This window comes from Tenrec ecaudatus, chromosome 1 (genome assembly GCF_050624435.1).
Source record: "Tenrec ecaudatus isolate mTenEca1 chromosome 1, mTenEca1.hap1, whole genome shotgun sequence".
Lineage (NCBI taxonomy): Eukaryota > Metazoa > Chordata > Mammalia > Afrosoricida > Tenrecidae > Tenrec > Tenrec ecaudatus.
Window position 1 is genome coordinate 182,965,932 of NC_134530.1, and position 72,089 is coordinate 183,038,020.

At 38.7% G+C, this 72,089-nt stretch overlaps 1 pseudogene; it reads right to left on the reverse strand.

Annotated features, from left to right (window-relative positions):
- Nucleotides 1–3,374: 3,374 nt before the first annotated feature.
- LOC142438979 (small ribosomal subunit protein uS3-like) lies at nt 3,375–44,343 on the reverse strand (annotated as a pseudogene).
- Between the last annotated feature and the right edge of the window lie 27,746 nt (nt 44,344–72,089).

Here is a 72,089-nt window from a genome sequence, read left to right on the forward strand (position 1 = left end):
GAATACCAAAAATAAAATTTGGAAACAGAGTGTGACACCCTATCAGACTCGGCTGGAAAACACTTGTAAAGGCCAACAAACAGACCTTGAACTATTTATAAGCTTTTCCATTTTTGTCAGTGGCTTTATTTTTGTTGTTATTTTGTTTTTGTTGGTGTTATTGTTTTGTTGGCTTTATTTTTGTTGTTATTTTGTTTTTGTTGGTGTCATTGTTTTGTTGGTTTTGACTTTCTTTGTTGTTTTGTTTAGCTTTGCCTGGGTTTTGTGCTTATTAATGTCTCTGTATATCTATCTAGATAAAGTCAGTGGGATCGACAATTCCGAGAAGAAAAGAACATGACTGTGTTAGACAGGGTACATCAGAGAAACAAATCCACAGAAACTCAAGGATAAGAGTTTTATGTAAAGGTTAAGTGCACATCGAGAAAACATGCCAACCCAGTACTGCCCAAACCCACAAGTTCAACATTAACCCATATGTCCGACACCAATCCACAAAGTCTGCCTCCATCTCACAAAACACTCACAATGATGCCGACTGCAGGAGGAAAGCCGAATCAGTGAGCTTGTAAGCATCTCAGTCCTGGCAGGGGTCTCCACACAGGTGCTCCAGCACCCAGGGCTGCATCGGGGTAAGTCCATGCAACTTCTCCTTGGGGATGTCTTGCAGGAAATGAGCCTTGTCAGTAAATCAGGAAACTGACTAAGGCAGCTTCACCCTGGTCCAACCATCACAAAGCAGGAGACCTGAGAACTAGAAAGGCAAGGCTCATCAAGCCATTTATCTCTCCATCCTTCAATTAGCCCCACATGTGTTTATCGGACAGGTTGGCACAATAAACTTTAACTATATCAAGGACTGATGGTTCCGGGGGGGGTATAAGAAGGAGAGGTGGGAGGATAGAAGGGGGAGGGGGAGGAAGCAACTCAGGGATAAGGGAACTACAAGTGAACTAAAATCAATGGAGAGAAGTGCGTAGGATGCCTAGTGGGACTTAATCAGGGGCAATGTAGCAACGAGGAATTACTAAACCCAAATAAAGATCAGAGATGAGGGGTTCAAACCCACTATCCATTCGTTGGGAGAAAAATGAGGCTGTCTGCTCCTATGAAGATATGTAGTCTTAGAAACCCTAGAGAGGGTTTCTATGAGATGGAATCAACTCAATGGCTGTGGGGATTTCTGCCACAGTTGTTCCTTTATCTACTCCACTTTCCTATACTCAGCTCTCTCCCCAGCCACCAGGATAGACCTGTTCTTATTCACAGCTTCAAGTCTGCCATGCATTAGTAAGATGCAGAGTCAGAACTCTTAGAAATGGGTGTAAGAGTAAACAAGATCCTGAGATGTCACAATCAGGTCCAGATAAATAAACTTTGTTACATACGCACTATGGAATACATACATTGTTTGAAAATAGTGATGAAACTGAAAACTCTCACAGCATGTATAGATTTAGATGACATTGTCCTGAATGAAGTCAGTAAAAAACAAAGGACACATATTGTATGTGACCACCATTGATTAAAAAAATCAAGGAAAGGTTTTCATTCCAAAAGACACAGACCTTGATGGTTACTAAGAGTGACCGGGGAAAGGTAGAAAGTGGAAGAAATAAACCAAAAAGTAGATAGTTGTTCACTTTGGTGAAGAGAGGATAATATCCAGCAGGAGGGAGATGGGGGAAAGAGGGCACGGAAACAGAGCAAGCCATTTGTAAGTTTGATAAATCGTTTAAAATTGTTCATGTAGAACTGATGATCTGATAAGGAAACCTCTACCTAATTTTCAATTATTTCAAGGAAAATCAGATCCATCAACTACAATTTAATCAGAGAACAGTGGGTGCTGAAGCTTGCATCTGGGGTTCCCGTTCTTTCTGTGCTTTTCTCAGTAGTTTTGAACAGTTACATTCTTGGATTAATAGTTTCTCTACAATCAAATCTGAATGTAGAGCTAAGGGTTATAATTTGATTGCTGAGAATGTCAACCAGCCTCAGTTTTCTCACCTGCCAAGTGAAAGCCGTAAGACTACCACTCCCTCCAGAATGTAAGATTCTTGAGCGTAAAAAGCTGATGTTAGTCATTTTTTTACACTTATTACCAGTAGCAGGTACCTAGACCATAGATGGTGTTCGTTGTTCAATATTTTTAATATAAATATATGAGACCCCCCAAAAATGTAAAATACTCTTAATAAGCAATGAAAGCACATGCAAATAAAGTAAGTAGAAAACAGAAACCACCAACAAATCATGCAAGTTCTGCTTTTCAGGAGGTATTGGAATGAATTCTGTGAGGAATTTATAAAAAAACTTTAAAAAATGAGGTCATTTATTTCACATTTAGAAAAGGGCTCTCACTCCCCCCATGGGGGAAGAATAACAGAAATGTGGGTGAAGGGAGACAATGGGCAGTGTAAGACATGAAATAACAGCTATTATATATAATTGATCAAGGATTCACAAGGATGGGAGAGTGAGGGAGGGAGAAAAAAAAGTGGAGCTGATACCAAGGGTTCAAGTAGAAAGAAAATGTTTTGGAAATGTTGATGACACTATATGTATAAGTGTGCTTAATACAATTGAATAATGTATTGTCATATGATTTGTAAGAGCCCCCCAATAAAGTGATTAATAAAAAATGAATAATTTTTTAAAAGAAAGGAGCTTTCACTCTCAATGTCATTAAGGCGATGCTGTGTAATAGAGATCCTATAGGACAGGGTAGAATTGCCCCTTTCGGTTTCCAAGACTAACTCTTCATGGGAGTAGAAGCCTTATTTCTTCCATTGAGTAGCTGGTAGTTTTGAACTGCTGACCCTGTAGTTAGCAGCCCAACATGTAACCACTGCACCACCAGGGATCCTGGAAAAGAGCTAGAATGATATATAAAATATATTCATAAAAGATAACACGTTCCTAGGTAGTCTGGGGGATTTCATGAAAAACAAAAATTTAAGTAAAGATAAATGTGTCTTTCTTGCCAGTACATTGTGAACATCAATTCCTTTTAGCAGTGCGATAATTTGATTGAGGAAATTTTTAAAGGAAAAAGCATTTAGATGCGGAGTAAACATATTCATATTTTAGGAAAGATGGTTGGGTAATTGATTAAACTAGTCAGGGTATCCCCAAATGGATAGTGCATTGCTTTTTCTACTACATTTTCAGGGGGATATAGTGACTTTGTTCCTAAATTCACCTGAGACAATATATTTTTCCCTTTTATGCCTTTACCTCGTCCCTTACTCCCTAGTAAGTCACAACATTTAACATGGCATAGGTGAAAGGGACCTTGATTATCTTTGTCAACTATTGAATCACTTTCAGTAGAATTTCTAAAATTTAAAAATAGTATTTATTAAAGTTATTTACAGAAGAACATTCACCAATCCGATCCAGCTGCCAAGGAGACCCTTGTTTGGCTGGGCCATGACAGGTGGCTCGGGCGTCTTCCCTTTCTGCTTCAAGATGGGCATGGTGGGTAGAATCTCTTCCTTGTATTCCACAATGCTCACCTGGTCAGGCACCAGCTTCTTAGGGCCAACCTTAGTGCATGGGTCCCAGAGCAGCATGATATTCACTTTGATACCCAGCACACCTGGTCTGAGCAGTACATGGCGCATGGCCATGTAAACGTTGTATCTGTTGGGGCCCCCACTTTAGACCATGAGGCCATCCGCACATGTCATCGATTTAGTCCTCTGTCCTCAGAATTTTTGGGGCACTACAACCTCTCAGCTTTTGGCCCCCACTCTCCACAATGAACTGTGATATGCCACAGGACGTGGCAAATCCTCCTAGGAGTTTGTAATGCAGAAACTCTGACAAGGCAATGACACATTTCTTGTGGTCACCTTCACAGCACAAAGCGCCATATTTCCCATAGGGAAACCAAGTATCTTCTGAACGACAGCAGCCAGTCCTTGGATCCTTCTCACGAAGAATCTTCTATGTCTTGGTGACTAGGATACAAATTTCTGTCCTGGTTGGTGTAACTCAAACTTCATCTCAAGAGTAACCAGCTTCAGCTTTGAAGATGACAAACTTCCTCTTCTTGGAAATTTGCTTTGCCACCTTATCTCCATCTTGTAACACATGTCACTGGAAGGAAAGGCATAAATAAAATTTTCATTGGCTTAGTAACCTAATCATGTTCTCCCAATTACTTCTAGATCACTTGCCTTTGGATGTCATGTGCCATATTAATCCTGGCCCTCTGCACCAAGTACCTGACAAATTGTTAGGTTGGTGACAAGGAAGTGGAAAAAGACACATTATTTTGATCAACCCAAAGTGATAGAAGTGATCAAAGAAAAGTACAAGTGTGCTGGGTTGGAGATCTCTCCAAGGAATTGTGATGGAAACTACAGCTTTCAGTGAAAGGATACGGTTAAAATTTACAATTGCTCAAAAAGTTAGACTCGAGAATTTTGCTAATGATTTTGCCATCTGGGGAGGCAGTGAACTTTTAAGATAAATACTGTTGTCACAAAATTACAAGAATTTCAAACCTAAATGAGAAGCTTGGTGCCATAGAAAACAGTGAAAAACACGGTCCACAAGATTTGTCAACCCAAAGACTCCGTAGTTAAACAGCTTTCAAATGAGAAACCCAAGCTCTTAGACTTATGTCTAAGAGTGAAATATCTCTTCATTAGTTCAGCACAGAGTTATGCGTAGACTTTTCCTACAAGGACCCATGCCATTCTTATGTGCCAAATACAACGGAAATCACCTAATGTATGAACTCCCCTCTAAAAGAACAAACTACAAAGAAGGAATACAGTGTCCATTTCTAAGGGATTAGCCACAAAAACCTTATGAACAGTAGCAAAACCTGTATTGTTGGAAGATGAGTCCCGCAGATGGACAGGCTCTCAGTATGTGACTAGGGAAGTGCTGCCTCCTCAATGTAGAGATGACCATAATTATGTGGATGAATTAAGGCTTTGGAGACCATCACTTAATGCTGGGGAATGACTGAAAATGGAAAGAAATCACCACAAATATTTATTAATAATGTAAACAAAGTATAACTTCATGAAAATTACAGATCATCAAAAAAATAAAATGGAATGCATAAAGGCTGATATCCTAGACGTTGGTGAGCTGAAATAAACTGACCATTTTGAGTGAGACAATCATATGGTTTACTGTGAGGAATGACAAATTCAAGAGGAATGGTGTTGCATTCATGGTCATAAAAATATTTCAGGATCTATCTGTGAAAGGATAATATGTATAAGGACATACAGTTACTACAACTATTATTCAACTTTATACACCAACCACTAAAACTATTTAAAAAGAAATTGAAGAATTGTACCAACTTCTTTAGCCTAAAGTTGCTCAAATATGCAATAAAGATGCATTGGTGGTGATTGACCATTGAAATGGGAGAGTTGGGAACAAGAAAGAAGGGTCAGTAGTTGGAAAATATGGCCTTGGTGGTAGAAGCAAAGCTGGAGATAAAATGATAGAATTTTGTAAGACCAACACTTCTTCATTATAAATACCCTTTTCAGCAACATAGACAGCAACTATACACATGGTTTTTTTTAAAGATAGAATACATAAAAACCAAACTGACTATATATGTGGGAAGAAGTGGAACATCACTGCCCAGAATAAGGCCAGGGAACAAGGCTTACTATGGAATCAATTATCAATTATTCATGTACAAGTTCAGATTGAAGATGAAGAAAATTAAAACAAGTCTATAAGGGCCAAAATATAAACTGGAGAACATCTTGAAAATAGATTTCACTCAATGATCACAGAAAATCTGAATAACTGTGTGATGACATTAAGAATATCATAAAGGAAGAAAGCAAAAAATTATTAACAGTACGGAAAAGAAAGAAAAGACAAAATTAAGTGTCATAAGGGACTATAAAACTTGCTCTTGAATGTAGAGTAGCTAAAGCGCATGGAAAAATGGTGAAGTAAAACTGTTAAGAAGAAAATCTCAAAGGACAACTCAAGAAGATAAAGTAGAGTGTTACCACGAAATAGGCAAAGACCCGAAGTTAGAAAACCCAAAAGAAAGGACACACTCAGCATCTATGAAAGTGAATGAAGTGGAGAAAACATTTAACTCTGGAGTTGCAATATTGACATATTCTATGAGCAATATATTGAATGATACAGGAAGGTTTAAGAGAAGATGGAAGGACTACAGAGTTACTGTACCAAAAGAGTTGTTTAGTGTTCAACCATTTCGAAAGGCAGTGTAGGATCAAGAATATAGCTGCACTGGAGGCACTAGCGAAAAATGTCTCAGAAATTGGCAGAATGCCAATAGAAGTGTTAAAATAAGCTGATGAAGCTCTGGAAGCACTCATTTATCTATACCCAAAATCTTGGAAGATAGCTACCTGGCCAACCTACTGGAAGAGAACTAGAATGTGGAATTTTTAGAACAATACTATTAACATTGTTGTTGTTAGGTGTTATTTAAAAAGGCCAGTCCCTGGAAAAGAACATCATGAGTGGAAAAGTCCAGGGTCAGTTAAAGTTAGAATATTATCAAGGAGTTGTATTGGCACACTCTTGAATTTGCGATTTGTATGGAATGGAGAGGGAAAAAAAATTTCTGAGTCACTATTCACTGCCATCGAGTCAATCATGACTCACAGTGGCCCTGTAAGACAGCGTAGAACTTCCTGTGGAGGTTCATGGGAGTAGAAAGTCAAGTCTTTCTATTGAGGAGCTGCTGGTGAGTTGGAACAGCCCAACACATGACCACCATGCCATCAGTGCTCCTGGTGTCACTATCAATTGTTCAAAACCTCTCAGCAACTGCTATATTGATTTTAGATAGAGTCTGTCTGGAAGCTTCTGACCAACGTAGAATAACAAGGTTGAGATTTACCCTTTCATATGAAACAAACAAAACAATGAAAAGTAGATAAAATAATGATTTCTGAGACTCTACATAAATATTAAGCATCAGTGAAAAATGGTTCCTGAGTATTGGGTAATAAATGAGGTAACTCCTATAATTAACTCATGAAAGTGTGCAGGCCACACCACAGGGAGAATTGTAGTAGAACCCAAGAAACTTCCTGAGTGGAGGTGGTAGAGCTGAGAACTCAGAAATACTAAGCAGCTAAAGTTCACAAAACAGAGAACTAGAGAACACAGAGCTTTATGGGTAAAGAGCTCCAGAGGTCTGCAAAGGGTATCCGTAACTATTCAGAATGAATCCAGTGAACGACTACAAGAAAACTGAGACCAGGGAAAAAGCATTGCCTAAAGTTCCAGAAGAAATGGTACTTGGTACTCAGACAGAGCACTTGCTCTTATCAGCCACTGGGAAAATTCATAAATTACAGTGATTTGGATAGAGTACTCAAAAGGATCTTGCCTCAGTAGTGAGGAGTACTTTGTCCTAGAAAAAAATTAATGTTATACTCGCATCTAACAAATCTTAGAAGTAATTCACAAATATATTGGACTATATCTTTATAACATTTCCACGTTCATTCTTGAAGAAAGCTCAGGAATATGCATGTGAATAGAAAAATATTCTGTACTCCATAAAGGAAAATTAATAATGTTTGGTACCTAGTCAAAATTTATCAGTCATGCAAATAAGCAGAACTATATAACTTTCAATGAGAAGAAAAATATATTGAAACTAGTGCATAAGTAGCAGCCATGTTGAAATTAGGAGACAAGAATATAAAATGTTATTATAACTGTGGCAGTTACATAATCTGGTGTCCATTTGGGACTTGAGAGGATTAAGAGTGAAGGGGCAGAGTCTAGTCTGTCAATTGGGTCATAGCCAATGAGGCCCTTGTGTGGGCATGGCTTTCTCCTGAGAATTCTAGGAACTCTGGTTTTTGCCTACTGGTGGCAGGAGACACACCCTCTCTCTCTGCTAACTTCCTGTGAGACATTCCCTGAGGAGAAGACTGGCACTATGCTGATAGACCCTGTGCCCTGGGAACTGGAGAGGCCATGTAGAGACCCCTGCCAGTGCTGAGATGCATCCAAAGACTTTCTACCCACAAGCCTGTGTTTGTCCTACATTTGGCATCATTGCATGTGTTTCATGAGTCTGAAGAGGACTTTATAGAATGGTATGGGACACATGGGCTAATATCAGACTTATGGGTTTGGACTGGACTGGGTTGCGATATTGTCTCAACATTCAACATTCATGTGTATCTATGAATTTGTTTCTCTAGTCTACACAGACTAACACCAAAAAAAGTTATATAAGATGGAAGAAATTTTAAATAATTAATTGAGCACACAGTAAAAATAAAATATCTGAAAGAGGAGCTGATACCAAGTGCTCAAGTAAAAAGCAAATATTTTGAGAGTGATGAAGGTAACAAATGTACACATGTGCTTGACATGATGGATGCATGTATGAATTGTGATGAGTGGTTCAAACCCCCAATAAAATGCTTTTAATAAAATAAAATATCTGAGGAAAAACTACATTGAATTTAATCAATGGCAGATAAATCATTGCAGAATGAAAGATAAATGAATGTGAATACAAATCAAGGAAAACTTCCCAAAGAAAAGAATTTCACAAAGAGAAGAAACCACTTTTAAATAGCTTTAGTGAGCTGTGAAACAACCACAAGCAGCTTTTGGTGTGTGAAGGTTATAAGAAAAAAACCAGGAAAAAATACTTAAAGAAATAATGATTACCATAAATTTAGCAAAGATTAAAAACCCCAAAATTTAAGAAGCATAGTGAATTCCAAGTAAAATAAAAGTGAAGAAAATTTCAACAAGGGAAGTAATAATAAAACATTTACAAACAGTAATATAAAAATTTCGTGCAAGCGGCCAGAGTAGAATTAAGTCCAAGCCCAAAATTCATTCATTTATATATATATATATATATAGATAGATAGATAGATAGATAGATAGATAGATAGATAGATAGATATAGATATATGGTTTATATTGCGCTCTGATTCATTTTAGAGAAATCATGATCATAAATTATCCCCCTGGGGTGTATGGTGATTTTAATAGTAGTGTTATTAATTTAACCAATGATAGAGAATTTTAATTTTTTAATGAGAACAGCTGAAAATATAAATTGTGTTAGGTTGGGTTGTCTAGAGAAACAAATCTAGTGACACTCATGTGTGTAAGAGAGAGCTTTATATCAAGGAGTAATTAAACATCAAGGAAATTCCCAGCCCAGTCCAGATCACATCCATAAGTCAGATACTAGTTCACAGGTCCCTTTTCAGCCTCTCACAGCCACATGCAATGATGCAAAACACAGGAAGATCACAGGCCAGTGTGTGAAAATTACTGTGGATTCAATGGTGGTGGTCACATCTCCAAGGCTCCTGCAGGTCTCCATGTGGTATCAACAGGAAGTTAAAGGCAGAGAGCGACTGGGAGGTTCTCAGGACCCTTCTTATGAGGAGGTCATGCCCACAAGAAGGCATCATCAATCTGTCACCTAATTACAGGCTCAACTCAACCCCTACCCTTCAAGTTGACATGAAACCTTGTGACTACTCCAGACCACTCTCTGTCAACTTGACATTCGACACAACTTTTTAGCCATACATGAATTTTAAAGTCAATAGTGAAATCATATTTGTCCCTAACAGGATAAAACTAAAACACATAGGACTCAAAATGTGCCGGCCTCATTAAACATTATACTGTACAAGTTAACAAAACAAAAATATTCTATACTTAACAATTACAGTTATAATACGTGTACCATAATCCTATCAAAATATCGTATTCCTCCATCCATGAAAGTTTGTAAGCCAACCACTTCATGCCTTTATCCTCCCCATTTTGGGTATCCAGTTTCTAAACTGCCCACTTGTATCTACCCTGTGCTCTGAGGAAACAAGCGTGTTCTCTGATGTGATGAATCTTAATACCAGCTGGAACCTTGTGAGTCTGCATCCACAAGCAAAGTAAAATCGGAACAGGCCGTCCATAAGGTCAAAAGTAACATGTATTCATTCATAGGATCACAAGGAGGTCCCATCGGGCTGTGACAGGCTAGCCCACCCCTAACTTAAAATTGATATGAAATTATGTAACTACCACATTGATTAATGATTGAAACATAGAATGTACAAAGAATGAATCTAGAAAAATTGAAGCCATTAAAATAAAATAGAATTCATAAAGATCAATATTCTAAGTGCTAATGAGCTAAAATGAACTGCCATTGGCCTTTCTTTAAAAAAATTAAAAGATCATTTTATTGGGGACTCATAATTCTTATAACAATCCATACATAAATTGTATCAAACATATTTGTACATATGCTGCCATTATTTTCTAGACATTTACTTTCTTTTGAGCCCTTGGTATAAGCTCCTCTTTTTTCACTCCCTCCTCCCCCAAAACCCCACCCTTGTGACACCTTGATAAATTTTAATTATTATTTTCATATATTACACCTATTGCCATCTCCCTTCCCTCATGATTTCTGTTATTTGTCTCCTTGGAGGGTGTGTGTGTAAGTGTGTGTGTGTGTGTTTATATATTGATCATTGCAATTGGTTGCCCTTTCCTCCCCTCCTGCTTGTACTTCTATCCATAGCTTTGCTTCCTAAATCTTTCTTCTCTTTCCTTTTAACTTCCTTCTTTCCCACTATCACACTTGTCTTTGTTCTGCCCCTTAGTAATTCCTCTCAGCTGGATTGCTGTTGTTCCAACACCCCCAAGAACTCTACATCCTCCTTGTCATTAATTTTAATTCCCTAGTTGTTCCCGTCTATGGCGTTGTTTGCTCACTGCTCCCTATCCCCACCTCATTCTTCCCCAAAGTCCCTCTGGGGCCATCAGTCCTGTTGCTTTCTCCTCAAGCTTGCTACCCATGCCTGCCTTATATAAATAGGCAATCCAATAACATAGACCAAACAAAAAGAAAGCAAAAGATTGGGGAACAAAAGAGAGAGAGCAAGAGAGAGAGAGAGAGAGAGAGAGAGAGAGAGAAAGCATACATAATTCTGGGCCTGTCCACTGACCTTTATAACTCTCTCTCCACTGGCCTCGGGGGAATTCCAGGAAGTCTATTTGAGGGGCTCTTTAGGGGTTTGTGGCTTGTCTTTGCTCCCATTGCTGACCTGTTGTGTTCCCTTCTTGGTTCGCCCTGCTTCGGGGGCTTCAGAACAGACTAACACCCAGCCTTGTGTCCCAGCATTGCCCTCTGTCTTGGTATGCTCTAGTATGGGGAAAACATGTTTTGAGTTCTCTTTGCCTTCGCAGCTCCATACAGGGACATTGTCCGCGGGGCTTAGTGTGCTACTATGGGGTCTAGACCATCCCAATGTGGGCATGGTTTGCTGGCATTGGCCATTTGAATCAGAAAATCACATAATTTACTATTCTGGGAATGATATAATCACAAGGACTGGTATTTTATTTATGGTCAAAAATTACATTTAAGGAGCTATCTAGAAGTACAATACTGTCTGCAGTAGGATATTGTCTATTTGCATACAAGGATATCCAACTAACAAAACTATAATTTAAATTTATGCACCAATCACTAAAGCTGGTCATGAAGAAATTGAAGAATTCTACCCAAATCTTCAGTCTTAAATTGATTAGATGTGCAACTGATAATTACTGGCCAATGGAATATTAAAGTTGGAAATGCAGAAGAAGGAATAGCAGTTGGAAATTATGGTCTTGGTGATGGAAACAAAGCTGGAAATAGAGTGATAGAATTTTACAAGACCAAGAACTTCTTCATTGGAAACACCTTTTTCAATAACACAAAAAGCAACTAGACACCTGGACCTTCCAGTTGGAACACACAAAAATCAAGCTGATAATATCTGTGGGAAGAGACCATGAAGAAGTTCAATTTAAGCAGCAAAAACCAGGGCAGGGGCCCACTGTGAAATAGACTACCAATTTCTCAGATGTAAGTTAAGGTTGAAGTTTAAAAAATTAAAACAAGTCCTTGAGAATCAAAATATGATATTGAGTATATCCCATCCAAATTTTGAGAACACTCAAAAACAGATTTGATACATTAAACACTAAATGACAGAACCTGAAGAGCTGTGGGAGGACATCAAAAACATCACACATGAAGAAAGCAAAAAGTCATTAAAAAGACAGGAAAGAAAGATCAAAATGGATGTCAGAAGAGACTCGGAAACTTACTCTTAATCACGCAGTTTTTCGGGCAAATGCAAGAAATGAAAAAGTAAGAGCTCAACAGAAAATTTCAAAGGGAAGATCAAGGAGACACAATAAAATATTATTACAATATGTGAGACCTAGAATTAGAAAACCGAAAAGAAATAATGTACTTAGCACATTAAACAAACAAACAAAACTTAAGAAAAAATTCAAGACTCAAATTTAAATACTGAAAAATTCTATGGGGATAACACTGAAGGGTGACAGAAGCATCCAAAGAAGATGAAGAGAAGACAGCCACTGTGCCCCTAGAACTAGTTGACATTCAGTTATTTTAAGAAGTATCATATGAGCAAGAACCAGTTGTACTGAGGGCGAAGTTCAGGCTACACTGAAAGCCAAAATCAAGACTCCAGGAACTGAAGGAATACCAACTGAAATATTTCCACAAGTTGATGAAGCACACACTAATTTATGCCAAGATATTCTGAATACAGTTACTTGGCCAAAACTGACTGGAAGAGATTCATATTTGTTCCCATCCCAAAGAAAGGCGACCCAACAGAATGCTTCAATTATAGAACCAAATTATATCACATGTAAGTTAAAATGCTCTGATAATCATTTCACAAGAGTTGCAGCAGTACACTGACAGGGAGCTGCCAGAGGTTTAAGCTAGATTCAGAAGAGGACGTAACAGGAATATCATTGTTGACATCAGATGGATCCTGGTGGAAGATAGAGAATACCAGAAGGGCATTTACTTGTGTTTCACGGTCTATGCCAATAAGATGTAATATTCATTCTTTAAAATGTAAAAGATAAATGGCTTTTTAAACAAAACAGTCATGGTGTGGCATGGCTTTTAGGGCATGTGTACAAATAAAATCTGTGCCAACAGTAGTTAAAACACTGGGAAGCTAATGGAAGTATACTACTTGAAGCTCGGATACCATATGTGAAGTGGAATAATGGTACTTGAAACTAATGGTGACAGCTAAAAATGTGTACTATTAGCAGCATCAAAATAACAACCAAAGAGGGTTATAGTTTAAAAGCCAAAAAAAAAAGAGATAGAATAAATAATTTAAAAACTCTTCTATCCAAAAGAAGATGAAAAAACAGGGAAAGGGGTGCACAAAGAATAGAAAGTACAGGTAAAAAGCAAGTAGTAAGCTATGTCTCACCATGTCCATGGTGATCATGTCCATAGTAACCAGTAACCAATTGCCGAGGAGGCAATTCCAAATCATGCCGACTATGTGACTGCTAGAGCACCCCTGTGCGTCATAAAGCTTTCAGTAGTTCATTTTCTGCAGTTGATCACCAAACCTTTCTTCTAGGTTCTTCTTGTTAAACTCACATTTCAATCCTTTTGGTTAGCAGCCAAGATTGTTAACGATTTGCACTACCCATGGTCTCCACAACAATAATAGCTATAATAAATATAACTAGTCTAAACTTTCCAACTAAAAAGCAGAGATTGTCAGATGGGATTTTTAAAAATCAACACACACTCTTCATATAAAAAAATTGAATAAGATGATTGATGGTAAAAAATACTATTAATGACAAATAAAGTGGGCATATTTTATAATCCTAATAAAGAATGCTAATATTAAAATGACCAATAAGAGAACTCCAAGAGATATAACGCAAAACCTGATAGACTGAGAAATAGTCCAATCCACCATGATTTGTATATTTTTAATACCATTATCTCTACAGTGCTAGAGCAAGTAGAGGGTAAATCACACTATCAAATAAACTGACTTCATTAACATTGATAGAACACTTCACCTCAACAACAGAATGCCTTTTTCTCAAGTAAACACTGACATTTAAGAAGATAATCAGACACGGAGTGACAAAACAAGTTTTAAGCAATTTAAATATGGCACTTTTAAGTGCCAAATTAAGTTGATAAATTTAACAACTTAATTGAAATGAACAAACTCCTGAATGACACAGTTATTAAACCTCATTCAAGAACAGATAACTAAATTTCCATAAGTATCCAATAATGTAATTGAATTTGTAGTTTAAAATCTTCCCACAATCAAAATTATGGCCCCAAATGACATAACTTGTGAATTCTGACAGACATTAAAGGAAGGAATTCTTCTGCTAGGCATTAAAGGAAGGAGCTTTTTTTTTTTACAAACTGCTCCAGAGAACTGAATAGGATAGAATATTTCCCAATTTCCTATATACACCTAGGATTACTCTTGTCCCAAACCAAAGACATTGAAAGGAAAGAACACAACAGATAAACAGCACTATGAACATAGATATAAAAGTTTTGAACAATAGTCTAGCCAATCTAATATAGTAATATCTAAAAGGATAATATATCATGATCACTGACGTCTTCATTGCAATTTTTTTTTTCAAAAACGTAAATTACCACTATGCACATGGACTTTGCCAGATGGAGTATGCTGTTGCTGGGAGTGATGAGTCTGTTCTGACCCATAACGACTCACATAGAACAGAACACTGCCCCATCCTCACAAGCATTGCTATGTCTGAGGCCCTTGTTTCAACTGTTTTTCCTTCAGTTTGTTTCCAAAATTTGTATTCCAATCCCCAATATTTATTAATGCATTTTGATTTCAAGTTTTATCAATTTCCACATGAAGTCCTTGGTAGAATTCTTCAGTTTCTTCATCCTTATCTTTTGTGATTGGTGCACAAATTTATCTATGCTTTACTCTGCTGGAGGAAAATACAATCAAGAGGAATGCCATGGCATTGTCAGAAAGGACACCGCAAAACCCACCATGAACTACAATGTTCTATGATAGGATTCTACTCGTATTTATCTAAATTCAAGAAAATCCAATCAATGCCATTATTATTTAAATTTATTGTCCACTGGGATGCAAAATTTGGAAACAAAGCAAAGGAACAGTAGTTGGGATATACGGCCTTGGCTATAGAAGGGCAGCTGAAGAACACGATAGAATTTTGCAAGGCCAATGACTTGTTCATAGCAAATATGCTTTTATGATAACTTAAAAGGCAACTGTGCACATGGACTTCTCCAGCGGAATGCACAGAGATCAAATCGACGATATCCATGAGAAGAGCTGCTGGAGAAGATCAATACCAGCAGCTAAAATCATGACTGAAAGTAGAGAATCCCCACTAAAATGAAGGTATTTACTCGAGTTTTCTTCATTATACAAAAGCATTCAATTGTGTGGATCATGAGGAACCATCATAACATTGAGAAGAATGGGAAGTTCAGAGCTTTGGTATTTAAAATAATATTTACTATGTCAAGAATTAACAAGGATGTGGGGGAACTGGAACTGCTTTTGAAAATGCAAAAGAGGGTAACAATTTTACGAAACAGTTTGATGGTTTCTTAAAAGTTAAACATACATCCACTATCCATCTACCCATTCTACACCTACGTATTTATCCAAAAGAAATGAAAGCATACATTCATATACAATTTTGTACACAAATATTCTTATCCCCATTGTTTGTAAGTACTAAAGCAAGAGAATAACCTAAGTGCTATCAGCAGGTTAATGGATTAACAGTACAATAGGCAGACAATGTGATACTACTCAGAAATAATAGTCTATCAACTCATGATAAATAATGACAGGAAATGGATCAAAAATACTTATGTTCAATAAAAATATCCAAACAATAAATATTGTGTGTATTTTTATTTATATAAAAGTATGAATATTGGCAACTATTCTATTATAACAGAAATTCAGTTGTTCCTGGGAAGAGGAGAATATTAAAAATATAAAAGAAGTTACTGCTGGAAGTACCGGTAATTCATACATTCACTCTTACACTGTGTCGACGGTTGTATGCATATATGCAAAGATCAGTCTATCAAATTGTATTCTTTAAACACATGCACTTTATTTTCTGTTATTTAAAGCTCAAAATTATTTTAAAATATGGTCATCTCTTTTTATTACTGTTAACTTGCCATTTTACTTGTTCAAAATTGATCCTAAATTAAACCTTTGTTTATTGTACTTTCAGAGATTTATTTATGACTGATATTCTGAAAACGAAAGAAACAAGGTCACAGGGACTTTGGGGATATTACTGGTTCAGTTATAGCAGCCCGACCGAGGTTGCTATAGATTCACTATGAATTGGAATCAATTACCGGCAAACAACAAAACAGCATCATTGACATTTTCCTGCTGATTAAAGTATTTCTATAGTCTAGGTTTTATGCTTCATATGAGTTTTATATAGTGCTCATCAAACAGCCGTGAATCAATCATTGTAGACATTATGGAAAAAGAACGAGCAAAATACTACCGAAGAAAAAGAATAATTTAGGAAGCCTCTCACTACCTGATCTCAAAACGTATTACATAGCCAACGTAGCCAAAGCAGAAAACAGCTTGTTGTTGGTACCACCGACACAGTGACCAATGGAACAAATTGAAAACCCAGGAGTAAACGAACCTAATGACAGCGAATCTTTGACAAAGGTCCTTAAGGACACAATAAATGGCTCAACAAATGATTCTGGTAAAAACGGACTTTCATTTGCAGAAGAATTAAACAGGAGCCATATGTGGTAGTTAGGGATTATGTCAACCAGACACCCTTGGGGTGGAGTCAAACCTGTCAATCAAGTAACAGCCTGATGACACCTCCTAGATGTCATTAGTCTTTTGTATGAGAATGAGGAACTGGGGGAGTGGGACGAGGGGGAAGAATGAGGAACTGGGAGCTGCTCGCTCTCTGTCCCTCCACCTTCCTGCCTGCTGGAATCCTGTCTGTTTCTAGCGGTGATATAAAGCTCTTTCTTATACATAGATAAGTGTCACTGGATTTGTTTTTCCAGAGAACCTGGTTTAACACACCCTACCTCCTTCCATATGCAATTAGAAATATAAAGATCATCTATGGAAAAACAGCGACAGATACATAGGCCCTAAAGCATGGCATAAACACACTATCAAACATCACAAACCAAACACACAGAGAGCAGAAGACAAAATAGATTATCTGCATCTACTAAAATCAACACACTTAGGAGTTCAGAAAGACTTCACCAAAATAGTAAAAAAAAAACCAAAACAACCAAACAACAACAAAAAACCCTTACAGACTCAGAGCGAAATTTGGGGCATTTAACCTATTGGACTAGAGACTAATCTCTGAAACATAGAAAACACTTCTACAAATAAAAGATAAATAATCCAGTCAAAATTGGCAGAGAACATGATCAGACACTTTACCAAAGATAACGTTCAAGTGGCGAAATGCTCTCAATCATTAGTTACTGATGAGATTTAAATCTCAATGGGATTCCATCTCCCCATAGCATCAATAACGTTTAAAAAAATAGATGTAAGTGCTGATGTCAGTACAGAGGGACTGGACCCTTCATACAAGGCTGGCAAAGGTGCCTACTATGTAGTAGGCACTCAACAAGTACTTCTTATTTGAGTGAATGAATGAAAATACTAGGTAGCATATGTAGCCATTTATGTGCCAAGCACATAGTTGATACTATCTGATGCCTTTTTTGCACTTGGTGGATCAATTTTCAACCACACAAACAGCAATATAAGGGGAACGCTCAGAAAATCAACCATTTGGTATCAAAACTAGCATTTACTCAAGGGATATAGTTCACAAAGGTTAGAGAAGAAAGAGAAATGGAAATAGGAAACACAGGGGGGGAGATAAGCGATGGTACATTTTGGGGATTGCAATCTTTATCATGAAACAAAATGTGTATGAGATGTTGAATGAAAAACAGATCTGCCCTGCAAATGTTCACCATAAAAAGTGCAAAAATACCCATAATTTCTTTTTCTCAAAATGCCACATAGCTTTTTTCCTTTTAAATAAATTAGTTTACTTTTGTTGCAGCTGAGAACACGCACAGCAAAATATACATTAATTCAACAGTCTCCACAAGAACAATGCAGGGGCATTGATTACATTTAAGTTATGCATCCGTTCTTACTTCGCTTTCATATAACACTTTATGACTATAATTTACATATGATCAAATTGAGGGTCAACATAATGAAATATTTGACTAAGCTTATTCACGTAGGTTGCAGGAAGCCTTGGGAAAGTGCCTTTTGACCCTGCATGAATAGAGGGCTCTTCCATCCAGTCACACGCAGTTTTTTTTTTTTTGCAGCATTTTCTGTAGCTCTGCTCAATTTGCATCCTCCAGGCCTATTTTTATTCATTTAAGACTTTGCAATTTCAAGGTTGATTCCAGATTTAGACCCTTCCCTGTGAGATGAGAATCCCAAGGATGCAGAAGAGATTGGTTAGCTAATATCAATAATGTACTTCAAAGGGATTAAGCTATATAAATTAAAGTTGTTATTCTTCCTGTGATAGAGGAATTTTGGTTGAAAAGTTGAATTTCCATTAAAATCTTTCCTTGGTAAAATGGGTTATTGCCAAAGTCCTCTAAATAACTTAGTGGCTTAGTGCATGGTGAGAGTTTCTAAAACAATACCCGAACAGCATGAGGTGCAGGTCTTTTTCAAAGTAAAATAGGACTGGAAGCAGAAGGATCATGTACCTTGCAGAAAGGTGAGACATCAGCTAGGCCCCATGGGCTGTTCAAAGGGGCACCACAGCTGTGAAGAAGGGGAAGTTGGAATAGAGCCACATACCACATGCCTTCATTTCATTCATGGTGCAGACTGAGCACAGCACAGATGGCCCCTCACTTTGATGACTGATGATAAGGGCAGCGCAGAGATGTCATAGCGAGTAGGAGCACACAAAATGCTATAAGGAACCATGTGCCAAGGAGGGTACCGGGGGTAGCTAATGCCCTCTTCGCACCTCCATCTCAAAATCCATCAAGAAGTTCCAATAGGAAGGATGGTCAGTAAAGGGACACACAGGATCAAATGGGTAATGGTGTGGGTTGAATGTCCTCAGTCCATTAGAAACAGACAGACCTACTCCTTACTCTGCCAAATAAACCAACACCCTTTTTTCAGAGATTTTTGCCCCAACCCTTTGTTTTTCCCCAAAATTCTTGCTCCTAAGTTTTTCTGATCTGCTCCAAATCTATACTACTTTAGATTTTTTTAGGCCAGAGTAATGATTACTTCTTAAATCCTAATTTATTCATAGCTTACATCAGCCATTGCTTCTGTAATTAATAATAAATGGAATGTATCATATTCTTTTTATAGATAAAGAGGACTCTGCCTATAAATAACTCGATAGCTGAGAGCACTTTTGAATTCTTTGAACTTCCATTGCTTTGTGCAGGGCCTAGACTACAGCACATGTCACGACTGTCCTCTTTTTGCTAATCAAAGTCTTAATAGAGATGTCACATTTGATGTGGAGAAAGCAAGTCTTTAACTCCTAAGAGCACATTGAAATTTGAGACTCACTGCCCTTAGAGGAAACGGAGAAGATGGAGTATCTGAACCATTTGGAAATCATCACAATATTCATGGCAGGTGTTGAATGTCCAATTGTCAAGAACCCATAAAAAAGAAGAGAGGCTATTTGGATGAGATGCTGGGAATAAATAGCTCCAAATTGGGGGCAATTGGTGATCTCTGGCCCTCCTATCACTCTTGATAATGTTTCTTTATTCATCAGGGCTCTTTAGGTTGCTAGTGACAGCAACCAACTCTAACGAAGGGAACTGCTCCATAGAAAAGGCTCTGGTGGATACTTGAGCAATCCGCCAGGCTGAAAGAAGAGATGCTGGAATCAAACCTGAGGGTCTACAGTCAGGGACACAGAGTCACCAAGATTCCACATCTCCATCTGACAACTGCCCCCACTTGGCTTCATTCAGCAAACATGTCTGTCTACATGTTTGCAAGCAGCACTAGATTCAGACCCTTTTGTTCTAGAAACCTCAGAGGAATGGATCAATACCAAAGAAGGGTTATGATTGACACGTTTTGGATCATGTGCCAGGGGACAGAGTTTCTAGCAAAATAGGGAAACATAAACTTTGTTCTTCTGAAAGTGGAATAATTCCTACAGTCCACTATTGCAATTGTTCTGTTGCATGTTGGGTAAGGATGCATGAATTAGTAGAGAACTGTGAAAGTACTAAAATTAAGGAAGTATTTTTAATTATATAAGACTTTAAAAAAATATGCTCCTCCGAGGTAATTAGGGCTATCACATGTACCATGAAATGCCCAAAGAATAAGCAAATGCTTCTAAGAAGAAACACAAATGGAAGATTCCATAAAAGTAAAGCTAGTAAAACTTAGAGCACCAGCTTACTTTGAATATATCATAAATAAAGGCCAATTGCTAGAAAGGAAAATCATATTTGGTAAAGACTGTCAGTAAAAACAAAGGAAACCTTCAAAGAAATATATTGACACAATAGTTGTAATTATACACTGAAACATACTGCCAATCAATAAGATGCACAGGCTTAGACAAGGTTTTGCTCGGTTATACATACGATGGTTGTGGTAGTTACATAATTTCATGTCAGTTTGAGGATATATAAAAGTGTACGTGCGGTATACAACCTGTCAATCAGGTCACAGCCTGACGGTGCCTCCTTGTGGGTCCGACCTTCTCTAAGGAGGACCCTGGGATCTCTGTTTCTCTCTCTCTGCTTTCACGTTCCTGCTGTTAAGCCACTCTGGAACCTGCACACACCTGTGACACTTCCAAAGCAATTGGATCCACAAGAATCTGCACCTACCAGTCTGGGAAAGTTCTGCATTCTGCATCATTGCCTGTGCCTGTGTGATTCTAAAGAGGGAATTATGAACATACTAATAACTTTAGTTGGACTGGGCTTGAATGTTTTCTTCATATATACCGTATATACTCGAATATAAGCCGAGGTACCTAATTATTACCTGGGAAACCAGAAAAACTGATTGACTCGAGTATAAGCCCAGGGTGGAAAATGCAGAAGCTATTGGTGAGTTTCAATAATCAAAACAGATGAAAATAAATTACTAAAAAATGAGATATCAGTGGGGTAATGTATTTAAATATTTATTTTAAATAAAAGACATAAATAAAAGGACAAGTCATTTAACATTAGTAAACCAGCACAGTAAGTGGAAAATAGGTTCAACAAAAACAATAAGGTATCAACAATGATACCTTAAGAGTACTATTCCCTGAGCTCAATCAGCAACCAAGCTAAAATGTAAAGAATTAAAATCCTTCAAACCTGAATTCCTCATCACCATCTGTATCCCAATGCAGAGCTTCAGCTGGTGTGAGGTCATCATAGACGCTGTCCTCACTGAGATCGCCGTCATCACCATCACTGCTGTCATTTTCATACAGAACGCAGTCTTCACTGCCATCCATAGCATTACTAATACTACATTTCTGGAAGGCACGTCACACCATGTCTTCTGGAATGTCTTCCCATGCATCTCGAACCCACTTTGCTATTAATTCTATGTCAGGCTTCATGAGATTTCCTCCTTTTGTTAGTCGGGCTTGACCAGATGACATCCATTCATACCACATCCTTCGCACACAATCTTTAAAAGGCTTATTCAAAGATACACATCATAGGATGGCTCTGATTGGTTAGATGTGCGTAAACAAACATTCAAAGCCCTGCAGTGTCAGCGGGGCTTTGAATGAACAGCAGAGAAATGGCAATCATCCACGAGATAACGGGCGTTCGTTCCGTTACCTCGGGGGACCCCAGTGAGATGTTACACCTCATTGGGGTACCACTGACCCGTGTATAAGCTGAACCCCAGTTTTTCAGCACATTGAAAAACTAGGCTTATACATTAGTATATATGGTAATTACTTTGTGATATAAAGCGCTTTCTTAGACATATACGAGTATCGCTGGATTTGTTTCTCTATTCAACCCAGTCAAACACAATAGTCATGAGCTAGAGATGATTCACTCACAATTAACAACAACATGGTAATTACATTGATAATTTCTAGACTTCTTTGCCATTTAAAGGATTATCAAACTTCCCCAAACACTACGGACCACATAAATCTCGTTTATCATGGAACGCCTGGGATTCAAGTCTATTAACAAGTAAGTTGAGAATAAACTGTTAATGATACCTGCATGTAGCGGCCATCAAATTGGTTCAAGAAAGAAATATGTTTAATAATTCCTTTAAAGCTGCTGAAAGCCTAGAGAACTTTATGCACGGTTACAAGAAAAGTGCTGAGAAAACGCCTATCATAGACAGTGCTCACTGAGAATACTGGTTTCATCCCTGGTGGAGAAAAGCTAAAGGTTTAAAGGCAAATTCAATGTTTTGGTCTTATAATGCCTTTTACTCCTCATTTTCATGAAAAAAAATTCTTGCCATCATTATGTTAAAAAGTGGTTAAAATCCAAGAGAAAGTAGAAATTGCTTCATGAAATCTTAGAATAGTTCTACCATTTTAATTGCTAAACAAACAAAAAAAACACCACCCAAACTCACTGCCATCAGTTGATGCCAACTCATTACGATGCCACAGGACAGGGCAGAGCAGCCTCTGTGAATTCCTGGGTGGTAGAAAGCCCCATCTTTTTCCGGTGAAGCAGCTGATGCTTTCCAACTAATAAACTGGTGGTTAGCAGTTCTCTTTGTTCTAAAATTGCTTTTGAAAATTTAAAAATCATGCCAAACTAATTAGAGGTCATGATTGAAAACATTTAATCGCCTCTATAATATGCATCATTGTCATTTTATCTGAAAAATAAGAATTTCATTATGTTTCTTTCCAAGTATACACAGATGTCACGTAAGCAGCAATTTAAAAAATAGCAAAAAACAAAATAAAAAATAGGACCTGATAATAATTAAAAACTTGTCCATTAAACAATTTTACCAAAGAGGATTCATCAGAGGCTTAATCCCTGTGGGCCCTGTTTAATGGATTTGGTATTGCCACCCTCATCAATTGCCTTCTGCAAATAGGCTGGTCAGAATTTAATCTCTTACACCAGTCCCTCATGCAGATTTGGATGCTATTATTTGTAATCTTTGGATCACACAGGCTGGTGTGCTTCTTCCATGTGTACTTTGTTGATGCTTCACTTAAATGGCTGCTAATTTGAAGACAAGCCTTTAAGAACCCAGATGCAATTCTTTCTAATAGTCAGTCATCCTCTGGTGTCCTCACCACACTTTTCTATAGCACCGGACCTTCACGGATCTTTTCGTGAGGACAGGAATCCAGTAATAAGTGTCATGAGAACAATTGTTATTAAATTAGGGTTGGAATTAGGTAGAATCCCAAAATCCATTCCTATATTTATGACTTGTATAGGCCTTTGGTTCACTTTAGAGACGTCATTATTCTTCAATGTTAGAAAACATCATAAATAATCCTTTTGAGGCATTAGGTGATTCTATTCATAGTATCATTAATTTAGCCAGTGATATATAATTTGAAACTGTTTTTTAAAAAGGAGTCTACATATGCACATGCCAGAAAATTTGGAAGAAAGCTACTTGGCCAACAGACTGGGAGAAATCCATATTTGTACCTACTCTAAGGAAAGATGGCTTAGCAGAATGTTCAAAATATAGAACAATACCATTAATATCACATGAAAGTAAAATTTGGCTGAAGATCATTCAACAATAATTTCAGTGTTACATTGACAAAGAGCTGCCAGAAATTTGGACTGCATTCAGAAGAGGACATGGAATAAGGGATCTCATTGCTGATGTCAGATGGATCTTGGCTCAAAGAAGAGAACACCAAAAATATGTTTACTTGTGTTTTATGGACTATGCCAAGGCATTCCACGAGGCAAACCACAACAAACTAAGAATAGCCTTAAAAAAAGATGGCGGGGGGGGGGGCGGGGGGGGCGGGGGGGCGGCGGCAGGGATTCCAGAACACTTCGTTGTGCTTACAGAGAATTTGGACAAAGATCAAGAGGCAGTTGTGTGAACAAAATGCAGTTGTGTGAACAAAACAGGGAAGCGCAGCATGGCTTAAAATCAGGAAAGGCATACGACATGACTGTATCCTCTTATCACAGTTATTCAATCTGCTAAGCAAATAATCAGAAAAGCTGTACTATATGAAGAAGAATGTGGCATCAGGATTGGAAGAAGGCTTATTAACAACAAGAGATTTGCAGATGGCATAACCTTGCTTGCTGAAAGTGAGGAGGACCTGAAGTCCTTGCTGAGGAAGACCATGGAATACAGCCTTCAGTATAGATTATGACTCAATGTAAATCCTCACAACTGGACTAACAGCTAACATCATGATAAATGGATGGTGTTGTCTAGGATTTTGTCTTGCTTGGATTAACAAATGATGCTCATGGAAGCAGTAGTCAAGAGATCTAACAAATGGCACTGAGCAACTCCCCTACACAAGACCACTTTATCGTATTGCAAAGCAAAGATGTTACTTTGAGAAACAAGTTGCGGCTGACCCAAGCCATGATGTTTTCAATTGCCTCCTATGCATTTGAAAGTTGGACACTGAATAAGGAAAACCAAAGAAGAAATGATGAGTTTGAACCACAGTACTGGCCAAAGAACAAACACAATTGTCTTGGAAGAAGTACAGTCAGAGTGCTCCTTAGAGGCAAGGCTGGCATACTTCGGGCATGTCATCAGGACAGACCAGTCCCTGGAGAAAGGTAAATTAGGTGGGCAGTGATAGGGAGGCCCTCAAGAAGATGAGTGACACTGTGGCTACAACAATGGATTCAAACACAAGAACAATTGTGAGGATGTCCCTGGACCTGGCAGTTTCATTCTGTTGTTTTATTGGGCATACTGTCACTATGGATAATATTGTGATGGGAACTGACTCAATGCACCTAAGAATGACAACAACACATTGGCTTTTCAGACCAAAATACATGGATTGTTGGCATGAGTAGATCAAACTCTTAAATGACTGGACACTACTTACAAGGACACTGTGAGTTAGTGATCAGGTTTTAATAACACTCACAGAGGCATAACCATGCCTACCAGACTAATACATGTCATAAGAAAACAAGGACATTAAAATAGTAAATGTGTATGGTAGTTCCCAACCACCATTCATTGGGCAGCCTCAAGCAAGGATCTTAATTAAAGTCTAACAACCACCAGTTCCATAACCTTATGATAGCAGTCACCTGCTACTTCTCACTTTAGGGCATTTCAGTGTTAAATCCAAGGAGGATGCCAGTTCCTTAAATCTGCTACTAGTGAGTTTAAGATAAAGCCCATTTGCTTAGTGGCATTTCCACATCAAATCCCTCTGGTGTGGCCTATGAAGGATGTCATGACAGATGTGACTAGTCTTGCTATCAGACAGAGAGCATTGTAAAGTCCACTACAGCAGATCTGTTGTCTTTAGGTCCCATCAAGACAGCTCTGACCCATAATGACTCTATGCACAACAGAATAAAGCACTACATGGTCCTGCACCATCCTCACGATTGGTCCTGTGCCTGAGCCCATTGATGCACCCATTGAGTCATCCATCTCATCAAGGACCTTCCTTGTTTTTATGATCCCTCCACGCTGGCCTTATTTCTTCCAAGACAGATCGGTTTGTCCTTTCAGCAGCCTATGTCACTTTCAATATTCTTCTCCAGCACCACAATTCAAATGGCAAGTAGAAGCAGCTTCAAATGTAACCCTTTATCATATAATCCCCATTTTAAAGCAGTTTCAGTTTTTAATATTTCCTGCTTTCTTTCTTATTGAGCTTTTTTCTCTGTTTTGATCATTGTTAACTTTTTTCTTCTATTTAGTATAAAATTTTAGTTTATGAAACCCAAGATAGATAAATCTATAGAGACAGTTGTGAATTAAAAGTTACCTATAGACATGGCAGGGGTGGTTAGAGAAACGGGGAGCTAACAAAATGAGTATGAGAAGAATACATTCTGGAAATTGATTGCATAATTTTTTTAATATGAGTGAATGATTAAATTGTGTGATATGTAAATTATATGCCAATGAAACTATTTTTAAAAGTGATTTTGTCAAAAAATTGAAAATACAAAAACACAAGACATGACTAGAAAAATATCTCCAGAAAACATATATCTGACAACTTTTTAATAACAAATAAATATATAAAATAAACCAGTTCATGAGAGCCATGACCTTGAACATATCCCACTTGAATTTCAAAAATATCTCAAGAAGAGATTTTCTGCACTGAACACTAGCAACAGAAGACCTGATGAGCTGTGAGGACTTCAAGACCATCATACAGAGAGAAAGTAGAACGTCATTAAAAACACAGAAAAGAAGTAAGTGAATGTCAGGAGAGACTCTGAAATTTGCTCTTGACTGTAAAGTAGTTAAAGCAAATGGAAGAACTGAGGAAGTCAAAGAGCTGAACCTTTGAGAAGACAAACCAAAATATTATAATGAAATATGAAAAGACTTAGAGTTACAAGAAAAAATACTCTTGTAACATTCTAAATTCAGAAAAGGACGAGAACAAGGAATATCATTGTTGATGTCAGATGGATCTTGGCTCAAAGAAGAGAATACCAGAAATATGTTTACTGTGTTTTCTTGACTATGCCAAGGCATTCCCCCACATGGACCAAACAAACTGTGGACAGACTTGCAAAGAAGGGGAATTCCAGAACACTTTGTTTTGTTCATGAAGAAGTTGTACATGGATCGAGAGGCAGTTGTGTGAACAGAACAGGACACTACAGCATGGCTTAAAATCATGAAAGGTATGGCAAATAATCAGAAGAGCTGGATTCTATGAAGAAGAATGTGGTATAAGGATTTGAGGAGGGCTTATTAACAACCTGTGATATGAAGATGATACAACCTTGCTTGCTGAAAGTGAGGAGGACTTGAAACATTTGCTGATGAAAATCAAAACCCATCCCGCATCCCTCTTACTGGGTACCACACAATTAGAACCATGGTTTTATCTTTAATGAATGATGGAAATATAATATGGATTCAGAGGTCTGTTTCACCCACAGGAATTCTTGTGAAATTCCTGTTGAGATCATGTTTTTTCTTTAATTATTGCCAAATATGTGTTGGTATAGATGGATGAATGGATGAACAGACGTTGTCACACAAGGAAAATCATCAGAGAACATGGCTGTAGTTCACCCAAAACATGATCATAAAGAGCCAGGAAGTAAACATATAAAACTTAGTTTGAGGTGTGACATTTTGGGTGCCATCGCACCAACATCTTCTCATGGTGTCCTTGAGTACAGCAAAATAACATACTTCCCAGTCCTGCCCCAACATCATGACCGTTGTCGGGTTGAGTTCACAGTTGACTTGAGGGTTTTCTTTTGCTTCTTTGTCCCTTTGCTCTACAACTTAATGTAAGGATGACCAAATTCTCCACAATGGTACTAACAGGTTGTCAAGGGTTTTGTCTTGCTTGAATCCACAATGTTCATGGAAGCAGTAGACAAGGAATCAAATGGCATATTGCATTGGGTGAATCTGTTGAACAAGAACTCTTTAGAATGTTGAAAATCAAGGATGTTAATTTGAGGACTAAGATGTGCCTGACCCAAGCCATGGCATTCTCCATTGCCTCGTATTCATGTAAAAGTTAGACATTGAATAAGAAAGACTGAAGAATAATCAATGTGTTTTAATTGTGGTGCTTGAGAAGGATATTGAAAGTACCATGGGCTGCTTAAAGGGCAAGTAACATATGTTGGAAGGAGTAGGGTCAGAGTGCCGCTTAGAGGCATAGACGGCACGTCTTCATCTTACATCTTTTAGGTCTATTGTCAAGTAAGACTAGTCCCTGGTGATGGCAAAGTGTGGGGCAGCAAAAAAAGAGAAAGAATCTTAATTAAATGGGTTGACACAGTGGCTGTATCAATGACCCCAAATAAGAAAAATTGTTAGACAGGGAATACAGGACAGATGAACCCCGCAGGTCCAGTGGTGAGAGCAGTGATACTGGGAGGGTGAAGGGAAAGTGGGGTAAAGAGGGGGAACTGATTACAAGGATCTACATATAACCTCCTCTCTGGAGGTCAGTCAGTAGAAAAGTGGGTGAAAGGAGACATTTGACAGTGTAAGATATGAAAAAAATATCGAAGGCTCATGAGGGAGGGGGGAACTAGGAGGGATAGGTAAAATTGAGGAGCTGATGCCAGGGGTTCGAGTGGAAAGCAGATGTTTTGCGAACGATGATGGCAACAATGTGCAAATGTGCTTGACACAATGGATGGATGTATGGATTGTGATGAGTTGTACAAGCCCCCGATAAAATTATTTAAAAAAACAAAACAAAAACAAGATCAATTGTTAGGATGGCGCAAGACTGGACACTGTCTTGTTCTCTTGTAATAGGATGGCCGTGGGGTAGAACAGACTGGACACCACTTAACAACATTAATAACACAATATGAATAGAACCTGAAGACAATATAGTGAGTGAGATAATTCAATCGTAGAAGGACAAATATTGTTCAGCCTTACCTATACAAACAAGACAAGAAGTAGCAAATGCATAAAGACCAAAATGTACTAGTGGTTCCAAGGGCAGGAGGTGGGGGAAAAGAGGAAATGAGCAGTGAAGGAACAATCAAATTGATTAAGAATGGGGTTGCCTAGCCAATTATTATAATTGCTGCCAATAAGTTGTACACCTCTAAAAGTTGATGTAGCACAACCAAATCATTTCTGAAGCTGTTTATATATCACCAAAACCTCATAGGAGTTGGTTAATTGGTTTGGATGTTTAGATCCATAGTTACATGGAATAGTCCAGTTCATTGATTAACAATGGCTTCAGTGCTTCTGGTTTTCTTCTACCTCTTAGTTCATTGCATAGTGACTGGGGCCTTACAAGCTTGCAAGTGGCTGTCCAAGGCATGACAACTGGTCTCTATTCACCAGAAGCAGCAGATGAAGGAGAGTTAGACCAGGTCCTAGTCACTAGGAGAAAGATGTGAAATGTGTGGCCCATTGCATCTATGAACAACTGCCTCCTCTGCCACGAGATTAGAAGCAATGGGTGGTGCCTGGCTGCCATAACGGAACACTTTGATCAAAGATACCAAAGAAGAATACTGATCAAAGAGACAAAATACAGAACATCATTTTAAGTTCTCATGGGTGCCTAACTTTCTGGAGCCAAGAGAGTGGTGGATTAGCTCCTGCAACTATTGCCCTGAGGTCATCTTTCTTTAAACTTTGACCAAATATATCCCCTAACGTCTTCTTAAAGACAAACACTCAATCAGAAACCAAAAACCGAATCCACTACTGTTGAATTGATTCTGATTTGTAGTGATCTTGCTCAGGGTTTTTGAGGCTGTAAATATTTAAAGAAGACAGACACTGTGCACAACAGAATGAACCACTGTCCAGTCTTGTACCATCTTTACAGCTGCGGTTGTGTGTGAGCCCATTGTTGTAGCTTCTGATATCGATCATCTCCTTGTGGGTCTTCTCTTTCCCACTAAAGCTGATGGCCTTGTCCAGGGACTGATCTTTCCTGATAACTTTTCCAAAGAAAATGAGGCGAGGTTTCACTATCCTCACTTCCACATAGTATTCTGGTTGTACTTCTAACCAAGATACGTTTGCATGTTTTCCTGGAAGTCCATAGTACATGCAATAGCCTTCTTCAAAACAGGAACTCAAAATTCATCAGTTCTTCTGAAGTCTTCATTATTCATTGTTCATCTTTCATGTGCATATGAGGCAAATGAAAATATCATGGCCTGGATCAGATGCACCTTAGTCCTCAAAATGACATCTTTGATTTTAAATATTTTAAAGAGGTCTTGTGCAGCAGAGTTGATCAATTTAATATGTCATTTGATTTCTTGACTGTTGCTTCCAGGATTGTTAATTGTGGAACCAAGTAAATTGAAATCCTTGACAATTTTAATATTTTATCTATTTATCATGATGTTACCTTTTGGTCTCACTGCCATGAAGTCAATACTGACTCATAGCTGTAAAGTAGAGAGACTCAATTCAGTTACAAGGCCAGACAGGTAGCAAACAGCAATGTTTCTTTCTCACCTGGGTGCAGACAGGCTGATGCAGACCATGCGAACATCAGCCTCAAGTGCAGGGTCTTGCGCCCTTATATAGTGTACAGACATGAGGAAGGTGTTTGGCCCATCGTGGGTGGAAAATTCAGACTCCGGTCTTCTTGATCTATCTGTCTCATAAGAACTCCAAGTAGTTATTTTCCAGTGTCATCCTTCGTGGTTCTCTGGTTCCTTCATGTTCATCACTGTCCTTGGTTCGCTGGTTTCTGACAAAGGCACATTCTTTCCTGTGTGTGCAGAACTTTTGACAGGGTCTTCCTTGGAGGAGAGCTTTATAGGACAGGCAGAGTGGCAAACATTGAGAAACTTTGGTTCTTAGCAGACTCCATTAAGCCTTACAATAGCAACCCTACAGGACAGGGTAGAACTGCCCCTGTGAGTCTCCAAGACTGTAACTGCAGGAATAGAAGGTCCTGTTTCTCTCCCCATCCATTGGTCTTGTTGTGAGGATGTGTGTTGCCTTTACATTAAGTTGCAATCCATGAAGAATGCTGCAGTCTGTGATAACCATAAGCATTAGCTTCAAGTTCTCCTTGCTTTCAATAAGCAAGATTGTGTCATCTGTGTATTGCGGGTTCTTAATAAGTCTTCCTCCAGTTCTGAAGCCCTGCTCTTCTTCATATAGTCTGGCTTCTCAAATCCTTTGTTCAGCATACCGATTAAATAACTATGGTGAAACTATGCAACCTTGATATACATATTTTCTGATTTTGAACTCGGCAGTGTTCCTAAGTTTGGTTTAGGAGTACAATTAAGTGTTGGGGGAATACATTTAAAATTATTTTTTAACAAGAAAAGGTAAAAGAAAATCTGTTTTTCACTAGATTCATTCTAGGCTTTGGGAAAGTCCCGTAGCTTCGGTGCAGGGCCTTCTTATTGTCTGTTATTTTGTTTCTCAGCTTCCTGGTGGATGAAAAGTGCTGGCTCAAACTGAATCATTGCATTTCTGCCTGTATTATAAGCAGCATTTTGTCATCTCAGATAGTTTTTCAGCTTTTAGACACATGTTAAAAGCGAAAGAGGGAAAATGAATGGTCTGATATGAACTCACTCTTATCCAAACAGGTCTCTTGGGAACAGATTACTTTAAGTTTTAGCCTACCCTCTTTTGGGTCTGCTTCCAGAGACTTACCTCCCTAACCCCTTTCATTCTCACTGTAAACAAGTTTTATGAAATTTCTATTCAAAGTTTGCAACTTTGTAAGTTTCTTTGAAAGTTCACTGTCTACCCACCACCTGCATCATCTCCCTCTGGGTCTGTGCATCTTAAGGCAGATGTAGTGTTGAATAACTACCTCATTCATCAAACAATGATCCAGCTGTGGGACTCTCTGGTGCTCTAAATCACAAGTTAGAATAGGCTGTATGCAAATGGCCACATTTTTCTTCATTAGTCAAGATTAATGAAAAGAGTGTCCATTTAAGAAAAGTATTCATGCTTTAAAGCCTCAAGGATCACGAGTCTCAATGAAATACTAATTATAGAAAGATTGAAAAGGGGTCTAATCCTTAAGTTTTGATTTTTAAAAATTCCTCCAAATTATTAAAAGTACTTTTAAGGAAGTGAAACATAATCAAGCTATTTCTGTGCTTTATCAACTTTTGTTCTCATTATTCCACTGGGAAAAGTTATTGTATTTATAATGTGACAAAACTTTCCTGCTTCCCATTAGTGAATTATACATGAATCATCATAGTACAGTTTAACAAGTACTCTCAAAGGGGAACCCAGATCAATGATAAGAAATCCCTAGAATGTCTACAAGACCCCTGAGAGTCTTTCCAGTTACAATTCCTACTGACATTAGTAATAATTCTGATTTCTAACACTATACATAAGTTTTGTAATTTATATAAATGTAAAGGCTCAATATGTATTTATTTTGTCTTGCATCTTTCATAGTGGTTTTTTACTTGGGCTGAGACTGGCAAGGTAAGTAATTCAAAATCGTTGGCTGCTTCCCAAGAGAAGGATGAAATTTTCTGATCCCGTAAATATTTACAGTCTCAGAAACACAAAAGGCACTTCTATCGGGGCTCTATGGGTCAGAATGTACCCACGAGCAGTGGTTTTTTTTCCCCTTTCTTTCTTCCATTCAACATTAGGTTGAGTGACATTTATCCATGATGATGAATGTCACAGTAATTTGATCTTCTCATTACTATTTAGAACACCTTATTTATCCATTCTAGGAGCCCTAGTGCCATAGTGACTATGTGTTGGCCGAATAAAATGCAAGGCCAGCAGTTGGAAAACATCAGCCAGCTCTGTGGGAGGAAGATGAGACTTTCTACTCCCGTAAAGAGCTACAGTCTCAGAAACTCACAGGGGCAGTTCCACTCTGTCCTATCGGGTGACTCTGAGTCAAAATTGATTCAATAGCAGTCAGTTTGGATTTGTGTGTGTGTGTGTGTGTGTGCGTGTGTGTGTGTTTTCTAGTAATGCTCATTTTCTATTGATCCTGCATCTGACCTGTCAATCTCTGCTTTCTGATTCTTGGATGTGAGCCAGTAGCCTGCCATCTGAGCTGCCAAATTAAGATCTTCAATCCCTGAAAACACGTGAATCCATAGAAGCCTCTATCCTGACATCCGACTTAAGGATGTAAGTCAGTTTCCAGCCTCAACAACAGTGTGAGCCATTTCGAAGTCATATTTGACTATTGAAACTGACTTATCTGTAGGAATGAAAAGGACCTGCGATTATAAATGCAAATTGTGGCACTTACTCAACAAAGATTGAGTGAGATTGGTTACCATAACAGACAATGCAGTAATCCGAATAGTCTGACTTGAATGAGCTTATGACATTGACTACATAGACATGGTTTCCCTAAAAGTAAATTAAATTTTTTTTGCCAAATATTTACTTTATAGGTCCAAGCAGAAGAATTCTAGGTCAAGGGAATGCTAGTTTATCTTAAGTTGACAGAATACAGGGTCATGTCCACTTAACCAATTCCAATTCTTGAGGCATTTTACAGACCCACAGCACCTAGAATGAAGGATAGGTCCAATCCCCTGTATAAAGGACCCCACTGCCCTGCCAAAGATTTACACTGTCAATCTTTCTCCCAGTCTTCCCCAAAGTAATCTATAGATTCAGATTTTTCTGGAACTACTGACACTGGCTCTTAACTGACACTATTTCCAGGAGACCCACAGTGTTACAGAGGGCCCACTAGTCAGAGAGGGGCCTGGGAAAGTCAGAATATTAATACAGTCTTAGCTAAGGCCCATTTCACAATTAGTCCAACGACTAACAGAACACCATATTGGACCTCTGATGAGTGAAACAAGGAATATTATGATATGAAAAGCCAAGAGGAGACCACTAGACTTGTCTTTACCCAGGAAAATAGTGACCCTAAAGCAATACCACATTTATGGAGGAATTGTAGAAGTTAGTGTCACTCATAAGGAGTTGAAGGATACAAAGTGATGGTTCCTACCACATTCATACTCAATGCATCTTTTTGACCTGTCCAAAAAAAAGAAGAAGAAGAATTTTGAAGGACAATAGATTATCATAAACTTTTCCAGATAGTGACTCCAATTGCAGTTGCTGTTATAAATATGATTTTGTTGCTTGGGAAAATTAATCTATCACCTAGAACTCAGTAATTGGTCTGCCTAATATCTCTGACTCCAGACCTGTTTTGAAGAATCACCAAAAGAAGTTTGTTTTCAGCTGGCAAGGCAAGCAGTATTCCTTCATTAGCATAATGTAGTTCTGTGCTACAACAGAACTACATTAACTCTCCATCTTTATGTCATAACTGACCTTGACCTCCTTTGCTTTCTACAAGGTATCATTATCATACTTGTTCTTTACATTGATGACATTATGCTTGTTGGATCTAGAACTCTAGAGTCGTTGTTAATTATTTATATTTCCATGCTAGCGGATGAGAAAATAACCCCCCAATTCAGTTGCCTTCCACCTCAATGAAAAATCTAGGGATCCAGTGGCATGGGGCATGTCAAAACATTCCACCTAAAGTGAGCAAGTCCTTACATCTGGCTCCTCCTACAACTAAAAAGGAGGCACACTGCCCGATTGACCTCTTTGTGTTTGGGAGGCGATACACCTCTCATGTGTATATGTTACTGTAGGCTACTTAATCGATTGGAAAGCTTGCAAGTTTTGAGAGAGCGACAAAACAAGAGAAGGCTCTGAAAACATTCAGGATGCTGTACAAGCCCCTCTGGGTCCTGGGCTACACGATCCAATTGATTAAATAGTGCTTGAGAGAGAATGAGCACATGTTTGTTTTCTTTCCTCCTTTATTCATTACTTAGAAAACATAAGGGTCAAATGGGGCTAGTGTCTTCACGGCTCTACACCTATTTGTTGTGTCAAATTAAGCATGGTATGACTTGATAATTGACTTAATTTAGAGAATATGTATGGTATATATAATAGTTTACAGAGATATATACAGGTGTCAAACTGATAACTGTTGGACTGTGATGATTAACGTTATGCTTCAATTTGACTAGACTGTTTCTTGGTAATTTGGTATATATTGGACTAATTTTCTTTCCATATGTAGTATAATATAGTTTACCTCCATTGTGCGACTGTATGCGATCAGATGGTTCAAGGATGCTAATTTCATCATTCCTATTCAATATTGTGCTGGAAGTTTTTGCCAGCACTTTCAGATAAGAAAGGGAAATTAAGGGAATTCTAACTGACAAAGAAGTGAAACCCTTTATATGAAGATGATAAGATCCTATACATAGAATCTTAGCAAAAAATTGTTTTGGGAAATATTTGGAAGATTCTGCACAGTGTCAACATACAAGATCAACATAAAAAAATTAGTTGGATTCCTTTATACTAGCAAAGAGAGCTCTTAAAAGGAATTCAATACCATTTCAATAGTCACCCAAAAGGTGAGCTGCTTAGAAATAAATCTAACCAGAGAAAAGCAGACCTGTACACACTATAAAATATTATAACAAGGAACCCAAAGAGACCTATGTCAGTGGACAGACATGCCTCCACATGCCATCCTTCATAACCCTAGTCTAGTACCAATCATCCCTTGCATGGTACACGATTTCTCTGCTGGGTTCAATAAATTGTCGCAATGGCTATTCAGAGCTCATAAACAGTCCTCATAATTATGAGGTTTATTAAACAAGCATAGAGTTCCCAAAATGTTAAGGATATAGTTCTTCTCCCCGCCTCCCCTTCACACCACACACACACACACACACAATGCCTCTTCTGGCGTGCTGGCAGGCATATCTTTCTCTGGTCCTTGGCCTCTCAACTACCTGGTCCCTTGACCTCTGATGATCTGTTCTGTAAAACTTCACCAAATCTCAATAAACACTTTTAAGTTCATTCATTTCCTTGAGGATGTGCCCTATATCTAATATTAAAAAATAAAAATGGAATTTTTTCAAAGCTATGTATTTAAATTTTTCTACAAAACTACCTTATCACCTTAAAAATACTTTCCACCAATGAAGCCTGAACATGATCGTGGGACAGAAGGAAAGCAAAATGAAAGAGAGGAAAGAACTAGGAGGCAAAGGGCATTTACAGAGGCATGTACATATGTTAATATATTTATATATGATGATAGGGAAATAGATCTATGTACATATATTTATATGTTAAGTATCACGGTAGCAGATGGACATTGGGCCTCTACTTAAGTAGTCCCTCATTCAATGCAAGAACACTTTGTTCTAATAACCCGACATTCTGTGATGCTCACCTTCCCGACATGATTGCTGAAGACAAAGCAGGTGCATAAGCAAATGTGATGAAGAAAGCTGATGGTGCCCGGCTATTAAAAAAATATAGTGTATGGGGTCTTAAAGGCTTGAAGAGAAACAAGAGGCCATCTAGTTGAGAAGCAACAAAGCCCACATAGAAGAAGCACACAGTCTGTGTGATCACGAGGTGTTAATAGGATCAGGTATCAGGCATCAAAGAACAAAAAATCATATTAAAGTGAATGAGGGTGTGTGTGGAGTGAAGACCCAAGGCCCATCTGTAGACAATTGGACATGCCCTTACAGGAGGGTCACAGAAAGAGATGACCCAGTAAGGGTGCAGAATAGCACAGATTAAACCTAAAACTATCTTCCAGTTCTTTAATGCTTCTTCCCTCCACTATCATGACCCCAATTCTACCTTACAAATCCAGCTAGACCAGAGCATGCACATGGGTACAGATAAGAGCTGGAAACACAGGGAATCCAGGACAGAAACACCCCTCAGGACCAATAATGAGAGTAGTGATACCAGGGGGAAGGTGGGGAAGAAAGGGGGAACTGATCAAAATAATTTACATATATCCCCTTCCCGGGGGGGGGGGTGGACAACAGAAAAGTGGGTGAAGGGAAGGTGAGCATCACAGAATGCCGGGTTATTAGAACAAAGTGTTCTTGCATTGAGGGAATGAGGGACTACTTGAAGGGGGACAGTGGGCAGTGTAAGACATGACAAACTAATAATAATTTATAAATTATCAAGGGTTCTTGAGGGAGGGAGGGTGGGGGAGGGAGGGAGGGAGGGGAAAAATGAGCTGCTACCAAGGACTCAAGTAGAAATAAATGTTTAGAAAATGATGATGGCAACATATGTACAAATGTGCTTGACACAATGAATGTGTGTATGGATTGTGAGAAGAGCTGTATGAGCCCCCAATAAAACGATGAATAATAATAATAAAATAAAAAGACATTTACAATAAAAATGTATTCTCTGTTAAACTTAATACATGTGTCAAATCTGTGATTCCATTCTTGGAAACAGTTTTCAAACTCATCTGTTTGATGGCTGACAGCACCTCCCTCGTTTTTTTTTCTTCACCTTTTCTAAGTCATCAAATCACACTCTTCATTCATGGAAACAAAAAGAAGACACACGGAATGAGGTCAGGTAAGTATGGTACGTGGGGCAAGAGAAACATGCTGCTTTTTGCCAAAAACTGACACACTGAGATGACTGTGTAATCAGATGCATTGTCATAGTGGCAAAACCAGTCCCCCATCTGCCACAAATCTGGCCTTTTTTTGTCGCACATGGTTGTACTGTCTTTTCAGGACCTCTAAATAGAAAGCTTGATCAACAGTCTGACTTAGTGGAATGAATTCTAAATACACAATGAGTTGACGTTTTCATCTGTTTGGGAACTTGACAGACACCCAGAACAAGGTTTGTCGTCAATCAATATTTTACCTTTTTTGAAATGAGAAAACCACTGATATATTTGAGTTTTCCCCATAGCACTGTCCTTGTAAGCTGTGTCCAACATCATAATAGTTCCCACATCATTTTTTTCCTTAATAGGAAACTATATTTCACAGCTGCATGGTGTTCTCTTAAATTGGTGTTCTCTGAAATTGGCCATCACAAAAAAAGAGGTGCAAGTGAAACTGCTTTTACAAAAAAAATTCACTGTGACCAGAGAGAACCTTCCCAGGCAACACCACTGGGTGCACTAACTCAGAGCGAGTTGCTCGATGCTCACCTATGGGGGAAATTGTGTACTAAAATGTGTACTAAAGCTCTGCCCAGTAAAGCTTTTCTCCCCGTTTTTCTCCCTGGTTTTTTTTTGGGGGGGAGTACTCCCCTTGTATTCTGGCAAGTAATTTCTTTCTGGATCCTGCATTCAACTCTCCCTCCTACAACTTTGGTTTCTTGGGAAGTAAGCCAGCAGTCTGCCAAGAGACCTACTAATTTTAGGTTCCTCAGCCCCTGAAACCACATGAGTTAGGGGGAGCCTCTGGTCTGATGTCTGACCCCGGGATTGGGAACTGTCAGCCTCTACCACTATGTAAGGCATTTACTAGAAATCTCAATCTCTCTCTCTGTCTCTGTCTCTGTCTCTCTCTCTCTCTCTCTCTCTCTCTCTCTCTCTCTCTCTCTCTCTCTCTCTCTCTCTCTCTCTCACATACACACACACACACACACACACACACACACACACACACACACACACGCTTCACTGGGTTTGCTCCGCTACAGAAAATGGGTGGCAAGTAGAATAAGTTTAAGAAGACTTGCTCTGGAGAACCCAGCGTAAGACAGACTGCTAATAGGTACTTCTTTGGAAATTTAACCACCTTGAATATTTCACCCATTTCAATAGCAGCGATAAATATCTTTGAACATACATTTTTGTGGAGTGTTTCTTTGACTCCTTCCTGGATAGGATTTTAAAAGCATAGTTTCTGGGTAAAGGATGTAGATCTTTCTAAGGTACTGAAATAGTTTTTGCTGTATTATTTCCAGAAAAGTTTGGCTATTTACATTGCAGTACTGATACTTGGTTTTAAGTGAATATCTGGAACTTTATGGGTCTGTTTTGTTGTTGTTTTTAATTCAAGAAGAAACCGGAAAATAGTCGTTCTTTGGGAAAGGTACTTCTTCACTCATCCAACCATAGCTGTATCAAGGGAATTTTACTTTACTCTTCACGTCAGCGAAAGATCACTTTGGACTTAGTTCAGAATGTATCAGATTTCATCCACAAAGGACTTTTGTTCCCAGAAACATGGGTCCATTTATGCCAAAGAGGGGTTTCCGGGAAATTCATGTTTTAACTTCAAGTGCAATCTGTTTGATAATTGCTGAAATTGATGTCTAGTGATCAAAGACTCCCGAGCAGGAAGTAACAGCGTTTGCACGTCTTTTGCTGCTTCCAACAGGGAGCGATAGGGGCTGCGAATCTTCTGTTAAGATCCATTAGGAAGGCATCGTTTGAAGGTGTGTACTAAGAGTCCATTTACGGCTTGGATCAGTTCTTGTTGGGCAAAATAATAAAAACACTCAGGTGGGTTACTTTTTAAAGAGCTACAAGGATATGGGGTGGTCTAGGGGAACCTCAACCAGGGAGGCTGCCTTCAAATTACCAGACTCATCTATTATGAACTGTTGAAAGGAGAAAGAAAAACAAATAATAAAGTTCCAAAATAAAGTTTATTTTATCAAAATTAAAACTGCTTCCTTCTCTCCACTTCAGAGTAACCTTGAGATGGAATAGTCTGAGGATTAGATGGCTATAATTCTTTAGCAGTTAGTTCCACAGCAGGAGGTGCCTGCTACAGTCAAAATTATAGGGTTAGGAATGTTCACAATTCAGAGACCTGATTGGCTGACCATCCCTGAGGGCTTTAGAATCAAATATTTGTACATCCAAATGGGAGCAAAGAAAGGAAAATGGTTCATAAAGAGAGTCCCAGGGCATGTATTATTGAAATAACAGATGGAAATATTATATTTTTGAAACATTCTTTTTTAAGGAAGTCTTTTGAAGTGTGTTTTGGTAGGATAAGTTGAGCCAAAAACTGGGGAGAGACCGGGGTGGGTGGAGGGGAGAGGAGGTGGGGGGGCAGGCGAGGAAGGCTCTATTTTCAAACGGTTAGTGTTAGCAGAGGACAGAGTTAGCACTTTCCCCAAATGGCGTGTCCCCAAAAATGCTGCAGCACAATGTGTTTGCAAAGCTGCGTCCCACAGAACAATCTCTGGGGAGGAATAGTTCGGGCACTTGTGTGTTGCAGCTCCATTCGTGTGTTTAGTCTCTGAGATCTCAATCATCATTGCAAAGGCTTTACGTGGCTCACCATGGAATTGTTCATTTCCCTCAACTTGCTGTACTTTAAGATAAGTCGCAGAACATCTCAGGAAGAAGAGAACACCCTCTGTTGGGCACCTCCTACTTGCTGAGACTTGGGTAAATGAGATTTTAGATTTTGTGCCACATGGGCAATGTTAGTGTGGCATCTCGTCAGGGTTTACAGAATAAAAAAAATCAGAAACATGTAATGCACTGTCACACATGCAATACAGGCACGAAGAAGTCAGGAAGGCAACCAAATTAAAAATAAAACACCATCACGCTTGCTTTATTTTCCTTTACAAAGGGCCTGTACCCATGATCAAAATAACAATTCAGAATTATTCTATTATCCAGGAAAAATATCCCCTTATTGAGCATTCAATTTGAGGTACTCGAGGGCAAGTCCAATTGCTCTGGTACTTAGCTCTTAGGTCATGGTTCAGTGTTCCTGCTAGTCCCAACGATTAGCTGGATCTGCCATGTGATAATCTGATTTATGACATGACAGCTGGCAGTGACTTTGGCTAAGGAGAGAGAGAGAATCCACACAGCTCAATTATTTTGACTTTGTGCTAGACAGAATTCTATCTGTAGCAAGTTTGAATGCAGTTCCTGATTGAGTTAATTCTTATGAGAAGTCCAAGGAGGAGAAGTGAGGTGTGAACTGAAGGAAGTGCCAGTTCGCTTCCTCATTCAAGTCCTGGCTGTTGATAGATTTGCTGAAGCAGTTAAAGCAGGTGGTGGTCAAAGTTTGGGACTTCTGGGGGCTTCATAAAGTTTGTGGAATCATGGAAAGTTTCCACAGACCTTAAAAAAAAAACCTTAACACAGGTCCTGTACACAAAACAATAGCCAACTGTCAAAGGGCAACAGTCAGTAATGGATGGCTTCTGAAAAAAATGAGAGTCAGTCATCAGTCTTCAAATTTTGCCAAAAGAAAACCATTGAAAAAGAGAAAATGAGACAGTCAAACATTCTCAGTCACCAATGGGGCCACCTTGGATCAGGCAAGAAAGTGCTTATGTGACAGTTCTTTGGGTGACAGCGTCTGCTCAGAGTCAGCTAAAAGAACCTCAGGCGCGCCGGCCAGCAGCAGAAAGGACTCTTGGCAGAGCTCCTTCCTGCACCTCTTTTGATCACAGGGCTCGGGCTTGGAAAGGTTCTCACCAGTCTTGTGGTTTCCTGGTTGTGCGTCAGTACATACTGGCTGAAACCCTTCACTTCCTTCGGGCCAGCGTCTCCTTCAATGGCTCTCACTCCACGGTTCACTCTCTTAAGCTTTGAACTAGACTCCAAGGACACTTCTGGCTGCAGCAGGAACCTTGAATGTGAGGGCTTGCAGCTGGGATGCAAGCCTGCTTCCTTACACTGAAGAACCTCAGGAAAAACAAAACGGGTTTAATGGAGTCCCGGCAAAAGGACATAGAATATGGGATATTAAAATCCTCCCACCACTCCCAGTTCAGACAGTATTAGAATAGTGTGTAAATTCAGAACCACTACTTGAACAGATAATGTTATGGTCATTTGTTCTTGGTGAGCAGGTTTGCACAATGGAATCTGAGAACACAGCAGTTTGGAGAGCACACACAAGCAAAAAGGGATCATTACCTACAGTCATTTAAAATATGTTAAGTTATTTATAGAAATAGTTTATGCTGAATAGGCAGGGTTGAACAGAAGACTGAAGGTTGTCCCAAGGAAAATAGAGGGCATCTTTTTAAAAAATCAGAGATTAAGCAGTGTTGAGACTTCACAGGGTTAGAAACTACATTTTCGAAGGAATCAAGCCCTTCATAAATTGAAAATGATGAGAAGAATGCATGCTTGAATTATTCACGTGTTTACAGATAACGGAGTTTAAGTTAAAAGAAGATATAAATCTATTTCATGAAGTACTAAATGGTTTATTCAAGGAAGACCTTTTTTTGAGGCATGTAAGTCTCAGCTTGTAATTGACATTGTGGAGTCAGATCGAGCTAAATCAAAATCTGAGATCTACCACTTTCAAGCTGTGTTGCCTTGAGAAAATTCCTTAACTTTGGGGAACATGAACTTCTTCATGTATGAAAGAAAGGTGAGCAGGCATGTATCTAAGCAACAGCTAAGTGTGTGGAAGGAGGAGGCAGGGAGAGAGGGCTGACGTTATTAAAGATAAAGAGAAGTAAAGGGACGATGAAAGGGAATCAAGGGTGTCTGAGGAAAACACATTAACACCAATATTATCAAAGGACTAACAGGCTATAAAAATTCTATAATAACCTAAATTCTCAACTGAACTTCACCACATAATCACAATTCCTACGTCCACATACTTACCCTCTGCTCAACCCTCTTACTACACACTGCCATCGAGTCAATGCCAACTCATCACAGCTACCCTGTGGATTTCTGAGAGTTCAACTATTCACATGAGTAGAAAAGTCCAATCTTTCTACTATGGAGTGGATGGTGGTTTCAAACTGCCCACTATGTAGATCACAGCCCAACACATAACCAATACACCACCCTAGAAGTATCTAAAACTTCTGGAATATTACTAGAATAAATGTGTTGAGTAAGCTCCAAGAAAGCAGAGATTTTAAACAGGGATGGGAGGGGTTTCAATAGTTCTTTAATAAATTGTTCTTGTATTTTAATTGAAGTCCCAAGCATTTAGAAGCCTTAGCAAAAAGTGGAAAAGGAGTGCAAGGGAGAGGGAATAAAAAAGCTGTAGAGAGTAGAACTAACAAAGAGAGCGTAGAGTCATATACTTAAATCAAATTGTGAGAGGGGAAACTTAATTTTTTCTAATTTCTCTTAAAATAGCCTTAACATCAGTCAATCAGACAACTTACCACCAAGAACTCCAATAGATCCCACTTCACAGCTCACTTCTATGTGTCCAGTGCATTGGTCGGAGAATGCAGTGCACCATGCTGTGTAGGAGTCCAGAGTTGGGGTCAGACAGAGAAGCATGGATTCTCCCTCTCACTTGTTCTGTGACTTCAGACAATTTACTCATTCTGCTTGAATTTCAGTTCTATTCTGTTTTGTTTTCTGCAAAAATGCAAGAAGAAAATATAGCTCACGCAATATTTGTGACTGGATTTGATAAGATATGTAGTGTTTATCTTAGAGATTGAAGTCCGCTAAATTGCACAAATGATAACTGTCATTATCAATACCATCTTTTCTATTATTGAGATACTGAAATATCTCATATTTATCATTCAAAAATATGCTTTGTGATTTGGTGTGGAAAATGGAGCTCGGGTAAGCATTCATTGCTGAGGCCTCTGGGAAAAGATCTAAAAGCTCCAACCCCCTGTGGCCGCTGGGAGGGCTATATTTAGATTTTATATATAGCTTTACGTTCACAAACTGCACGCAATGTTCACTATCCTTGGCAACTAACCACTGGTTTTATACAATAGATTTTACCTTTTGCTGATGGAGCAACTGACGGGGGAAAAAAAGAAAAAGAAATATTTGGCTTGGGATCATAAGATGAGACATAACTACCACAATTCCCCAAATCCCAGCTCTGGGTTCAGCCAAATAATAGACGGTTCCATGGGATTTATCAGTGAGTCACCCCTAGAGATAGCTGGGACAATTTTCAAGAAACTCAAGGATACTTTGAATTGCTTAATTTAGTCAAAAGAATGAACTAAAACAGACGAATGGGAGAAATACGGCAGTATAGTAGAGAAACTAAAGAGTCACTTTAAGCTCTTCTATGAAAACAAAGTAGGCTGGCCTTGTAAGCTATAGAAGGATTATTCAGTGAGCAGAGTACATTCGGTTTGGGAAAAAGGTTATTAACATAGACTGTATAGTAACTAGAGTAGCTGCATTTCAAAACACACATATTAAACATGATAAAACTACAGAGAAAACAAATCTGTTCTGTGAAATCTTCAGGGTAGAATCTCAGGACATGGAAATAGAAATAAGGAAATCTGGTAATAAGGGTTTATGTCAATTAGACATTCATGGCTAGGAGTGGAGTCAAACCTGTCAATCAAGTTACAGCCTGATGACAACTTCTTGATGTCATAAGCCTTTTGAATAAGAGCAAGACAAACAGAAACAATTGCTCTCACTGCTCCTCTGTCTTCCTGCCAGCTGGAACTCTGTCTGCCTCAAGGGGTGGCCCCAGCTGGACCCTGAGAGCTGTGGGAGCCTTGCCCTGTTTCCACCTGGCTCTGCACCCTGTGATCAACCTGTCATCTTCCTGCTGCACCGTGTTGCCCTGAGCCTGCAGCTACGTGATTCTCAAGAGGGGCCTGGGATGCTTTGTATTTGTGGACTTGAATTGAAGTTATATCATTTGATATAAGACTACTTCTTGATATAAAACTCTTTCCTATACCTATATGAGCGCCACTGGAGTTATTTCTGTAGACGAACAGGCATGACACAGGAAATAAGACTCTTCATTATTAATTGGCAACTTTACAAAAATTAATAGGGTGCTCAAACCTAAATGACCAACTAATCTACCTGCAGAGAGTGGTTGTAAGAACACAGTGAGAGTTTTGACAAAGTAAGAGTAATGTACATATTCTGCTGCTGCCGTTGCGGGCTGCCATTGAGTCGGTTCCAACGCATGGCAACTCTCTCCACAGCTGAAAGAAAGGCTGTCCTGTCCCGCGCCATCTTTGCAATTGTTCCCATGCTTGAGCCCATTGTTGCAGCCACTGTCAATGCATCTCCTTGAGGGCCTTCCTCTCCTTTGCGGCCCCTTTCCTTTACCAAGCATGATGTCCTTCTTCAGAGACTGGTCTCTCTTGACAACATGGCCAAAGCATGTCAGATGAAGTCTCATCATCCTGGCTTCTAAGGAGCACTTACCTGCACTTCTTCCGAAACAAATTTGTTTGTCCTTTTGGTAGTCCATAATGCAGTCAATATTCTTCACCAGCATGACAACTCAAGCTCATTGAATCCCTTCCGGTCTTCCCTAGTCAACATCCAACTTTTACAAGCATAGTAGACAATTGAAAATACCATGGTTTGGATCAGGCACACTTTAGTCTTCAAAGTAACTTCCCTGTTTTCAACCCTCTAAAAGGTTCTTGGGCAGCAGATTTCCGCAGTGCAATATGCCATTTGATCTCTAGACTGCTGCTTCCCTGCAAGCAAGACAAAATTCTTGACAACTTCAACCTTTTCTCCCTTAATCATTATGTTATCTATCGGCACCGTTGTGAAGATTTTGGTTTTCTTTACACACTTAAGGGTGAAATTCTCGATTTTCATCATCAAGTGCTTCTCACTTTCAGCAAGCACGCTTGTGGCAGCTGCAGATATAGCAGGCTGTTAATAAACCTTCCTGTAATACTGACACCACATTCTTCTTTATAAAATCCAGCTTCTCCAATTATTTGATCAGCATACAGATTAAGTATGGGGAGAGGATGCAATGCTGAGCCACATCTTTCCTGATTTTAAACCATGCATTATTCCCTTATTTTGTTGGCATGACTGCCTCTTGATCCATATACAAGTTCTTCATTGTGGGGTACCAGCCCCCACAATCAAGGGGCAGTTGTGTAATTGAGAGGTATATTTAAAGAGACATTGGCCCTATATAAGGCATGAGATCGCTCACCTCCCGGACGGCCATGATCTCAGCAGCCAGGTCCGCACACTGAGAGAGAATATTTCCAATCACAGCATATATACACTTTCGGGGGTGTGCAAGGCCCCCCGATAACATCATAATGGGAAGGGGTTGTACAATTGGCATACATCAATCTGAGGGGGACAAGCTGGGGGTGTACACTCAATCAGAAGGGGTGGCACTAAGGGTACATATGTGACAAGATGGGCAGATCCTAAATTCAAGATGGTAGCCTAACCTTGGTCTCCTTGAGTTGGCTTGACCTTATCTCTGGGCTCTCCTTAAGGGAGACAATCCACTATCCTTATCAGAAGGGAGTGGGCCCTACTTAGGGTGAGACAGTCTATAGAGTCTGATTGCTCTAGATGACTGATAACCTCAGGGAGGTAACCTCTAAGCAGCTTGTGTTGACCTCCAAGTGTAGAGTCATCTACCATGTGTTGCATGCAGTGTCTTAGGTTTGGCATATATTTGGGGCACAACCTGGGGAAACCCCTTCTGCATCCCACACTTCATGGCACAATAAAGTGTTTGGAATGCCCATTCTTCTCAAGGTTGTCCATAGTTTGTTATAACCCACACAGGAAAATGCCTTGGAATAGTCAATAAAACACAAGTAAACGTATTTCTGGTATTCTCTTCTTTGAGCCCAAATCCATCTGTCATCAGTAATTATATCCTTTGTCCCACATCCTCTTCTGAACCTGGCCTGAACCTCTGGCAGCTCCCTGTCAATGTACTGCTGCAACTGTTGTTGAATGATCTTCGAAGTTTTACTTGCATGTTGATACTAATGAAATTGCTCTATAATTTGAGTATTCTGTTGGGTCACCTTTCTTTAGAATGGGTACAAAGTTGGCCAAGCAGCTGTCTTCCAAATGTAGATGAGTGAGTACTTGAAGTACTTTATCACCTTGTTGAAACATTTCAATTGGTATTCCATCAATTCCTAGAACTCTGTTTTTGGCTAATTCTTTCAGTGCAACTTGAACTTCCTTCAGCAACATTGGCTCTTGCCCATGTTTCCTCCTGCAATGGTTGAGTGCAGGCTAATTCTTTTTAGGGCAGTGACTCTACATATCCTTTCTATCTTCTTTTGATGTTTCCTGAAACATTCCATCTTTTCCAAGTGAATCTTTCAATATTCAGTTGGTATTCTGTATTCAATATTCAATACTCAGTATTCAGTAACTCAAGGCTTGGTTTTTTTTTCCCTTTAGTCCTTTCAGTTTAAGCTATGCTGACTCTGCTCTTTCTTTTGGGTTTTATTACTCTAGGTCTGTGCATATTTCATTACATTGTTGAGTTTGTCTTCTCAAGTGGCCTTTGAAAATTTCTGTTCAGCTCTTTGACTTCCTCATTTCTTCCTTAGCAAATCTATGATTAAGAGCAAGTTTCAGACATCACTTTGATCTTTTCTTTCTTTTCTGTCTTTTTAATGACCTTTTGCTTTCTTCATGAGTGATGTTCTTGGTGTGTTCTTGCAGCTTATCATTTTTGCCATTAGTGTCCAATGTAGCAAATCTGTCCATGAGGTACTCTTGAAATTCAGGTCAGAGAGACTCAAGGTCATATTTTGGCTCTCATGGAATTGTTTTTAATTTCTTTAGCTTCAACCTAAACTTACATGTGAGCAATTGATAATCTGTTCTATGACCAGTCCCTTACCTGATTTTATCTGCTAACATTGAGCTTATACATCATCTCTTCTCATATATGTAGTCAATTTGATGTCTGTGTATTCCATCAGGAGAAGTCTACATGTATAGTCACCATTGGTGTTGTTGGAAGAAATAACAAGTATTTGCTATGGACAAGTCATTGCTATTGCAAAATTCTGTCATTCCATCTCCAGCTTCTTTTCTATTATGTATTATATAAAGCCATATTTCCAATTACTGTTCCTTCTTCATTTTTCCAGTGTTTGCATTCCAAAGGGCATTAATTTATGAAAACATCTTGACTACATGTTTGATCAATATATGAATGAAGATGTTGGTAGGATTCTTCAATTTCTTCATGACTAGCTTTATAAATTGGTACATTAATTGGAATAATATTTGTATTGATTAGTTTTCCTTACAGGTGAATAGATATAATCCTATCACAGACAGCAGTTGTGGCAGTCACCTAAACTGGTGTCAAGTTAAGGATTGAGAGTGTAGGGGTGGAGTCTAGGCTCTCAATCTGGAGATAGCCAATGAGACTTCTGTGTGGGCATGGCCTTTTCCTGAGAATTCATGGAAATCTGGTACTTCCTTCTTGGAGGTGGGAGACTCTCTGAAACTCCCTGGGAGACATAGCAGATGACAAGACATGGACCCACCCTGATGCAGGGGCCCTAGCCAGCGCTGAGATGTTTCCAAGGCCACAGGATCCAAAGACCCAGTGGCCTGTGATCTTCTACATTCAGCGTCATTGCATGTTTTTCATGAGTCTGAAGAGGACTTTATAGATTGGTGTCAGACATATGGGCTAATATCAGACTTATGGACTTGATCTTGGCTGGGCTGGGATGTTTTCTCAATGTTCAATTGCTCTTGTATATAAATCTCTTTCTTATACACATATGTGTGTCCATGGATTTGTTTCTCTAGTCTATCCAGACTAACACAGCAGTGTACTTCAAGATAGATTTTGAAATATCCTATTTGATTATGAATGCAACACCATTTCTCTTGATTGTGTAGTTCTCAGTATAGTAAACCATATGATTTTCTGATTCAAATTGGCCAATACCAGTTCATTTCAGCTCACTAATGGCTGGAATGTCAATCTTTATGCATTCCATTTCATTTTTGACGAGTTCCAATTTTCCTAGATTCATAGTTTGCACATTCCAAGTTTGAATTATTCATTGATTTCTGCAGCTGTTTCTTCTCCATTTGAGTTGTGCCTCATCAGCAAATGAAGATCCTGAAGGCTTCACACCCACAGGCTTCCCTCAAGTCACATCACCCTGGTCAACTGTACTTTGAAAAGGCAGCTTTGCATCAGTTGTATTTCAAGTGCTTTCCAATACCAAGAGCCCATGCTCTGGAATGATTTCCAACAATGTTCTGCTTCCATTTATTGGGCCATCAGAAGCTGAATATATTTCAATTCTATGCACAAGGTTTTCCGTCAGTGCATCCTTTAAAGTGGATAGTTGAGTCCTTCTTTACAGTCTGTTCTTTGTCTGAAAACTTCACAGAAACCTGCTCACATGGGTGACCCTGCTGGCATTTGAAATACCAGCGACATAACTTTCTGCATTACCACAACACAGAAGCCACCAGTTTGACAATCTGACAGACCAGTGGTGGATACATAGGCCAGCTAATTTGAGTAAGTGAGTTGTTGTTGTTGTTGTTGTTGTTAGTTACCTTCAAACAAATTGCAACTTTTGGTGGCCCCCTATGATGTTCAGAAGGGAACTGCTCCCTAGGGTTTTAATGGATGTCAGCCTTTGAGAAGCAGAGCACCATGCCTGTTTGTCAGGACAGTTGGGGCAGTGTTTAAACCATCCAATGTTTTGGCTAGTAGTTGAGCAATTATGGTTTGAGACACTCTGGGACTCCTAACTTAATTATTAGAAAATATTTATCATTTCATAACCTCTCCTCACAAAACACAAAAAATCTGAACAAATTTAGTCCTAAATTCCACTCTTCTTTAACAAGAAATATTAACCCTTAGAAAATGGATATTGCAAAGGAAAAAGGCATATAATTAGGAGGAAGATAAATATAGACATTATTTGATAAATTATTAACGGAATATGCTATATAAATCCATTCATGAATATGAGAAACTGCTGCAAGCTCGAATAGTCAAGGAAAGCAAATAGAAGAAAAGTGGGATTGGAGATCAGAGGTGAAGAATTGGCAGTGTTCCAATGAAAGTCACAGGGCATTTATATCCTGCTGAAGCAGGATTCCAACTTAGAGACATTAGGCAGAGTCAAATACTTTAAGTAGGAAAGAGTATTTAGAAAGATTCATCTAGCTGAGTTGGTTTGATGCAGAACATAAGCAAAGAGACTTATTAGGAAATGTTTGCAGTGATTTCAATACTATCCAGGCTTCAAAATAATAATAGAAACTGGAATTGGATGATGAAGGAATTTTTAAAAACGTTTTATTAGGGGCTCATACAACTCTTATCACAATCCATACATATACATACATCAATTGTATAAAGCACATCCATACATTCTTCGCCCTAATCATTTTCAAAGCATTTGCTCTCCACTTAAGCCCTTTGCATCAGGTCCTCTTATTTCTCCCTCCTTCCCTGCTACCCCCTCCCATGAGCCCTTGATAATTTATACATCGTTATTTTGTCATATCTTGCCCTATCCAGAGTCTCCCTTCCCCGCCTTCTCTGCCGTCCCTCTCCCAGGGAGGAGGTCACATGTGGATCATTTTAATCAGTTCCTCCTTTCCAACCCACTCACCCTCCACTCTTCCAGCGTCGCCCCTCATACCCCTGGTCCTGAAGGTATCATCCACCCTGGATTCCCTGTGCCTCCTTCTCCCATATGCACCAGTGTACAACCTCTGCCCTATCCAGCCCTGCAAGGTAGAATTCAGATCATGGTAGTTGTGGGGAGGAAGCATCCAGGATCTGGGGGAAAGCTGTGTTCTGATGAAGGAATTTTTATATGATATTTTGAAGCCCTTCAGACAAGAAGAAGGTTATGAAATATAGTGGTGGTTGTGGAAAATAAAGTGAAACAAAATGGGTGAGAGACGTTCTAGAAAAATTTACAAAATATGACAACTGGGTAGGTTGCAAAAGTAAAAATCGGTAAAACGCAGACAAAAAGAACTGTGGTTTAAAGCTTTGTTTGGGAAAATGTGATGCCATGTATTGACGTAAGCTGTCCAAGGGAGAATGCGTTGGGGACTTTGGGGAATGCGGTTTCCAGTGCAGTGATTTGGGGATGGTTGGAGCTGTAGGAATCCGTGCTGGCAGGGGTGCTCAGGGATGTCAAAAGAAATCAGGAGAGGACGCTGGAGAAAGTCAGAACCTATGAAACAAAGCTCCTGGGCTATTTTTGGTAAATCCCGCTTGTCTGTAAATGTCCTACCTTCCTTGTTGACAAGGCATCATTCAAGTGGACATAAGCAGGTATATCAACTTCACAAGGCCGTAGGGAAATGGTAAATTTAAAACAGGTAAATTTTCTTAAAATGAGTAAAGCCCACTTTTCCTAATGTCTTTCAAATTGTGCATGACATATGTCAATAGATTATCTTTGGTTTAAGTAGGTTCTAAAAATGGTAATTTATTATTTGAGCAACTCATGACAAATACCTTAATAATTCTGGTAGGCAGAAGCATGGCCATCCAAAGATATTCATGTGAATTTTTTAGAATTCTCTAGAAATTCTCTACCAGAAGGTAAATAACATTTGAACTCTATAAAAATAAAATTTCCACATGTCAAAATTTGTAATATGCTCAGAGATATAGTTATAGATTTAATATCTACATTAAAAAGAATGTCAAACATCGATGATGTAAGCTGTCATTTAAAGAAGATATTAAAATATAGATATAACAGATACACATGAAAAATATCAGACTGAGGGACAAAATAAAGGCAGGAGGAAAAAAAATTAAAAACTCAGAGAAAATCAGAAAAGATAAATAAAAAAACATGAAAGGTGTTTCTTGGGGGTGGATCAATAAAATTGATAGACAAATAGAAAGATTGTTTGAGATAAAAGAGAGAGCCAAAAAGGGTCAGAACAACTTTATGCCAATAGTTCTACAGTTTAGATTAAATGGGCTCAGTCACCAGATGGCAAAAATTAACTAAAAAACTCTGTAAAAACTCCCAAATGGCAAGTTAATATATGTCTATATTTTAAGATTTTTTTCATTTAAAATTTTCCCAAAGTAAAAATAGCAAATCCAGAGATTTCATTGATAAGTTGTTACAATGTTTTGGGGGTTTGTTTATTTATTTATTTTTAATTGGAAGTTAATACATACATCAGATCAATCCATAGTTCAATCACATCAAGCAGTGTTATACGATTGCTACCACAACCAGTCTCCAAATATTCTTCTCCTTCTTGGACTCCTTGACACCATCTCCCTTTTTCCATCTCACCCCCACCCCCCAGTAGTCTCCACCCCCAAACCCTTATTCTACTTTCTGACCCTATAGGTTCATCAATAAAGAAAACAATAGTACCAATCTTATCTAAACTCTTTTAGAAACTATAAGAGAAAAAAGCAATTTCCAATTGAAGAAAACATCATTGCCCAAATATAAGAGCTAAGCATAAATAATATAAGAAAATTATAAACTGATATTTTTTCAGGAATCTCCATCAACAGATTGCATTGGGAAAATCTTCTATGCAAGGCTTCTGTAAAGGATTGAAGAACAAGGGTGTCGTTTTGAGGATTAGGAGCACCTGACCCTAACCAGGGTATTTTCAACAACCTTACACGCATCTGAGAGTTGGACAACGAGTAAGAGAGACTGTGGAAAACTCGACGCCTTTTAATTATGTTGGCGAAGGCTATTGAATGGACCAGGGGTTGTCAGAAGGACAAACGGAACTGAACTGTCTTGGAAGAAGTACATCCAGAATGCTCCAAGAAGAGAGGATGGTGAGTCTCAACTATTTTGGACATGTTTTGAGGAAATACCAGTTTCTGGAGAACACCGCCCTTGGTAAAGCACAGTGTCCATGAAAAAGAGGAGGCCCATCCGCAAAATGAATTGACATTTCGCAACAATGGCTGCAAACACGGCCTTTGTGAGGATGGCACACACCTCGGTAGCGTTTTGTTCTGCGGTACACAGGGTGGATATGAGTTGGAACTGATGCCTGGGTGCCCAACAACAATAGATGCAAAGAGTCTTAGCAAAATATTAGCAAATCACATCTATAAATAAATAGAGAATATAATTTCTCACTGAAATTTGTCCATGAATGTAAAGTTAGTTGCTTTAACATTAGAAAAGTAAATTAATGTAATCCGCTATATTAGAATAAAAGAATACATAAAAATAATCTTTTCAATAAAGGTAGGAGATATTTTTATGAGATTCAGCACTCACTGATGACAAATAACAACAACAAAAACCTCACAACTCTAAATGGAAGGCAATGGTTCCAGCCCAACGCAGGGACTGTAAGGAAAAGTTCCCTCCCGTCATTCTGACTGCTGTCCTCTTAAGTTTGAGCGAAAGGTTAGATCATGCTCTTTTGCCACTTCTAGCATTTCATTGGCGGGTTTAAAAACATGAGAGAAGCCCTAAACTAAAACTGTACTTACTTATCTCCAGATAAGATGATTATATCCATCAAAGTCTTCAGAAATAAACAACTAAAAGCACACTAGTAAATGGAAAAAAAAAACCACAGGGCAAAAACAAAATCACAGAATGCAAGGTAAAATATAAAACCTTTGTGTCTCTCTATATTTGTGACAAACCATTAGAAACAAGATTATGCTGGAAAAGTAAAGACTAAGAAAGTAGAATATGTTCTTGGAATGAAAGACCCAATTATTAAATTCTCAACCTTTGTTCTCCTGTAAAAGAGTTACAGTGTCAGAAACTCAGGGGGGCAGTTCTACCCTGTCCTATACGGTTGCTATGGGTTGACATCGACTAGATGGAAGTAAGTTTAGCTCTTGGTTCAACAGTCTTCTATTCTTCATAATATACCATCAGGAAAATAAAATGCAAGCCAAAGATTGAGGGGGTGGGGAGGAGACTCTTTGCCATACATGTGAGGAGGCTGCAAACAGTAAAGTAAAAAAATTCATTACCTTTTCATTCCATTTTCCAAAAACTTTTGGACCATACCTTTGCCAAAAATATATATAAATAGACAATAAATGAAATGAATGTTCCATGTTATTACTTAAAAATATTACAAATCAGATATATAATAAAATGTTACACTACACCTACTAAATCTGCTAAATATGTTAGCCTGCTCATGTTCAGTGTTTATGAATAAAAAGCAATTGAGCCTTTCATACATGATGAGTAGGAGTGTACAATGTTATAACCATTCTGGAAAACAGCTTGGCAATTTGTATAAAATTGAATTTTACTTACTGTTTGATCCAGCGATTCCATATTCTATTCCTATGTATCCACCTATGAAAACAAAACACATATATCCACAAAAGCCTTGTACACAAATGTTCACAGCAGGTTTATCATAATATCCATAAACTGGAAGCAATCTCAGACTACATTAAAAGTTAAAGGTATCATGAATAGTTCTCATCCACCCCAAAGACAAAGGACTACAAATACATATACAACAATATGTGTACGTTTCAATAATATTATACCCACTGAAAGAAGCCCAAAACAAGATTATGTATTCATCATTGCATTATCTGAAACCCATAATAAACAAAACTAATCTATGGTAATAGAAAGCAGGCCAGTGTCTACTGGAAGTTAAATAAAGTGGTGGGAGATAGATCGCAAATACACACCCACAGAGCCACACACATAAACGGGAATTTTCTGATATATATGTGCATATCTAGAGTACGATATAGATGACTTTTTGATAAACTGTAAATCAGAGACAAAAAGTTTTGCTATAAAATCATAGAACCCTTTATTAAATGACAATATTAAAATGTGAAGCTATTATTCTTGACACATCTAGGTTTGAATTTCCTTAGAACACCAATTCAAGTTCCAATTTGATATTGATGAAAATATTTGAGTTGTTTAACCATTCGCATCCCTTCTTTGTCTGTTTTCGCTGCTTTATTAATGTACGTTCACTTTCCCCTAAGAATTCTATCTGATCTTTCAAGTCGGTATTGTCCATTTAATTTGATGCAAATAATTGTTAAAAGAGTATAATGTTCAAAGCAGACTTTTTAAGAACTGTTTTTTAAGTTCAGCTAAATTATTGTTTACTTTTTAAGAAGACTTCAGGGGATATTTTCGGTTTAAGGTTTAAATTTTATCTTATGGCATTGGTGTCAGGGTTCATCTAATCTTCATGGCTCAAGGAGTCCAGAAGAATTTGAAATTGCATTGTGAATTTTCCTCTATTTGATCAGGATTCTCTTAGGGGATCTTTGATCAAGATAATTCATAATACTAGCTGAGCACCAAGCAGATGTTCTGATCTCAGAGCTAAGGAAACCATTGTTCGTGAGGGTAGTTAACTACACATTCCATATCTTCCTTCTGTTTTGGACACTCGTTCTTCCTCTGTTGTCCTGGTAAATAGAGATCAACGGTTGTATCATTAACGGCTGCTTACATGTTTTAGCCCACAGGCACTATACAATGAACTAGGGGATACAACAGAATATGGTGTTATGCTAATTAACAGGGATGGACCATGTTACCATGATCCTAAACATCCAAACCAAGAAACCAAATTCCATGCTGTTGGTTGAACACAACAGCCTCAGTAGCTACTTATTTTGTTGTTGTATTATAAATACATGTATCACAATATTTTGTCAATTCCAATTTTTATTTCAGCATAGCATATCGACAGCAATTTCCATAATTAGCTTTGCAATGGTCCTCTCCACCATGGTTAGCCAAATTCCTCCCTCCTGGCACTGGCAACCACTCGTACTTTCTTGATGGACCACACTGTCCTCAGACATCTGTCCCTCCACCACTCATGGATTCCCTCCTCCGCTCAGGAGAGTCTCAGCTCCATGAGAGGAGAGATGTTGCTTATTTCAGTCATGCCCTGTTGTACACAGTAACTGTCTCACCATAAGCTTTCAGCTATTTGATAGAAAGTCTGAATCAATGAAAATTGTGGGAATTTAACTTACTGCTACAAAATCTTGAGAACAAAAATAATGCAAGCCTGGATCTGGTGGTGAGAAGAGAGAAGAGAAAATCTAAGCAAAACAAGTCCGGGGGAAGAATTAAATATCTAATGAAGGTTTTTAAGTTAAGTTGCATTTAAATTGTTTGTGATAGTGTAAGATAACACTTAGCCTATAGTTCCCATTCCCTACAAAATCTTCCGTTAAATCCACAGCGTGTGAATGGATTATCTGTCAGGTATGTGAAATGTGCCGAGTTCTACAGCAAGTTTGACAAAAGAAATTCAGCCTTCTAATAAATCACTGTGTATACATTTATAAGAAGGCACTTCCTAATGTCTCATGGTTATTGATCATAAAATGATACAAGGGTGATTCTAATGACTAATGATATACTATTTTTCACTCATACATGCTCTAAGTGTCTTATTATACCATTCTAAGTCAAACGAATAAACTTGGAAGGGCATGTATTCTATCAGGGCGGACACTAGAACAGAATAAATTACCATAGGGACTAAAGGTAAATGAAGACTTAATGTCTTAAAATTCCCAAACCATTCAGATATTAAGTTCACAAATTCTTTGATAAGTATATCAGATTTATCAGACCAAACTCATAATTAATGAAGGCTATTCGTCATGATCACAATTTCTGTTTTAAAGTTTTATGCTAATATCAATTTATTTCCCTTTAATTTTGCCTAGGTAAGACTAAAAACAATACAACATGAGTAACTCCATAGGAAGGCAATTTCCTATTAACTAACAATACTTTTAAATTTCCAGCTTGTGATAGTAGTAAAACACCTACCTGATGTGTCATGAAATCAATAGCTGTACTATATTTCTTTGATTGTAAGATGTCTGACTGTCAAATGTATTATTAACAACTTTTGGAACAACAATAAATGAAAAACAAGGTAAGTGTCCTTATTAAATACAAGGTACATTTCAACAAGGGGAAAAATAAATTATGGGGAAAGTATATTTTAACATTGAGGAAACACTGTACCTTGCAAACAGTAGCTAGATCTCAGCGCTTTCAGTATTTACTGATCTTAAGACCAGTATCGAAACATTTCTTCTTTTGGGTTCTCAGTTGCCTCTGCACTAAAAGGAAAACATTTTTTTCTCTGAAAAATTAAAGAAAGGAGGGGGTGTTTGATGATCTTTAAAAGGACAATTCTAGTTCTAACACTGTAAGTCAGAGATGCCATGTTCCTCAATAACAATAAAATCATGGAAAAGCAGCAGATGCTGATCTTATTAATTCATACAAATCTTGTGTTACCTTTCATCCTCACCCAATCTTCATCCACAATTCCTGACAATATATACCTTGAGACCCCTAATTTTGAAAGGGCCTTGAAGTTGTTGATTTTAGGAGTCAGTGAGTCATTCTTTCTGCATAAAATCTCTGACGACAAGCTCCAATAGCTAAAGTAGACACAGCTTCCAATGAGCAGGACGGCAGCTCCACTTCTAATAAGTTAATCCAATGGTTTTTGTCATGAGCAAAACAAGAAATCATGTTTTTAATCATACTGAAAGGTCTCTGCATCTTGTTAACATCTGGAGTTCAATCATTTCTGTGCTAAAAACCGGGGAATGCTTCAGCAGGGCATAAATCTTGCCCCTCATTGTACATGCGATCCAGATGCCGAAGGAGAATTCATGTTCGTTTATAACACATCTGGTGTCGGCAGCTTTGAGTGAGCTCTAATAGAAAGAGTGCGGAACTAACATGGCATTACACCTTCCCTCAGGCCAAGGGTTCTAGGTTGAAGGTAAAAAGCCTGCAGGTGTCCCTTGGGGCTTAGCAATGAACTGCACTAATCAGCTCTGGCATTGCGTTAAGTGCAGGGTGTTTTGAATTTTCCACAGAAATTTCACAGCCCAGGAATTTCTGCATTCCAACTGTCTGCTTTTGACACTCTTTAGAGTTGCCACCATCTTGAAATTCCAAATGAAAGGAAAGGCAAGAGTCATAGTCAAGGTTGGGACTACCCCAAAATATGTGGAAAGAGGGTATCATTACCAGGGCAGGGGAAAGTGAGAGGCATTCCCTGCAGCTGTAGTGTGGCATCTCCCACATTAGTGCGCATGCATGGTGGCGTGGTAAAAGTGTTGGATGGAGGCTGTCTCAGATGGCAGCATGACCAGATACCTTGTAAGAGTGACTTATAAAATAGAACCAAGAAAATAAGGGAATCAGATCTGGAGGCCACTTTGGGATCCTGAGCAGTAAAGGCAAGGCTGAAGAGTTGGACTGAGCAGCAAGTGGAAGAAGACACTGTAAGACTGTATGGAAATACGGGACACGGAGAATTGCAGATCACTATTACCCTGTCAGGTGAATCCACACAATGCAACCATATTAGGAAAAGCAAGTAGCGTTCCCAGCAGCTCGACACCCAAGGTCAAAGCCAGGTAAGAGTGCTCTTCACCCTGTGAAATTAAGGGCAGTCACTTCACCCACCATGCCACTTCACACTTCTGTGCCTGTGGCCCACAGACAGGCAGTAGCCATGTCACTCCCCGTATTCATCCCTGCATCCTGTATATGCGCAAGATACAGCAGCATTCATCAGTGCCTTGTCCCCTGAGCTGGGGGTCCAAGGACTAGCAGCACCCTCTCTTTCACTTAGTCACTATGGCAGATCTGCAGATCGGCACCATTGTCCTCTCCATCCAGCCACTACTGGTTCCAGGTTCCCATGGGATGGCGGCACAAGCCCCTAGGCCACAGGCAATTGCATTGAATGGAACCCATGGACTGCCGGTGCCTACTGCTCTACCTAGCCACTGGCATTGGGACCCCACAAACTGAAGGCATTCACTCTAATACCCGTCATTCATACTGGGGCCCATAGACTAATAACACTCCTTTCAGCCATCTGTACTGAGAACCAGTTACTGACAGCACACTCTCCTCTATATCACACTGTAGTTGACAAGGGCATACTACTTAGCAGGCACCCATGAATTTGTGTTATTTCCTCTTCTTACTCCTGGCACTGTCCAACCTTTTATCTGAAGATTTGTGCCCACTCTGATCACCCTCACACATCCCTGCTTCACCCAGCACAGTCAATGAAGGTTTCTATACCAACCAACAACCCAGACACCCTCTCCCCAGCCACCTGGCAATCAGCAGTGTGCACACATAACACCCACATAACACACAGTGAGAACTCGCTCTGCAATGTGTCTTGTCAAATAGACCCATCATTTCATCAGTATGCCAGCTATACTCACAGATGCCCTGCAAGCTCAATGAACAGTCTCTACCAGTGTTCACGGACCTACCTGCTGCCCTTTCCTCAAGGAAACAGAGAGTCAGGGTTCCCGTATGACCAGAATAGCAACCAGAGTGACACACACATCCTGCCTAATCAGTTAGAGCAAAACAAAATACAAACCAGGATGCAGCAGCCATGCAATAAATAAATATAAAAAGACCTAATGCCTTTGGAACAACAAATAACATCAAATCTAGTAAGGAATCGGGACAAGATGGCACCAACAAATAAACACAATAAAGAAGAATCAGAAAACTTTTCAGGAAAAGAAACTGACTCACCTGATAATGAATTTAAAAGACACATATATATAATATCGGGCTCTTCAAGAGATCAAGGAAAACAGAAACAAACCCAAGGGCAATAAAGAGGGAGCAGTAGAAGAATTCACTAAAAACAATACGAGAAAAGTATGAGTAAAGAAATAAACCATCCAAAGCCATACAACAGATTAACAAAAAATTTTCAGATATAGACAACTAAATAGGAGGACAACCAACAGTAAAAGAACAAACCCACTGCAGTCCTGTTGATGTGGCATTACAGTGACTCTGTAGGACAGGGTAGAACTGTCCCTGTGAGTTTCCAACACTGTAACTCTTTACCAGAATAGCAAATTCTGTCTGTCCCCCAGGCGTAGTCTGGTGGCTTCAAATTGCTGACTTTGTAGTTAGCAGCCAAATGCCTGACCACTAAGGCACCACCAGAGCTCCTAGAAAGATGACAGAGGAGTACAATAGAAGACAAATCCCTATTTTGACACTAATTTGTTTGAGGACAAAAAAAAGAAGAACGGAAAATGAAAAAACTTGAGAATTATGTGGGATACTAGCAAGAGGAAAAATTTATATGTGATCAGAATTCTAGACGAGTAGGAGACAAAATAGACAACAAAAACAGGAAGCATTGTCAAATATTTTCTGCCTGGAAACATCCCCAGTATAAAATTAACTAACATAAAAAGTAAAAAGATACCCATTAAAAAGCTCAACAAATCCCATACAAGATAGGCTTCAAAAGAAAGCCACGAAAATATAGCATATCCAAACGTGCTAAAACAAAAGACAAACAAAAAAGCCTGAGAGCAGCTCAGGGAAAAAAAAAAGTCACCAAAAAATTGAAATTTTAAAACATTCTGGAAAACTACACAGGAAAGAAGTCATAGGATTATATATGTAAAATCTTGGGGAAATGCTAGCCAAGAATTATATCTCTAGCCAAATTTATCTGAAATAAAATGTCAAATTCAGGACATATCCAGATAAACAGTAAATTTTGAAATCTGCAAAAACCAAGCCAAACTTATAAGAAATATGAAAAAGAATCCTTCAGAAGAGAACCAACAGCAGCAGACAGCAACCTGAGATTAGGACACAGGACAGCATCAGCCAGATACTGACCCCGAAAAAGAAGTCTCAGAAGTAAAACAAAACTAAAATATTGAAAAGAGACAACCAGAGATTTCAATCTGTACATTATGAAAACATCAAAACCAAAAGGTAGAATAAATGGTGTAGTAATGGATCATCTAGATGGAAAAGAAAGTCAAGGCAATGTAAAAAAAGTAAATGTAAAAATGTTTACATTTAAAAAACGTTTTACAAGGCAATGAAAAAAAATACTTTAAACTTAGGAAAGTTTAATAAAGGAATTTTCCAGGACCCACAGAGACAGTTTAAAAGCTTAATTTTTCAAAATTAAAAAAGAAGAAAAATAGTCTCAAACACAAAATCAACAATTAAATAAATGAAGAGAATACATAAACTCTAAGAACTTATTACAGAAAATTAAATGGAATAAAACCATATACACAGAAGTTAAAGCACAGCAAATAACAGTAAGAGAAACAGTGACATAATGATTTTTTAAATCATTATGTTGTCTATAAGAAACACAAAAAATGTAAATAAACTAAAACTCGAAAGAAGGAAAAAATATATATCAAGCAAGTAATAACAAAAAAGAACAGGAATGGTAATATTAATCTTTAATAAAATAGACTTAAGGCAAAATCCACTAAGAAAGATAAAGAAGGATATAATATATAATGATTAAAAGGTCAATCCATAAAAGGATATATCTATAATAAATATAAGTGGACCCTAATATCAGAGGTCCAAATAACATGCAATAAGCTCTAACTGTCTTGTAAAGAGAAGCAAGTGGTTCCATAATAATAGTGGTAGACTTCAACACACCGCTTTCGGTCAAAGTCAGAGAGAACGCCAGCAAGGATACAGAAGATGCAAATGCCACAATAAACACTGAACTCATGAGTATGCATAACATCTCGCCCAGTAGCCAAAACATATACCTTCTTTTCTAACACACCTGGATCATTTTCCAGACTACACCACAATTTAGGCCCCCAAACCAGCCTCAATAAAATAAAAACATCGAAATAATAAAAAGCATTTTTATCTGATCACAATTATATAAAAGCAGAAATCATGTTGGAAGAGGAAGGTAGAACATAAAATACCTGTACACTGAATACTATCTTGCTTAAAACCACTATGTTAAGAGAAGTCAATGATGAAAAATTTGAAAGTCCAAGAATCAAAGGAAAATGAAAACACAATATATCAAAACCTGTGGAACACAGCAGAAGATTGTGCAAGACTTATTTTATGGTAATAAATAAACACATCAAAAAAAGAAGAAAAATCAAAACATTAGCACTACAACTTGAACAAATAGAGGGAGAGCTCTCAGTCACCAGAAGAAAGGAAATAATAAGGATTAGAGCAAAACTAAATGAAACATTGAAGAGAAAGCAATTGCAACAAGACCAAAAATTGGATCTTGGAAAGGATCAATACCGTTGACCAAATTGACAAAAGAAACCTAAATGAAGAAGCATATAACCCAAATAAGATACAAGATAGAGATGGCATTACAACGGGTATACATGAAGTTAAAAACAGTTATAACAGAACATATGCATAACTGTACCCCAACAAAGATGAGAACCTAGAGGAAACTGGTACATTTCTACAAACACACTCACTCACTACCATCAAGTCAATGCCAACTTATGGCATCGCTACAGGACAGGGCAGAACTGCCCTGTGGGATTCAGAGACTGTAGTTCTTTCCTGGAGTAGAAAGCCTCATTTTTCTCCCAGGGAGCAGCTTGTGGTTTCACACTGCTGACCTTGCCGATTGCAGCCCTATGTGGTACACCACTCCCCACCAGGGCTCCCAAACACACTACAGTCTACCTGCCTAAGATAGCCCAGAGGTGGAAAATCTGAAGCGACTCAACAAAAGAATAGAATTAGAACTTCCAGCTAGAAGACATGGCCATGTATGGCTTTACTGGAGAACTCTAATAAGCATTCAGAAAAGAACACATATCAATACTACTCCGACTATTTCAGGGCATAGAAAGGATATGTAAGTCAGGTAAAGACGCCACAAAAAATGAAAATTACATCACTCATGAATACAGATGAAAAAAAATCTCCACACAATTCTAAACAGTAGACATTCAACAGTGTATGAAAAAAGAAATTGTGACCAAGCGGAATTCAGTTCAGATATTCAAGGGTGACTCAACTTTAGACCATTGATGAAGGTAGCCCATTATAAAAATAAAACAAAAGAGTCACATGGTCATCTTAATCACCCATTTCTGAAAAAAATGCTCACCTTGGGAACAAGAACCAGACAATAATGTCCTTTATCAACATTTTTATGCAATATTTTGCTGAAAGTCCTAGCTAGAGCAAGAAAGGGACTTAAAGAGAATTCAAATTGGTAAGGAAGAAGTAAAGCTGTCCCTATTGACAGATGATGTAATTCTACACAGAAAATGCTGAATTTCCAAAGGAGATGTACTGGAACTTTCCTTAAAGTATCAATACACAAGTCACTTGGATTCCTTATACCAACAAGGCCAATTTCAAAAAAAGAAGCCATAAAAACAAAATCATGCATATTAGTTCTTCCAAAGATAAAATACGTAGGGCTAAATCTCACTTGGGATATAAAATTGCATACAACACTATAAAAAGAAAATTGCAAAACACTACTGCAAAGAACTGGGTGAGATGTAGCCAATGGCTTTGGCTTTCTACTCCTCTAAAGAGTTACAGTCTCAGACACCCACAGGGCCAGGTCCACCTTGTGCTATCTAGTCGCTACGAGTCAGAATTACCTCGATAGCAGTGAGGGCATTATTTTTGTAGTCATGTTCTTATATGCCACAGTCCATTTTGTAATGCATTGTAGATTCCAGCTTCTGCACTTGTGGCCATCCCATTTTGGAAGGAGGTCTCAGTGACAGGATTGGGGTGAGATGCATCTTATATCCTACTTTACTGGAGGGTGTGACTTACATTACCATCGTTTGTGGCTGGAAGATTTAAAAACCCCACCCCCACCAAAGCTGTCCTTTTGGTGACTTCTGTTTCCTAGTTGAGCTTTGGTACAAGCAAGAAGACTGCTTTGACTTTTGGACACCTTTAGCTTCTGGCTCTGGAGCCTGCGTTTGGCTCACCTCTGCCTGACCTTCAGATTTGGGATTTACCAGCACGCACAACCATGTGAGGTATTTCCTTAAAGTTTTGTGAGTTTCTGTGAGACGGTTGCAGAGAATTGCAGACCCTAGGGAGGTAAGGGACTATACTCCAGTGAGGAGTGATGAAGGTGGGAAGATGGATGACGGGGACTAGGAGCACGGCGATGGAATCGTGTCTAGGACAAATTGGACATTTGAGATGTCTTTAATCCACAACTCCTCAGCACTAGTCTAATATTAATTCTTCTAAAAGAAATTATTACTACACTGAGAAAAAAACCTACAGAAATGGGAAACATACCACACTCAGAGTCTTAAGATTGTAAACATATCAACAGTCCTCTCACGTAATCTATGGATACAATGCAATCTTGATCCACATTCCAACAACATGTTTAACGAGATGGAAAAACTAATCACTAGCTTTATATGGAAAGCAACGAGATGAGAAAGGCTTAATGGAAGAAGAAAGTAGGAGTCCTCTCACTACCCAATCTCAGAACCTATTCTACAACCACAGTGGTCGACACAGCCTGGTCTTGGGCCACTGTGATCAAATTAAGAGTCTCTACATAAACCGTCCATCTACGGGCAGATGATCTCAAAAAAAAGGGGACAAAGTCCTATAACTAGGAAAGGGATAGCTTTTGGGGGATGGGGAGGAGAATAGCTTTTTTATGGTACTGGTAAAACTCTCTCCATACTCAAAATGGATAAAAAATCTACATATAAAACATGACTATAAGTTTCCTGTTTAAAAAAAAATACAAGGACAGCCCTTGTGGCCTTACTATATGGAACACACACAAAATGCCAACCCTAACTAAAAAAAGACAGTGGAAGATGAACTAGATAAATGGTACAACTAATAATTGGATACTTATATTCATCAGAAGACTTCCCCAAATTTGTAAAAGAGAATTTACAGATGGGAAAATAGTTGTGGCTACATTTCCAACAGTAGTCTAAAATATACAGAATATGTAAACACCTCAACAAGACAAAAACCAACAAACCAGCTGAAAAATGAATAAAGGATATGGGCAGACAGTGTGCCAAGGAAGACTGTGCTGTCACTGACAACGATGTGAAGGTGTGCTGGCAATCATTCGAGAGATGCACACTGTAACTATAGTGAGTCAGTTATGAGGACATTGTGAGCTTTTCTACACTGCTGGTAGGATTATAAAATGGCACAATGACTATGAAAACAGTACGGTGCTTCCTTACAAAGCTAGAAATAGAAATCTCGTATGATTTGGCAATTCCATTCAGGTGTATGACTAAAGAAAAAAGAACGGTAACCTGACTATCTGTATGCACATTCACATACATGGTGGCACCATAGTAAAAGACTGGAAATAACCTAAGTGTATCGAGAGATGAGTGGATAAACAAACTGTGGTATGCAATGGAGTGCCATGCAACAATAAAAAATAAAAATGAACCCAAGAAACATCTTACAGCTTAGGTGAGTTCGGAGGACATTGTGCTGAGTGAAAAAAGTCCATCACAAGAGTGCAAATATTACATAAAAACACTATCAAAAGTAAAACTTTTTAAAACAATGAAAAGGTTTATGCACCAAAAAAAATGATGACTATCAGGGGTCTAAGAAGGAGGGATAGAATATTATTAACTGAGAAGAAAACATATTTTAATAATGATGAAACCAAAGACAACACAAACTATGAGGAGAATCAGCACACATACCCAAGGCATTAGGAAAATGATCGTTAGTATTACATAAAATCCTGCAACAATAATATTAACAAATAATTTAGACATGGATACATAGGTAGATAGGTACGCTAAAGTGTGGGAGAGTGTAAAGGAGCACACTGACCTGCAGATACAGACTTCCTGGATATTTCTACATCGATATTATAGGTGCTGCGTGCATGTTAATAGAGAAGGGAGCACACAGGGACAAAGTCGTAGAAACTTCTTAGACATAACCAAGCATCTCTAGGAGCAACGTTTCTGGCCTCAAAGGCGACAGACCATAGACTTGTAGGACATTTGTGTCAATTGGCACAATATAGTTTGCTAAGACCATGTTCTGCTTCCTACTTTGGCGAGTAGCATCTGGACTCTGAACTGCGTGTGAGCAGTCGTCAAAGATACAACTATTGGCTCTAGAAATAGCCATCTAAGATGCGTCTGTTGGTCTCAGGGCACAGGACAGAGAAGAAAATCAGACTCAAAGAAGCAATTTGTCCAAAATTTGTCCACATGAACCACAGGTTATACAACCTTGAGACCAGAAGGATTAGATGGTAGCAAGCTACCACTTCTGACTGCTCGGATGAGAATCACAACAGAAGGGCCTACAAAAATTAGCATTATCAAAAAGGGAAAAAAAAGACCAGACAGATAGCATGGGAATACCTGAGACTAGGGCACTAAACACGCTTCTGACCTCAACTGAAGCTAATTTTGGAGAACACCTTTTAGCCAAACAATAGACCAACCCACTGCCATCAAGTCCATTCTGACTCATAACCACCTCGTAGGGCAGAGTGAAAGTGGTCTCAGCGTATAAATCTGGAAGGGCACAGAATGCATCCTCTTCATCCCTTGGAAGTGACACTGGGTTTGAGATATTTACCTTATGACAAGAAACCCAACACTTTACCCGCTAAGCTACCAGAGATCCTCAAACAATAGATAGGCACCCAAAAGAAATAGCACCCAAGGGAATGTTAGAACAACTCAATTGCATGATTTTGGAAGGAAACATGTGACCAAAAGCATAGATAAAAAGGCAAGAAGGTGAATAGAATTCAGATGAAGAAAATGGGGAACCCAGGTTGAAAGGGAGAGAGTGCTGACCTAATGGGGGAAATGTAACCAGTGTCAGGGAAAACATAACACATTACTACATAGTGGGAAACAAATGCGTGGTGTGAACTTTCACCTAAACCAGTTTTTAAAAAATAATTTTTTTAAAAATGTAAGGCCACTAGACTTAAATGAGAAATTCTGAACTTCAACCCCCCTTGGTGTGTAGTCCAACGTTACGTGCATCACAACTTCTCCCAGAAGATATTTCAGAACCAAATAGAATAATGACTATTTACATCAAAAGGATCAAGTCCCAGTTTCTTACAAAAGCATTTAATTCACTTCAAAATATAACTTTCATTCCTTAGTTTACCCCAAACATATCAGTATCTTGCTTTTTAAAACCAGTTGCATATCTTTCAGTATTGTAGGCTTGACTCCTCCTGATTGTCATGCTCTGGCTCAAGCCATTCCCTTACCTATGTATTCTTGGGCACTTAACTCTTAAGACTCCTCTTCATACCTCTACTAAAATAGTTTTCAAAGAGTGGGATATATAGAGTGTGAGTGTGTGTGTGTGTGTGTGTGTGTGTGTGTGTGTGTGTGTGTGTTTCTTTCTGGTGTGTGTGTGTGTCTTTCTGGTCAGACTATTTTTCTTTTTGAGAACAGTGTTCAGTACTTATTTGGCTTTGCACACCCACTGTTTCAGACAGCACCAGTAAACCATGAGACAATCAATTAATTTTTGCTGAGTTATTTCAGATTGTTCTTAATCTTAACCGCTGACACCCTCTTTGACCTTAAGCAAAGTGGTTAATCTTCCCATTATTCCCACGTTAGTCATGAACAAAGTAACATGATCCGCTGTATGAGCTTTTCGTAAGTACTCAAGGAGACAAAGCTTACCCAGTCCTGAGAAGAGTGTGTGAAGCATAGTAAGCCCCCGGGAATGTTAGAGAGTGTCCTCTTTAATAGAAATTGTTAGTTAAAAATGTTTTGATAGTGAAAATACAAAGATACTAAATCACAGTAACGTTGGACCAGGAATGCCCTAGGAGAGAATATGCCTTTCGGGTATAAATACTTGTTATTAGTCACTCTTTCTTGCAGATCAAGCAGACTTAGAAAAGTTAATCATGCCCAAAGCTATATTTAGAAAATATGATTCCAGAGCCTTTGCGCTTAATCATGAAGGAATACCTAAGAAAAAATATGAGCTCTTTTGGGGTTTTTAATAAAGTCTTGGGAGTGACACATTACATGCTGTTCCAAATGGCTTGATTAGATCACAGTTCTGTGAGAAAATATTTATGATAGTCAAATGATAGAACATCCAAATGCCACTGGGTATTTATCTGGAGGTTAGCAGGGCAGCTATCTTGAGAGCACCAATAATTTAAAATAACATCTATCCCAATAATTTCAGTCCAAACCCAAACCAAACCCCTTCTGCCTCACATTGACTCTGCGACCGGCAGAGGGAGCGGCCCTGTCCGGAGCCCTTTTCCATTTCTCGCTCTACTTGAGCCCCTTGTTGCAGCCACTGTGTCCATCGGTTTTACTGATGCTCTGCCTCTTTTCCGCTGACCTCTCACTTTAGCAGGCATGATTTCCTTTTCCAGGGAAGCTCTCTGGAAACCAGCATGGCCTCGTGTTAATACTCTCCTTCATCTGAATGATTTGTCCGTGTTCTGTTTAAGATTTAATCAATGGTTGTGAGTTGTACTAGACACAAGGTCAGCAGTTGGAAACCTCTGGCAACTCTAAGAGAGAAAGATGGGTCTTTCTACTCCAGTTAGGGGTTGTCTTAGACACCCACGCAGGCTGTTCTACACTGTCCTATAGGGTTATTATTAATCACAATCAACTCAATGACAGTAAGTTTATTTGTTTGTTTGCTTTTTATTTCTCCTAGTAATGTCCATAATATGTGAAATTAAATCTCACTTTCCTAGCTTCCAAGGAGCATTCAGGCTGTACTTCTTCTAAGACCGAATTGTTTGTGCTCCTGGCAATTACAGCATTTCCAAAATTTGTCACCAACATGGTAGCCCAAATGCATCAATTTACCTGTGGTCTTTTTATTTATTGTTCAATTTTCACATGCATATGAGGAGATTGAAAATATGATGGCGTGGGTCAAGCACGCATTAGTCCTCAAAGTGCTGTCTTTGTTTCTTCACACATTAAAGGGTCCATTTACAAGCATGATGGTAAAGCAGGAGGAAGATAAAAGGAACAGAGGAATGATCTAAGAAGCAAAGCTATGGATAGAGGTATAAGCATAGATGTGGACATATGTAACTATACTAATTCATAAAAATAGAGGTATTGACTTATGCACATATATTTATATGGCAATACACTGAGGTAGTGAATGGACTTTGGGACTATGCTCTAACTATGTTCTAACTAGCATTCTGTGATGCTCATCCTCCCGGCACAATCACTGAAGACAAAATGGATGCATAAGCAAATGTGGTGAAGTAAGTAGATGGTGCCCAGCTATTAAAAAAATAGAGCACCTGGGGTCGTAAAGGCTTTAAATTAAACAAAAAGCCATCTAGCAGAGAAGCACTAAGCACACCAGCCTGTGCAATCATGAGGTGTCATTGGGACCAGGTAACAGGCATCACAAGACCCATAACAAACAAAAACAAGATTGTTGAGAATGTGGGAGGGTCGAAGCAGAGACCTAAAGCCCATCTGTAAACAATGAGACATCCCCTGCAGAGGGGGTCGCAGGGAAGGGATGAGTCAACCAGGGATGAATAAAGCACCGATATAACACACAGTGTTCCTCTGGTTCCTTGAGGCTTCCTCACCCCTCACTATCATGACCCCAGAGCTGTCTCTCACTTTGGACTAGACCGGAGCATGTACACAGGTACAGTGAAGAGGTAAGAGCTCAGGACACAAGGAATCCAGGAACATAAATGAGGATAGTGATACCAGAAGGGTAGGGGGAGCATGGGGAGAAGAGAGGAGGAAAGGGGAACCAATGGCAATGATCAACACATAACTACACAACCCCCCTCCAGGGGGACAAACAACAAAAACCACAGGAGAAGGAAGATAGCAGTCAATGTAAGATGTGAAAATAATAATAATTTACAGCTTATCAAGGGGTCATGAAAATAGAGTGGGGATAAGAGGAGCTGATACCAAGGGCTCAAATAGAATGTAAATGTCTAGAAAATAATTATGGCAAAATATGTACAAACATGTTTGATAAAATTGTTATAAGAGTTGTAAGAGCCCCCAATAAAATGACCTTTTAATAATAAATAAATAGGCCATTTATAGCAGATGTGCCCAGTGCAGTGTGTCCTTTGATTTTTTGACACCTTTTTCCATGAGCATTGATAGTGGATCCAAGTAAAATGAAATCTTAGACAACTTCAAGCTCTCTTTATTTCTCATGATTTCACTTACTGATCCAGTTGTGAGGGTTTTTAAATCTTTTTATGTTGAAGCATATGTCATAATTATGGTTGCAATCTTTGATCTTCATTAGTAAGTGTTTTCAGTCCTCTGCACTTCATCAAGTAAGGTGTGTCATCAGCCTTTCATAGGTTGTAAATGAATCTCCTTCCAGTCCTGATTCTAAGTTCTTTTTCATATATTCCAGAATTCTGGGATTATTTTCTCAGCAAACAGATTGGACAAGTATGATGAAAGTATACAATCCTAATATTTTCTGAATTTAAATCACAAGGTAGCTTCTTATTGTGTTCCAACAACTTTACTACATACAAGTTCCACATAGGCACTATTCGCTCATTAAACCCACTACCATCAAGTCAATTCCAACCAATAGCAACCCGATAGAACAGAATCAAGCTGCTTCTTTGAGTTTCTAAGATGAAAACATCACCGGAACTGACAGCCTCATCTTGGTTGGAATTACCAACCTCAGAGTTAGTAGCCTAACACTCAGCCCACTCACTGTGCAACCTGGGTACATCATTTCGATAAATACACATGCATTTTTCTAATGGCATGAATTCTACTAGGATGTTCACACCAGGAGATGCACATAGGAACTGAGCCATGTGACTCAAGAGCAGATTTGCATATCCCAGTTTACACGCTGTCTAGCTCACCAGTGCTCATGGAGGGAAACGGTGGGTGAAATCTTCCACCCTATTCAGTGTCCTTTCTAAATGGCACAGAATGGGTGGTCAGATTTTATGAGTTAAATGTGCATATGTCGTGGCTCCACTTATCATATGTTTTGAATATGGTGTTTGTAACTATAAATAGAATGCCAAGGGAAGCTATTTTGAAATCTGGAATTGAAAACTGTCACACCACAAAATATATTATAGAGAAGAAAAAATAAGAGAGATGCATGTTTATATTACATCCTGATACATGTTTGTATTGTTTCATTATAAAAACCAATGTAAACTAAGAAAGTAAGATTGACAAGAGCATTGAAGTCTTAAAAAGACCCTCTCCAGCAGTGATAAGTTCCTAATAATAATATCATTTCACTTTAGAATATAATTTCCCTGTACTTACATATACCTCATTCATTCATTTAAACATTGATTCACTCAAAGAGCTATTGTGATTCTACCATACGCCTGATATTCATGTCAGTTAGGGGATGCTAGAGAAGCAGCAGTGACAAGAATTACACGAACCCCATTCCTCTGAATCAAACATTTTTGAGAGGGCAGAGGATGCAGGCAAAGAGGACAGCCAAAAAAACCAAACCAAACTCACTGCCTTCAAGTTGATCCAACTTATGGCAGTGCTATCGGAAAGGGTAGACCTGCCCCTGTGGCTTTCTAAAACTGAAACCGTATATGGGAGTAGAAAGATGCTTCTTCCTCCTGGAGTAGCTAGTCTTTTTTTTTTAATCATGTTATTGGGGGCTTTTACAATTCTTATCAGAATCCATACATACATCCATTGCGGCAAACACATTTGTACATTTGTTGCCATCATCATTCTAAAAACATTTTCTTTCTACTTGACCCCTTGGTATCCTTTCATTCCCCCCTTCCCCCCTCCCTCCCTCATGAACCCTTGATAATTTTTTTTCATGTCTTACACCGACTACTGTCTCCCTTAACCCACTTTTCTGTTGTCCATCCCCCAGGGAGGGGGTTGTATGTAGATCCTTGTGATTGGTACCCCCTTTCTACCCCCACCTTCTCCTTCCCCTCCTGGTATCTCGACCCTCATTATTGGTCCTGAGGAGTCTATCTATCCTGAATTCCCAGTGTCTCCAGCTCTTATCTGTACCAGTGTACATGCTCTGGTCTAGCCGTATTTGCAAGGTAGAATTGGGGTCATGATAGTAAGGGGGGGTAATCATTAAAGAACTAAAGGAGAATTGTGTGTCTCATTGATGCTATACTGCACCCTGACTGGCTCATCTCTTCCTGTGACCCTTCTGTAAGGGGATATCCAATTGTCTACATATGGGCTTTGGGTCTCCACTCTGCACTCCCCCTCATTCACATTGACATGATTTTTTGTTCTGGGTCTTTGATGCCTGATACCTAATCCCATGAATACTTCATGATCACACAGGCTGGTGTGCTGCTTCCATGTGGGATTTGTTGCTTCTCAGATAGATGGCCACTTGTTTATCTTCAAGCCTTTAAGACCCCAGATGCTATATATTTTGATAGCTGGGCACCATCAGCATTCCTCACCACATTGGCTTAAGCACTCGCTTTGTCTTCAGTGATGTGTCGGGAAGGGAAGCATCACAGAGTGCCGGGCTATTAGAACAAAGTGTTCTAGCGATGAGCGAGGACTTGAGTGGAAGCCCAGTGTCTGTTCAGCAGCTAGTTGTTTGCGGTTTTGAATTTCTATCCTTATGCTTAGCAGCCCAACAAGTAATGACTAAGCCATTAAATATTTGACCAGAAGAAAAAGAATTAGAGAGTGGACAGAATATTATTGTTAGGTACCATCAAATCAGTTCTTATTCATAGCTACCCTGTGTAAAACAGAATGAAAGACTGTTCAGTTCTGTTCCATCCTCATCATTGTTCTTATGTTTGAACCAATCGATGAAGTCCCTGGGCCCACCCATCAGATGGATCGTCTGCCTCTTTTTTTATTGTCCTTCTACTTTTTCAGGGACTGGTCTCTCCTGACAACATGTACAAAATATGTGAGATAATGTCTTGCCATCTTTGTCATCAAAGAGCATACTGGCTGTACTACTTCCACAAAAGACAGATTTCCTTACCTCAGTAAAAGAATGGTTTGTTTTATTAATGTGGTAATGTATGATACTCACCTTACCTACAAGATCGATCTCTGAAAACAAAATGAGTGCATAGGAAAATGTTGTGAAGAAAATTGATGGTGCTTGGCTATTAAAAGATATAGCATC